The 72,089-nt window shown below is 33.0% G+C and overlaps 1 protein-coding gene across 1 annotated transcript; it reads right to left on the reverse strand.

Moving 5' to 3' along the window:
• Window positions 1-4,628: 4,628 nt before the first annotated feature.
• Window positions 4,629-56,951, reverse strand: LOC139527601 (uncharacterized). Its single transcript, XM_071323132.1, has 16 exons — window positions 56,859-56,951; window positions 49,470-49,739; window positions 48,589-48,751; window positions 43,131-43,291; window positions 38,486-38,648; window positions 36,320-36,489; window positions 31,051-31,213; window positions 29,543-29,706; window positions 27,918-28,086; window positions 25,291-25,463; window positions 19,968-20,139; window positions 19,135-19,301; window positions 18,397-18,635; window positions 12,729-13,167; window positions 9,658-9,702; window positions 4,629-8,656 (listed from the first exon to the last, which is right to left on the reverse strand). Exons 2-16 carry the CDS (start codon window positions 49,681-49,683, stop codon window positions 4,746-4,748), a joined length of 6,513 nt encoding a protein of 2,170 aa, XP_071179233.1. The 5' UTR covers window positions 49,684-49,739; window positions 56,859-56,951; the 3' UTR covers window positions 4,629-4,745.
• Between the last annotated feature and the right edge of the window lie 15,138 nt (window positions 56,952-72,089).

A 72,089-nucleotide genomic window follows, 5' to 3' on the forward strand; every position in this document is an offset into this window, starting at 1 on the left:
TCTTGTGTTATATGTACTGACTGTGTCCTCTTGTTTCTATGTGTAATGGCTGTTTTTCCTATTGCACATGTAAAGGCCGTTTCCTTTTGTTTTATGTGTAATGACCATTTTTTCTTGTTTTAAGTGTAATGGCCGTTTTCTTCTGTTGTATGTCTAATGGTCGTTCTCTCCTGTTGTATGTCTGATGGTCGTTCTCTACTGTTGTATGTATAATGGTCGTTCTCTCCTGTTGTATGTCTAATGGTCGTTCTCTACTGTTGTATGTCTGATGGTCGTTCTCTACTGTTGTATGTCTAATGGTCGTTCTCTACTGTTGTATGTCTAATGGTCGTTCTCTCCTGTTGTATGTCTGATGGTCGTTCTCTACTGTTGTATGTCTAATGGTCGTTCTCTCCTGTTGTATGTCTAATGGTCGTTCTCTACTGTTGTATGTCTGATGGTCGTTCTCTACTGTTGTATGTCTAATGGTCGTTCTCTACTGTTGTATGTCTAATGGTCGTTCTCTCCTGTTGTATGTCTAATGGTCGTTCTCTACTGTTGTATGTCTAATGGTCGTTTTCTCGTGTTGTATGTCTAATGGTCGTTCTCTCGTGTTGTATGTCTAATGGTCGTTCTCTACTGTTGTATGTCTAATGGTCGTTCTCTCCTGTTGTATGTCTAATGGTCGTTCTCTCCTGTTGTATGTCTAATGGTCGTTCTCTCCTGTTGTATGTCTGATGGTCGTTCTCTCCTGTTGTATGTCTAATGGTCGTTCACTACTGTTGTATGTCTAATGGTCGTTCTCTACTGTTGTATGTCTAATGGTCGTTCTCTCCTGTTGTATGTCTAATGGTCGTTCTCTCCTGTTGTATGTCTAATGGTCGTTCTCTCCTGTTGTATGTCTGATGGTCGTTCTCTACTGTTGTATGTCTGATGGTCGTTCTCTACTGTTGTATGTCTGATGGTCGTTCTCTCCTGTTGTATGTCTAATGGTCGTTCTCTCCTGTTGTATGTCTAATGGTCGTTCTCTCCTGTTGTATGTCTAATGGTCGTTCTCTCCTGTTGTATGTCTAATGGTCGTTCTCTCCTGTTGTATGTCTGATGGTCGTTCTCTCCTGTTGTATGTCTAATGGTCGTTCTCTCCTGTTGTATGTCTGATGGTCGTTCTCTCCTGTTGTATGTCTAATGGTCGTTCTCTTCTGTTGTATGTCTAATGGTCGTTCTCTCCTGTTGTATGTCTAATGGTCGTTCTCTCCTGTTGTAAGTCTGATGGTCGTTCTCTCCTGTTGTATGTCTGATGGTCGTTCTCTACTGTTGTATGTCTAATGGTCGTTCTCTCCTGTTGTATGTCTAATGGTCGTTCTCTCGTGTTGTATGTCTAATGGTCGTTCTCTACTGTTGTATGTCTAATGGTCGTTCTCTCCTGTTGTATGTCTAATGGTCGTTCTCTCCTGTTGTATGTCTGATGGTCGTTCTCTACTGTTGTATGTCTAATGGTCGTTCTCTACTGTTGTATGTCTGATGGTCGTTCTCTCGTGTTGTATGTCTAATGGTCGTTCTCTCCTGTTGTATGTCTAATGGTCGTTCTCTCGTGTTGTATGTCTAATGGTCGTTCTCTACTGTTGTATGTCTGATGGTCGTTCTCTACTGTTGTATGTCTAATGGTCGTTCTCTCCTGTTGTATGTCTAATGGTCGTTCTCTACTGTTGTATGTCTGATGGTCTACTGTTGTATGTCTAATGGTCGTTCTCTACTGTTGTATGTCTAATGGTCGTTCTCTACTGTTGTATGTCTGATGGTCGTTCTCTCCTGTTGTATGTCTGATGGTCGTTCTCTCCTGTTGTATGTCTGATGGTCGTTCTCTCCTGTTGTATGTCTGATGGTCGTTCTCTACTGTTGTATGTATAATGGTCGTTCTCTCCTGTTGTATGTCTAATGGTCGTTCTCTACTGTTGTATGTCTGATGGTCGTTCTCTACTGTTGTATGTCTAATGGTCGTTCTCTCCTGTTGTATGTCTGATGGTCGTTCTCTCCTGTTGTATGTCTAATGGTCGTTCTCTACTGTTGTATGTCTGATGGTCTACTGTTGTATGTCTAATGGTCGTTCTCTACTGTTGTATGTCTAATGGTCGTTCTCTACTGTTGTATGTCTGATGGTCGTTCTCTCCTGTTGTATGTCTAATGGTCGTTCTCTCCTGTTGTATGTCTGATGGTCGTTCTCTCCTGTTGTATGTCTAATGGTCGTTCTCTCCTGTTGTATATCTGATGGTCGTTTTCTCCTGTTGCAGTACTTATAGTCATGGAGATATGATTTGATTGGTGTTTAACGCCACTTTCAGCACTATTGATCCTAGTACTTATAGTCATGGAGATATGATTTGATTGGTGTTTGACGCCACTTTCAGCACTATTGATCCTAGTACTTATAGTCATGGAGATATGATTTGATTGGTGTTTAACGCCACTTTCAGCACTATTGATCCTAGTACTTATAGTCATGGAGATATGATTTGATTGGTGTTTAACGCCACTTTCAGCACTATTGATCCTAGTACTTATAATCATGGAGATATGTTTGATTTGATTGGTGTTTAACGCCACTTTCAGCACTATTGATCCTAGTACTTATAGTCATGGAGATATGATTTGATTGGTGTTTAACGCCACTTTCAGCACTATTGATCCTAGTACTTATAATCATGGAGATATGTTTGATTTGATTGGTGTTTAACGCCACTTTCAGCACTATTGATCCTAGTACTTATAGTCATGGAGATATGATTTGATTGGTGTTTAACGCCACTTTCAGCACTATTGATCCTAGTACTTATAGTCATGGAGATATGATTTGATTGGTGTTTGACGCCACTTTCAGCACTATTGATCCTAGTACTTATAGTCATGGAGATATGATTTGATTGGTGTTTAACGCCACTTTCAGCACTATTGATCCTAGTACTTATAATCATGGAGATATGTTTGATTTGATTGGTGTTTAACGCCACTTTCAGCACTATTGATCCTAGTACTTATAGTCATGGAGATATGATTTGATTGGTGTTTAACGCCACTTTCAGCACTATTGATCCTAGTACTTATAGTCATGGAGATATGATTTGATTGGTGTTTAACGCCACTTTCAGCACTATTGATCCTAGTACTTATAGTCATGGAGATATGATTTGATTGGTGTTTAACGCCACTTTCAGCACTATTGATCCTAGTACTTATAATCATGGAGATATGTTTGATTTGATTGGTGTTTAACGCCACTTTCAGCACTATTGATCCTAGTACTTATAGTCATGGAGATATGATTTGATTGGTGTTTAACGCCACTTTCAGCACTATTGATCCTAGTACTTATAGTCATGGAGATATGATTTGATTGGTGTTTAACGCCACTTTCAGCACTATTGATCCTAGTACTTATAGTCATGGAGATATGATTTGATTGGTGTTTAACGCCATTTTCAGCACTATTGATCCTAGTACTTATAATCATGGAGATATGTTTGATTTGATTGGTGTTTAACGCCACTTTCAGCACTATTGATCCTAGTACTTATAATCATGGAGATATGATTTGATTTGATTGGTGTTTAACGCCACTTTCAGCACTATTGATCCTAGTACTTATAATCATGGAGATATGATTTGATTTGATTGGTGTTTAACGCCATTTTCAGCACTATTGATCCTAGTACTTATAATCATGGAGATATAAACTCAGATGTAAACAAGACATTGTAAACCATCTACTATTTATGTACAAGATATTAAGATAAGATAAGATATCTTTATTCCAATTAAATAGCTAATGAAGATTAGAGTAGTTTAATACAATGATTTTTCATAATTGACAAACATGTTGTTGACAATCATATACAAATATGAATAGAGTCAACTAAATGTTATGATCTTAAGTCACGGCCAATCCAGAGCCATAAGCATGTGTGAAAACATGCAGTAATAAAACAGATAATATCATGAATATATAATACTAACAGGCAAATATTCTTAATGGGTTACATATAAACATATCTGTACTAAATTGAGAGTTTTCTGATTTCAAGACATTCAAGACATTCATTAATATATACATCATGTACATTCCAATAATGTTTAATACCTCTAGGTTTTCTTGAATAAAAAGACAATTTGAAATTGGCATTTGAGTTTAACATTTTGACAATTTTACAAATGATATTATAGAACTATTTTTTCAAGAGATTATAACGAGGACATTCACATATATACAATATTTGTCATCTTCAACTTTATCCAACACAACCTTTGTGATTTATCTATATAATTGTTTTTTGCATACCCATCCATCTCTGTTTTAAGAGGGTGTACAACTATCTTGCATACTGCTGGTCTATCTTTAAATGCTTTCACTTCCCAATAATTTGCTGTATTTTTTTAATCATGTTAATTGAAAAACAAGCCAAGATTTAGTTACCTTATCTGATGTAACAGTATTTTCAGTAAAATCTTACCAATTGTTCAGAAAAAACAAGATAAGCATATAATATATATATAATATATAAGAGATTTATTAATATAGACAGCAACCTAACAATACAATTAAGATTTTAAAAAATAGCTAAAGGTTAATGGAAGTATTGACTAATGTCGATACTTCAAACTATAAACTAATTTCAACTATGTGAGGTTTTGAATAAATGAATTATAATAACTATTTATACAAACAATACATGCAATAAGAAAAATATCCTTCACTAGCATTGATCAGTTTGACATCAATGTTGATTTGCTCCTTTTTCTTTTAACAATGATTCTATTTCTATATGTCCTTGCTCCTGTGCTACATTTAGAGGATTTTTACTTTTAATATTACATTTATTGACATCAGCTGAATGTTGTAACAGTTCTTTAACAACATGAATATGTCCTTCCTGACTTGCTATATACAGAGGTGATACATCATTATTGTCACACTTATTGACATCAGCTGAATGTTGTAACAATTCTTTAACAACATGAACATGTCCATTAAAACTTGCTATATACAGAGGTGATACATCATTATTGTCACACTTATTGACATCAGCTGAATGTTGTAACAATTCTTTAACAACATGAACATGTCCATTAAAACTTGCTATATACAGAGGTGATGCACCATCATTGTCACACTTATTGACATCAGCTGAATGTTGTAACAATTCTTTAACAACATGAACATGTCCATTAAAACTTGCTATATACAGAGGTGATACATCATTATTGTCACACTTATTGACATCAGCTGAATGTTGTAACAGTTCTTTAACCACATTAACATGTCCTTTCTGACTTGCTGTAGACAGAGGTGATACACCATCATTTCTACATTTATTGACATCAGCTGAATGTTGTATTAGTTCTTTAACAACATCAACATGTCCTTCCTGACTTGCTATATACAGAGGTGATACATCATTATTGTCACACTTATTGACATCAGCTGAATGTTGTAACAATTCTTTAACAACATCAACATGTCCATTCTGACTTGCTATAGACAGAGGTGATACACCATTATTGTAACACTTATTGACATCAGCTGAATGTTGTAACAATTCTTTAACAACATGAACATGTCCATTCTGACTTGCTAAAGACAGAGGTGATGCACCATCGTTGTCACACTTATTGACATCAGCTGAATGTTGTAACAATTCTTTAACAACATCAACATGTCCTACCTGACTTGCTATATACAGAGGTGATGCACCATCATTGTCACACTTATTGACATCAGCTGAATGTTGTAACAATTCTTTAACAACATGAACATGTCCATTAAAACTTGCTATATACAGAGGTGATGAATCATTCTTGTTACACTTATTGACATCAGCTGAATATTGTAACAGTTCTTTAACAACATCAACATGTCCATTAAAACTTGCTATAGACAGAGGTGATGCACCATCATTGTCACATTTATTGACATCAGCTGAATGTTGTAACAGTTCTTTAACAACATCAACATGTCCTTCCTGACTTGCTATATACAGAGGTGATACATCATTATTGTTACACTTATCGACATCAGCTGAATGTTGTAACAATTCTTTAACAACATGAACATGTCCATTCTGACTTGCTAAAGACAGAGGTGATGCACCATCATTGTCACACTTATTGACATCAGCTGAATGTTGTAACAATTCTTTAACAACATGAACATGTCCATTAAAACTTGCTATATACAGAGGTGATGAATCATTCTTTTTACACTTATTGACATCAGCTGAATGTTGTAACAGTTCTTTAACAACATCAACATGTCCATTCTGACTTGCTATATACAGAGGTGATACACCATTATTGTAACACTTATTAACATCAGCTGAATACTCTATCAGTTTTTTAACAACATCAACATGTCCATACTGACTTGCTATATACAGAGGTGATACATCATTATTGTCACACTTATTGACATCAGCTGAATGTTGTAACAGTTCTTTAACAACATTAACATGTCCATTCTGACTTGCTATATACAGAGGTGATACACCATTGTTGTCACATTTATTGACATCAGCTGAATGTTGTAACAGTTCTTTAACAACATCAACATGTCCTTCCTGACTTGCCATATACAGAGGTGATACATCATCATTTTTACACTTATTGACATCAGCTGAATGTTGTAACAATTCTTTAACAACATGAACATGTCCATTAAAACTTGCTATAGACAGAGGTGATGCACCACCATTGTCACACTTATTGACATCAGCTGAATGTTGTAACAATTCTTTAACAACATGAACATGTCCATTAAAACTTGCTATATACAGAGGTGATGAATCATTCTTGTTACACTTATTGACATCAGCTGAATATTGTAACAGTTCTTTAACAACATGAATATGTCCATTCTGACTTGCTATATACAGAGGTGATGTATCATCATTGTAACACTTATTGACATCAGCTGAATGTTGTAACAGTTCTTTAACAACATCAACATGTCCATTCTGACTTGCTATATACAGAGGTGATACATCATTATTGTCACACTTATTGACATCAGCTGAATGTTGTAACAATTCTTTAACAACATGAACATGTCCATTAAAACTTGCTATATACAGAGGTGATGAATCATTCTTGTTACACTTATTGACATCAGCTGAATATTGTAACAGTTCTTTAACAACATGAATATGTCCATTCTGACTTGCTATATACAGAGGTGATGTATCATCATTGTTACACTTATTGACATCAGCTGAATATTGTAACAGTTCTTTAACAACATGAATATGTCCTTCCTGACTTGCCCATAATAAAGGAAACCCACCATCCTCTCTACAATAATTAATGTCACTATTCCTACTTATCAACCATTTGACAAGTGTAATAGTACCCATATAACAACTTCCTGCAAGTGCTATATCTTCATTGTAAATGTCTTTAGTAGAAACAAGTTCTTGTTGCTTTGATAAATCAAGTTGGTTTAAATGAATTACCAAGTTTTCAGTAAATGTTGTAGAATGCATGTTTCTGTTGACACATACACTGATTACATAACCATTCTCCCAGTCTGTCAGTAACCTATCTATATATCTATTTATATAATTATCAGGTATTCTTATTACAAACTCTATTTCTGTGCCCATGTTATCTGTTATCGTCCAAAGAAATCTCTCCTGAATGAAACCAGTATGAGCATGATCAATGAAAATCTGTAACATCTTCTCCCCAAAGTACTTGGCAAGGAAATCAAACAACTTATCATGGATTATTTTGTATGTACATGTACTATCCTCCTTGACTACATAGGTACCTTCAAGTGTTTCAAGGGATTTCTTTAAACGTTTGATGGATGTTCCTTTACTCAGTTCACATTCTTCTAGTAAATCATCTATCATTGATCCTATCTTCCTATCTTTTGGTGACAAGTTTTCTTCTGTTAATGTGTTGTTAAACATCACACAAAGGACTAAGCTACAATACTGCATCTTACCAGCATCACTTTCTCCATACATTTGTTCAAGTTGATCTTTAAAAACTTCAAAAGGATTGCTAAAAAAAGAGGTAATGCTTACATTTTTCTTGAGGTTCTGTTTATGATATAAGCTACATAACAGTGGGAAACAGTCATATTTTTCTGACAATTCCATTACTTCATCAGTATTTTCTTTGAAGAACACTTCAGCAAAAGCAAATTTTTCATCAGCACTAAGTTTGAATTCTTGTGAACTTAAATCGATGTTACACATTTTGAAAATAGAGAGATTGCTAAATAGTTCATCTTTGTAAACCTCCAATCTACATGTAGATATGATTTTACAACATTTGTCTTCGAGAAGAGATTTTATGTGATCAAGTCTTTGTTTCCAGTCAGTGTAAATTTGTTGATTAAGAGTATATCTGCCACAGACGTCATCAAAGACAAACAATGTTTTCCTCCCATGTTTAAACCATCTTCCAATATCTTTAGGTTTACTACATGGAATTACAGTATAACCATTTTTCTTCATTATGAGGGCAATGTGTTTAGAAAGAAAACTTTTTCCAGTGCCAGAATTTCCAACCAGGGAAACTGAACTTTGTGTCAAAACTTTTTGCATTACATGTTTCTCGGCTTCAGTGCTTACAAACTGTTGATCATCCTTTTTCCACTGTTCCAAGCGTTTTTCGAACTGCTCTGTAAAAAATGATATTCAATAAATTAACTATCGATTTTAAGTTCAAATTTCAAGATGTAACACCACAAAAATAAAGTATGTGACATCCAATTTCATCATGTTCATGTATCTCGGGTGTTTTTAAGCACCATATTATTTTTTATTGAGTTTTCTAATAAAATATTTTTTTTATTCTACATTTGAAAATGCCTATACCAAGTCAGGAATATGACAGTTTTTGTCCATTCGTTTTTGATGCGTTTTGTTATTTGATTTTGCCATGTGATTATGGACTTTCCCAATTGATCTTCCTCTAAGTTCAGTATTTTTGTGATTTTACTTTTTAAAACTTAAGATGATGTTTTTTTTCTTTTATGCAAGGAAATGTGGTTTGAAATTTTCACTGATGAACTAATTTAAGGTTAAATGGTAAAATTGCTTTACTTAAATAAAAGGCACATACTGTTAAATGCCAGTTAAACAAAGACTAATAAGAGAATATCAATGGTGGTATAACCCCTTAAGAAAAATACTCTATCCTGACAAGTATGTTATTAATTATCATTGTTGCGACATTTTTCGTGTTTAGTAGTTATTTTTATCAGAAATTCTATGTGTTCATGCTACATGTACTATGTTTGTTTATAGTTTTCTTCATAAAATTAATAAGTGTCTAGTTTATTATTCCAAAGCACTTATTTTCTGCATGTTTTTAAGTCGGTGTCACAGATTTCTGAAATGACCATAAATGAACTGTAACATGCAAATAATTTAGATTCTACCTTTTAGTCAAAATACAAGCAGTATAAAAGGAGTCGATAAATACAAACTAGAAAACTTACACCGCCTGCACATTTTTATAGATGGACAGACAAAGTGAAAGTATAACATGTATAAAGCGCATATATCCTTGATACGAGCCCTTATCAATCTAAACATATGTATTTTCCAGTTCTATGTACTTAAGATGCCTTGTTATAGGATTAAGTGACATTCCAATGTTCTACATCAATAAACTTACCAAGTATATGTTTAGGAATAACTTCATTGTGATCCATCAGAATATCTAAAAATATAAAAACAACAAACTATGAACATGGTACTCTCAGATTTGAACTTGTTGTCTGTTGTGTTTTGTATTTATCTGGTGAGTTAATAGAAATACGAAGATAAGCCCTTTTAACTGATATTTATTTTTTGTTCTTTTGCTGTACTGTAACATCACTGTCACAAGTTAAGGGAGTGTTTGACACTGGTACACATGTTTAACCATGCCACATTATGTATGTTCATGCCCAAAGTCAGGAGCCTGTAATTCAGTGATTGTAATTGATTGCTGTGTACTAATTTCATACATTAATCAGGCTGTTAGTTGTCTTGTTAGAATTGTTTCATATTTGTCATTCCAGTGAAGCTATTTTAGCTTACTTTGTTGAAGGCTGTATGGTGCACTACTTCAGAATGAATATAGGTCCATGAATAGGAGAATCTAGTGATATAGGAAGAGATATAACTTAATGATCGACAAATGATAGTGAAAATGAGTCAGAGAGCTCAGTCTTGCAAATAATCCTTCAGTCTGAAATAGTAAAATGAATTTTGATGTGGTATTCAAATAAAATATAACAAAATGCTCCCTTTATTGATCTTTATTAGGTACAATCAAAGTGCAAGTGTTATCATTGCATATAACATGTATAATCAATATGGAGGACTGATTTTCAATTATAAATTCGGACATGTGAGTAAAGAGTTCGGACAAGTTGATTTTCTTGCAACTTGTCCGGGACAAGTTAGAAAAAATGATAATGTAGAGGCCTGAAACTTAGTTTAATTTTGGACCCTTTGGACCTTAATGTAGACCAATTTGAAAACTGGACCAAAAATAAAGAATCTACATACACAGTTAGATTTGGAATATCAAAGAACCCCGTTTATTCAATTTTTGATGAAATCAAACAAAGTTCAATTTTGGACCCCGATTTGGACCAACTTGAAAACTGGGCCAATAATTAAAAATCTAAGTACATTTTTAGATTCAGCATATTAAAGAACCCCAAAGATTCAATTTTTGTTGAAATCAAACAAAGTTTAAGTTTGGACCCTTTGGACCTTAATGTAAACCAATTTGAAAACGGGACAAAAAATTAAGAATCTACGTACACAATTAGATTTGGCATATCAAAGAACCCCAATTATTCATTTTTTGATGAAATCAAACAAAGTTTAATTTTGGACCCTTTGGGCCCCAAATTCCTAAACTGTTGGGACCAAAACTCCCAAAACCAATACCAACCTTCCTTTTATGGTCATAAACCTTGTGTTTAAATTTCATAGATTTCTATTTACTTATACTAAACTTATAATGTACTGATTTCAATTCAAATTTCTAATGAAGTTTGCAACAATAACTGCTGATTTAAAAACATCATACAATATTAAAATGTAATAAAAAGTGCTTGTTATCACTGAATGGTAAAGATTGTTTTTATTTATTAGTTGGTAGTAAAAATGAAAATACATTGTATATGGTATAAAACTATGATTAAAGTTGATTCAACTACTATTCTATACAAAGAAAGATAACTCCAATTGAAAAAATTAATTGCTATTTCACAATATTTTGCAATTAAATATTTCTTGCTATTGTGCAATACTGTGCAATTGAAATTTTTTTGCTATTGCACAATACTTAATATGATAATTTTGAATCCTGATTTGGACCAACTTGAAAACTGGGCCCATAATCAAAAATCAAAGTACATGTTTAGATAAAGCATATCAAAGAAGCCAAATAATTTAATTTTTGTTAAAATCAAACTTAGTTTAATTTTGGACCCTTTGGACCTTAATGTAGACCAATTTGAAAACTGGACCAAAAATTAAGAATCTACATACACAGTTAGATTTGGAATATCAAAGAACCCCATTTATTCAATTTTTGATGAAATCAAACAAAGTTTAATTTTGGACCCCAATTTGGACCAACTTTAAAACTGGGCCAATAATTAAAAATCTAAGTACATTTTTAGATTCAGCATATCAACGAACCCCAAGGATTCAATTTTTGTCAAAATCAAACAAAGTTTAAGTTTGAACCCTTTGGACCTTAATGTAAACCAATGTGAAACGGAACCAAAAATTAAGAATCTACATACACAGTTAGATTCCGCATATCAAAGAACGCCAATTATTCAATTTTTGATGAAATCAAACAAAGTTTAATTTTGGACCCTTTGGGCCCCAAATTCCTAAACTGTTGGGACCAAAACTCCCAAAAATCAATACCAACCTTCTTTTTATGGTCATAATCTTGTGTTTAAATTTCATAGATTTCTATTCACTTATACTAAAGTTATAATGTGAAGACCAAGAAAAATGTTTATTTGGGCCCCTTTTTGGCCCCAATATCCTAAACTGTTGGGATCTCAACTCCCCAAATCAATATCAACCTTCCTTTTGTGGTCATAAACCTTGTGTTTAAATTTCATAGATTTCTATTGACTTAAACTAAAGTTACTGTGCAAAAACCAAGAGTAATGCTTATTTTGGCCCTTTTTTGGCCCCTAATTCCTAAACTGTTAGAACCAAAACTCCCAAAATCAATCCCAACCTTCCTTTTGTGGTCATAAACCTTGTGTCAAAATTTCATAGATTTCTATTTACTTAAACTAAAGTTACTGTGCGAAAAACCAAGAAAATGCTTATTTGGGCCCTTTTTGGCCCCTAATTCCTAAAATGTTGGGATCAAAACTCCCAAAAATCAATCCCAACCTTCCTTTTGTGGTAATAAACCTTGTGTTAAAATTTCATTGATTTCTATTCACTTTTACTAAAGTTAGAGTGCGAAAACTAAAAGTATTCGGACGACGACGACGACGACGACGACAGACTGACGGACACCTGACATTTGTATACCATAATACGTCCCGTCAACGACGACGACAGACTGACGGACACCTGACATTTGTATACCATAATACGTCCCGTCAAAATTTTGAAAATAAAGTGAATGCAGTACACCAACAATTTTGTGAGTTTATAATATTTAATGCAATTGTTCATTATTTTGCTTGTGTGAAATTTACTTACTTCGTGGATCTAGCCTCTGAATATCTCTTCTATTCTCTTGTATTCCACTCTCCATATTTCTATTCATTTCATCTTGTTGAACATTTCTCTCATCCTGGACTCTAAACTTTTCGTCAAATTTTTTCTCAATTCTATGTAGCTCAGTATGAAGGGTTTGCATATCTGTCTTGATCTGAAGTATCTGTTCTTCTTTTTTCCCAATTTTCTCTTTAATCTCACTTATTTCCACTTGTGTACTGGCAGATTGATCTTCTGTTTGTTTGGTAAGCTTTTCAATTATCTGGTAAAGCTCTGTAACATCTTTCTCAAGTTGTAAAAGCTGTTTGTCATGCTGTACCATTCTGATTAAAACTTCTTCAGTGGAACTGTCAAGATTCATTGTTGAAGCATCATCCACTGCTTTCATAAATTTAACACCTTTTCCAAGGATCCTGACAGCCTGTCAATTAGAAAATTCGAAACTGGATAATTTACATTTTTAAGCACCACCTGACCAAGAATGGCAAAATATATTAGTAAAACAATTTTAAGTTAACTCTATTTTCAAATGTTTAATCTAAAATCAATTCACTGATTTTTACCCCCAAAAATTCCTTTTAAACTCTAAGAACTTTAAAAATCAATATCATAAATGAATTCAAAGAAAAGGTTACAAAGAGCCTAAATTGGATTAGATATATATATGGACATTGAGTAAGTATTTAATATATATGTAACATGAGTTCATTTGTTTAATGTTATTTCCAAGCAGATCTTTAAAAAAATTTATTTTGATGGTAAGTAATTATTAGGCTTAAAAAATCAAAACATTTTATTGCCAAATATTTAAACTTTATCAGCATTAATTTTCATTTATATTTAATTCCTTATTTAATTTCTTCACATTTGTTTATAAAAATAAAAAAATAGAGTAATTGATGACTAAAGAATTAAAATATAACACATATAAAACCTCTGTAAAAATGTACAATTGATTCAAAAGACATATGATTATAATGAAAATAAACTGTTATCACAGAGATATGTCTCGCCTTTTTGTAATTTTGATTATGCAAATGTTGAAATCAAAATAGCAATACTTTAACATCTTACACAAGTTATGCAAATATTCAAAGTCAATGAACCATGACTGAGTTACATGGCTAAACAATCTCCATGTAAATGAGATGTGCCAATGCTAATAAAACTGCATACCAAATACCATTGACTTATAATATGTCGTTCCCAAACCTAATTACAAACATTAACTTGTAAACTATGTAAAAGTTTCAAAGTCAATGAAGCATGAAGAGGGGTTGGGGCTATATAATCTCCATGGAAACAATACTTGCAAATGCCAATAAATTTGCATACCAAATATCATTGACTTAACATTAGCAGTTCATCTTAAACTGATCTAATCACAAACTAATACATGTAAACTAAGATAATATTTAAGTCACTAAACTGTGACTGAGGGGCGAGGCCAAATATTCTCCATGGAAATGAGATGTGCCAATGCTTATACAACTGCATACCAATTAACATTGGTCTACCACTAATGGTTCACCTTGAACTGACCTAATAACAAACTAATACATGATAACTTATAAAAAATTTCAAAGTCAATAGACCATGACTAAGAGGGTGGAATCAAATTATCTCCATGGAAATGAGATATGCCAATGCTTATACAACTGCATACCAAATATCATTGACCTACCACTTGTGGTTCCCTATAAACTGACCTAATCACAAACTAATACATGTAAAATAAGCAAAAGTTTCGAAGTCAATAGACCATGACTGAGGGGGCAGGGCCAAATAATCTCCATGGAAATGAGATGTGCCAATGCTTATACAACCGCATACCAAATATGATTGACCTACCACTTGTGGTTCACCATAAACTAGACCTAATCACAAATTAATACATTGTTGACGCTGTCCCCACCTTGAAACAGCATAGCTATGTCTCGCTTTTTGACTCAGTTAAGGCGAGACAAAAATGGATCTACGCTATCATGGGTACAATTCTTGCCAGATTTTTATAAAACTTTACTATAGGGTCATATCAGAAATAACGCGAACAAGTTCCATATTGGTGGACGATCGTCTTTTTTAAACAGAGCTTGGAAATTCAAAATGTGTGCAACATTGGGGATATTGTGACTCTGTTCTTTTTTCTTTTTTTTTATAAACATCCAGAGAAAACTTGATTAAAAAAAAAAAGAAACCCTTAAGAATCACGATTAAGTAAATAAGGAGAAAAAACTCTTAAATTCACTAAATCTAATGTGGTACAAACTCAAATAACAGATGTCTCTAAAACTTATTATGTAATGATGATTAAATGTTTGCTATCAGAATCAGAAATATATTGGCACCAACTAATTGTCCTTGTCCTATGTGCCAAGAAGCATAGAAAAGACTAAGTAAATAAGTAGTAACATATATAATTTCAAAACTTGCAACAATGTCTGTACAAATATTGAATATCAAACCTTGCTTTGAAAAATATCTCAAGGTTCACATTTTTATCTCATTTGGAAAAATTCCAACCACAACAGTCATTGAAATGTAATTAAATAATTATTACATTTCAATATTAGTGCAATATTGTAATTTTAATTTTACTGAAAAAAGTTGAAATACAAATAATTATTTTGGAATGTAATTGACCCCAGGTCAGTTTGCTATTGTAATGTTTACAATGAATGACCAATGGTCAAGATTGCTACAAACGGATAAAGATATCAAAGCATGAACAAGCATGAACAAGTATGCACAACATTGCGAGATAAACTTTCTAGCCAAACCACTTAATATTTTCCATTATTTTTGATAGACTAAATCAACAAAACCATTTGACTCATCTGTGGTTCAAGTCATCTGAGGTCACAAGCTAGATCTTGTTTTCTAATTTGAATTTTGTACCATGCTCTCAGTCTCTTCATGTATACAGTCCGCCAAAAGTTAAGCACCACTCATTTTTATTGCATCGATTTTTTTTCAAATTTAAAAATCCATTATTCCTCGAAAAAAAAGAAAACAATCATATAGCAATTTTGCTAATGTATACCATAAACAAACCACAAATAGAATATTGGGCACTTATGAAGGTTTTATGCATGTAGGTTTTTTGTTCATAGAAATAGTGTAAATAACACAATTTAGAAAATGAATTTAAGTTTCACTGTGATTTTATTTTTTTACAACAATTGATCACCCAATATCATTAAAATTTTCTACACATAATCTTTGGTATAATCGGCAAATTTAATGTCAATGTTTGATTTAATAGCATGTGTAACAACCTCTCTTCCGGTACAGTTTCATATCATGACGTATCATTCTTGGTGCAAGCCTTCAAAACTTTAGTTGAGGAAATCTGTTGCATTAAAGAACAACTGCCACTTTTAAATCGACAAAATATTGGGAAGGTGGATCTCTGCGATCGAAATTTCCGATAATGGCATCTCAGACATGTTTGACAGAGTTTATGTATGGAGAAATGGAAGGCCAAAAAATAGTGTAAATGGCTTGTTGCTCTTTGGACTCGGTTAATATCCTTGCCCTGCGTGGTCTAGCGTTGTCGTCCATGCACAAGGGTCTTGGCAATGTTAACGCAAGTGGGGGATTAGTAAAATGAAGGACTGCAATGTTTTAAGGCACCAAATCTCTGTATTTCTGTCCGTTTATGTTACCCAGCAGAATATGAAAACCCAGCTTATCACGTTATAAGAAGCAACCCCATACTGGAACACCACCAGCACTCAATGCAGTCCTTTTGCAAACATTGTTATAGTCATAGGCCGTTTTGTTTCCCGCGAAATTCGTATTATGGCGTCTACTGGTAGTAAAAGAAACTGACTCGCATCTGATCAATGAGTGTTTGGTCATCTTTTTATGTTCAAGCATAGATAGTCATTATGGCATTGAAACCTGACGGTAGAGTGCCTGCCTGTAAGTATATACACCTATACTCTATACACCACGACATACTCTTCGATTGCCTGGAGAAACAGGGTATTTGTAAACGCCCAAATGACATTTGATAAGAGGTTGCTTGACTGCTTTATCAGGGTTCAATCTTTTTGGTCGTAATGCATTTTCGTAGTGTATGTTAAAGGTAATTCATAACATCAAACATAAATATTAATTTCACTATTGTTTAAAAAATATTGCCAGTTATATTTCGGTGGTGCTTAACTTTTGGCAGACTGTAGGTAACCCATTGCAAGATAAACTTTCAAGCCAACCATCCCAGGCAAACCACTTTGTAGTGCCTACCTAATATTTGTTCTGATCCTAAATATGCATGAAACATTTGCCACTGGGCAATTAGCAAATAATCATCCAAAACTTTAAAAGTACCCACTAATAACTTTTAGACAAGCATTCTGTGAGTATTGCATGGCATACATAGTCCCCTACTGTTTAAAAATCATTGTCATGGAATAAAATTAACACTTGATCTATAACTTGACATGGTGTTAACTACATAATATAACAAACAAATTAAACCGTTCACTAAATTCTTTAAACAATTTACTAAAGAAAATGGAAAAAAACCAAAATGTCATTTATCTTAAAGTCATAAGAAACGAGTGAGTGGCGAAAAATAAGCTTTATCCAATTCTTGAACCAATGCATGTATATATCATAAACTGAGTACTCTGTGCATGATTTTATCATCTTTTACACAAATATATCGTTTAATCGTCATTTTTTTTCTCTCTGTCTGTGATGATTTAACAAATACGGCTGCTCATTAAATGCCATGTTTTTTAGCCGAAGTTTACAGATTGTCACCTTATAGTAAACAAATAATAAAACGCATGGGTATTGAGCACGTGTTTAACATGTATAATCAGATAATTGTTTATTTTGTTGACAGATCCATGCGTATAGCGATCACAGAATTTTTACGAGGAGGGTCACTTTACATACGGAAAATATGTCAGCGACTAGCTTCCTGAAAGCAAGCATTTAAAAATAAGTAAACTTCTTCTAAATGTGGCCAAATTAAAGAATTTTCCTCAGAAAAAAGTATTTTACATAAGTTGTATAATGAAAACTATCCATTTAGTTATAAAAAACATATGCAATTTTTTTTTAAATTGAGGTTTCATATGACTTTAATACAATGTCTTTTCCAAAATTCTTTTAAAAAATGAGTTATTTCCCTTTGAATAGAAATCTAGTATTCAATAAGTATTTCATTAAAAATCTAATTTGAGGGAAAGTTAGAAAATGAGTTATTTCTGTTTGAACAGAAATCTAGTAATTAATAAGTATTTCATAAAAAATTTGATCCTAGGGAAAGAGCTTTAACCGAACAGAGGCTAAAATCGTGAAATATCAAACTTGACCTGTAACTTGTCAAGATAAAACAGTACACCAAATATCCAATCAATATTTTCAAGCATGCAGAAAAAAAGTCTGGAAAACTGATTTGCTGGACTGACGGATGGACAGACAAACGGAAAGACAAATGGAAAGAGTGCAAACCTAAAGTCCCCTTCTACATCGTCGGTAGAGACTATATAAAGGTAACTAGTATTATAAAAAAGTTCATGGAAGATTAGTTAAGTCAACATTATCTCATACCTGCACAATAGAAGGAAAAGGTATCTCTAAGCTAAATAGAAAACTGGCAGTTTAAAAAATATTACTTTGTTCTTACATTTTCTAAGTTGCTCCATAGACGATTAAACTTATGCTCATCTATTTTTGCCTCACTGGCATGTGCTAAATCATTTCTGTAATGCTTGATAGTTGCTATCTGGGCACCATCAGTTTTGTCATCCTTTGATGGTAGATCATCATATCCACCTGTCTTTGGAGGTTCTACGTTTGAATCCTTTCGTAAAAGTGTTATAAGTAAAGATAGGTCAAAGTTAATAGATGAAACTGGCTTTGAACCTGTGATGAAATAAACAACAAGGCCTTTTATTTTAAAATTAGAATATAATGTTGTATCTATTTTTTAACAATGCATCTACTTTCAATTTCTATTACTTGTGTATTATATCTCTGACAATTCATTAATAATTTTTACTTTAACATTTACTTTAACGTTGTCAAACCAATTATTGTGATGTTACGTCTGGTTAACCTTTTTGTAACCTTATTTGAACCGCATTTCATTTACTTCAACACTTGTTTTCGATTATAAAATTGTCCTAAAGATGCCACCATAAGTGGCGAAATATGTAGACTAGAATAAAGCAAATCGTTAAAGTAATCCAGGATGTTATTGTCTTTTTATAGCCTTATATTTTCAGAGGTTTTAAGACAGCCGCCTCAATGTTTTAAATCATAACAGTTGAATGGGAAACTAAGAAATCCTTGATAGAAATAGCAACTTGTCATCAGGTTCAATGCATTCTTGCTCTTTCGAATTCTATTATTCTTATCTTACCTCTCACAATTTTAAAGGTAAAGTCTGTAGCACTTGTTTTCAATGTCAACTCCAGTTTTCCAACTGCTATGAGATTTTTAATAGACTGACGTACCACTTCCTTATTTGTACAACCATGAGAAATGATCTCTAATATTACATTTGTGGAGGTCACTGTTGGCCCTTGTCTAAAAATATGAATATGTGGAACTGGTAATATTAATAATTTCAACTTTTCTAAAAACTGTTTTTGAATTATATAGACATTCAAAACTCAATACTATTTTTAAGTGCGCAGTTGCATGATCATTCAAATTGAAATTTTAGAATCAATATCTGCTGCGTCTCCACCAATCATACCATATGAAGAAGTACGAAGAGAGACTCGATAATTGGAAATCTTCTTGGATGACTTGTTTTGCTGTAAACCTTACTTTCCGTGTTTGAAGTATTAAAATAAAAAAATGTAGCTTAGCCCATAGTCATGAATACTAATGTAGTATTTGATATAAAAAAAATTGTAGATATCAATCCAATAATCAAGCAAATAATTTAAATTTATTATTCCTTTAACTTTAAAAGTAAAATAGGCATAATCAACCGTGTGTTTTTTAGCTGCTGATAAACCCTTCAGCATGCATAACACAGAATGTAAGTATGATATCAGCTGTGTTTTTTTTCAGATTGCTGATAAACCCTACAGCATGCATTACACAGAATTTAACAACGATATTCTTTAAGATCAAATTCAGATCAAACTTAACTTTAAAGTCAAGTAAACTCTAGTGAATGACCATGATCAAGTTTGTCCAACATTTTGGTTTTAGTACAGAACAAACGTTTTATTTACTCACCGACACTCAACCACATGAACTTCTTGCATTCCAGGAACCTTTTCATCATGTTCAAAATGTGTATTCAGGACTGTTTGGACAAACTTTGAAAAGGCCATGAACTCTGCACTGTGCTTTGTCTTTAATTTTTCTGGAAATTGTACTTCCACATTCAAAGAGACTTGGTAGATAACTAAAATTAGGAAACCATACACGTGTCAAAGATCAAGGCAGTTGTTACTTGAATAAGAACAGAAAAATCAAGATTGAGCGACGTCAATAGTTGAAAGCAACCATGCCATATTTGTATTTCTTTAATTGTTTTATGCATTAACCAGGCATGCACGGATTATTTCATTTGAAGTGTTTAACAAAGCTATTTAATTGTTTTGTATTTTGCTCAGTGTTGATGACAGTAGCTTTTAAAATTTAGATTTGTTTTCATTATGTGGTCTCTGATTAAAGGTGATAATTGGCTATTGTACTACATGTACTACATTTCCTCATCTTTGCTTAGTTGTCTCCTAAAAGTAAAACTACAATTTTCCTCAATGCAAAAGCTGCCTTCCTATAGGAAAAATTGAATGTTACCAAAACTGTTCACTCGAGCTTTCATAACCAAAAATATTATGCCAACAAAAGATTGTCCCATTTATAATAAAGTATTGCCACAAAGATATGTCTCGTCTTTTAGCTAAAAAGTCAGGAGAAGACAATCTGATGGACAGAAAAATTGCTATATTCAAAATCGATTGACCTGGAATTAGATGAAAGCGCGTCGAAGTTGTCAACAAACTGAGATGTACAGTCAGTTATGTAACTTTATTGAATATATCGTTGTCTATTGTAAGTTAAGTTCCTATCAAACTAGCTTAAGCAGAAACTTAACATTGAATTGATAATTGAAAGTAACTGGTTCATGACCTACAGGGACTGAATTGCTGTAACTATAAAGTAATCATTGAATGACAAACAAACATAATCTGGTCAATTTGAACATCTCAAGGTCATATCAAAATCGACAAAAAGTAAGAAAATTACTATTCATACATTTGGGGTGGGTTTAAACCAACAAGGAAACAAACTCCTTACCAAACCCCTCCTATGCTATTCGCTCCATAATCTCGACACAACTAATTTGCATACATTTTGGATATGTATGCAACTTTTTGAAAATTCTTAATTTTCTCAAATCTCTAAGAGTCAGCTAAATTCCATTTCTTTCTCCTGTTTAAACCTCTAAAACAAATTGGTCAGTTGTACACCGATTTTGCAGACGGATTGGGTTCAAACCCACCAGAAAATGTTCAACAATTGAATACTTGCATTTTCGTACATTATTATCATACTACAGATTTTAAGTGTAATAACAGTTATAATGGGTAGGTTCAAAATCCTTGTTTTCCCCCTAAATATCATTTATAGTTATACCAAAGTCACAAATTGTTTTTGCTTCAAACATTTCAGGAAAATGTGCAGATTTTGAAAGAGGTTAAAAGTAAAATAACAATACCACCAAGCCATTTCCTCATGTAGAAAATGATTGAAGAATTACTTACATAGCAAAATCATATACTTGTATCTCTATAAAAGCAATATAACACCATATCAAATAAATTTTCAAGCAACATATATAAAAGCAACAGTAGTATACCGCTATTCGAAAGACATAAATCGATTGAGAGAAAACAAATCCCGGTTACAAACTAAACCCGAGGGAAACACATCAACTGTAAGAGGAAAACAACTAAATACCTTAGCTTACAGTCATACATATCTCAGATCTCATGTCAGTGTTCAGGTCTTGGAGTTCTCATGAATTAGCATAGTTTTCATCTTTGTATACAACTGTATTTATAAGTCCATAGAGGAAGTTGATATAAGAATATAATTTTTAAAAAAGTGTTTAAAGACAGTAGATATAATGAAACAATTGTCTAAATATCAACTGTTTAAAAAATAATGGAACAAAAAGTAATATTATGTTATGTATTTGCTTTTAATTTGCATTTGATAGAAAACAAATTTTTAAAACAAGCCAAATGAAAAGAAGGATTATGATGTGAAAGGTGGCAAAAAAGGGGGGGTAATTCCAAATATTTGTCAAACAAACTTTTTAATACACATATTTATAACTTCAAACTTAAATAAATAGTGATACCATGCAGTACTTGCATGAAAATACGGATTTTTTTGTGTTATTAAAATTTGCTGTTACAAAATTTTAGAAATTATTACAAATTAAGGAATGTATCTCCCTCATGCAAAGCTCTGATTCCTTTCACGGATTTGGCTATACTGTTTGGATCTTTTCTATTATAGCTCTTCATCTTTTACATAACCTTTGGATTTCAAATAATTCGGCCATGAGCATCACTGAAGAGACATGTATTGTTGAAATGCGCATCTGGTGCAGGAAATTTGGTACCGTTAATGTCATTAATTAAGTAACTTAATTTGGCAATTAACGCAGTATGTTAAACTTCCTGCAATGGAAGAATTATGAAATTGCAAGTATTTTTTTTAAATCACTGATGCTGCACTATAAAAACTGAAGAATTCAGATTGAATGGGTCATTTTCCAAATTTCCATGTTATTAAACGACCTGGTAGGTATTAAATACACCCTGAGTGAACGGTGACATTTACAGGTGTCACCCGCATGATATGACTCTATTCCAACTTAAAATAAAACTGAAATTACCTTAGCATCCATGACAGCAAAAAAAAATATATGCTTTAAAAATAGTTACCTTTTTATTGTTGAAAAGCATTTACAAAGTAATTTCCAAGCTAAATTAATAATAATAAAAACCAGCTTTATACGACCGCAGAGGTTGAACCCTGAACGGTTGGGGCAAGTATGGACACAACATTCAAGCTGAATCCAGCTCTAAATTTGGATTGTGATTAAATAGTTGACACAGCATAGGTTTCTGACACAGAATGAATGTGGTCTAATGAACTTAAAATTTTTGTTTTCTCTTTGGCACAGCAAATGGCCTCGCAAATGTCTTATAACCCTAACCCTAACCCTAACCCTAACCCTAACCCTAACCCTAACCCTAACCCTAAACCCTAACCCTAACCCTAACCCTAACCCTAACCCTAACCCTAACCCTAAACCCTAACCCTAACCCTAACCCTATTTATTGAGCAATTCACTATGCTGTTGAATATTAATCCTCTCAAAAAAATGTTTGAAGAAATTTTCTTTTTATTTATGAAATTTCAAATGAGAAAAATTGAACCCCCTCCACCCCCCACCCAATTTTTTTTTCACATCCCCCTTTCCCTTATTCCAAAACTGATCTCAATTCAAATTTCTAATGGAGTTTGCAACAATAACTACTCATTTAAATACATCATAAATATTAAGATGTAAAAAAAGTGCTTGTTATCACTGAATGGTAAAAAAAATTTTAATTTATCAGTTGGTAGTAAAAAGTGAATATACATTGTATATTGTATATAACAAAGATTTAAATTGATTCTGGACAAAGAAAGATAACTCCAATTAAAAAATTTCTTCCTATTGCACAATATTGTGCAATTAGATATTTCTTGCTTACTATTCTGGACAAAGAAAGACAACTCTAATCAAAAAAAAATTTGCTATTGCACAATATTGTGCAAATAGATATTTCTTGCTATTGCGCAATACTGTGCAATTGAAACGACTTGCTATTGCACAATACTATGCAATGGAAAATTTCTTGCTATTGCGCAATACTTAATATAATAATTTTAGATCCTGATTTGGACCAACTTGCAAACTGGGCCCATAATCAAAAATCTAAGTACATGTTTGGATTCAGCATATCAAAGAACCCCAAGAATTCATTTTTTGTTAAAATCAAACTAAGTCTAATTTTGGACCCTTTGGACTTTAATGTAGACCAATTAGATAACAGGACCAAAAATTAAAAATCTACATACACAGTTAGATTTGGCATATATCAAAGAACCCCATTTATTCATTTTTTGATGAAATCCGGTTGTTGTCTCTTTGACACATTCCTCATTTCCATTCTCAATTTTAAAGTTTGATTTTGGACCCCGATTTGGACCAACTTGAAAACTGGGCCAATAATAAAAAATCTAAGTACATTTTTAGATTCAGCATAACAAAGAACCCCAAGGATTCAATTTTTGTCAAAATCAAACTAAGTTTAATTTTGGACCCTTTGGACCTTAATGTAGACCAATTTGAAAACGGGACCAAAAATTATCAATCTACATACACAGTTAGATTCGGCATATCAAAGAACCCCAATTATTCATTTTTTGATGAAATCAAAAAAAGTTTAATTTTGGACCCTTTTTGGCCCCTTATTCCTAAACTGTGAGGACCAAAACTCCCAAAATCAATACCAACCTTCCTTTTATGGTCATAAACCTTGTGTTTAAATTTCATAGATTTCTATTTACTTATACTAAAGTTATGGTGCGAAAACCAAGAAAAATGCTTATTTCGACCCCTTTTTGGCCCCTCATTCCTAAATTGTTAGGACCAAAACTCCCAAAATCAATACCAACCTTCCTTTAGAAATCATAAACCTTGTATTTAAATTTCATAGATTTCTATTTACTTATACTAAAGTTATGGTGCGAAAACCAAGAAAAATGCTTATTTGGACCCCTTTTTGGCCCCTAATTCCTAAACTGTTAGAACCAAAACTCCCAAAATCAATCCCAACCTTTCTTTTGTAATCATAAACCTTGTGTCAAAATTTCATAGATTTCTATTTACTTTTACTAAAGTTACTGTGCGAAAAACAAGAAAAAGTTTATTTGGGCCCTTTTTGGCCCGTAATTCCTAAAATATTGGGATCAAAACTCCTAAAATCAATCCCAACCTTCCTTTTGTGGTCATGAACCTTGTGTTAAAATTTTAATAGATTTCTATTCACTTTTACTTAAGTTAGAGTGCGAAAACTAAAAGTATTCAGACGCCGACGCCGACGACGACACCAACGTGATAGCAGATACAACGAAAATTTTTCAAATTTTGCGGTCGTATAAAAACAATTGAAAAAGCTAATGTCTATGACGTCTAATTTTATGTCATTTCCGAGGGTAAAAAATAAAGTCTCTTGTTTTCAATGCTCTTCAACTTCGTACTTGTTTGGCTTTATAAATATTTTGATATGAGCGTCACTGATGAGTCTTATGTAGGCGTACTAAATTATAATCTTGGTACCTTTGATAACTAATTTCAATGTCAACTCCATTTTTCCAATTCCCTATTGGAAAGTGATGAAATTACTAAGAAACGTCAAAATACCTCACAAAAACCTAGGAAACTTCATCCCATGGAATCGTCTTATAATTCTTCAATTACCTTTTTCTGCAAGTTTTTGAAAAACCATATCACTTGTAGAAACTTTTAGAATAGAACCCAACAGTCCAGTCTGAATTTGGGTTTCAATAGGTTCTTTTAATTTACTTTCATCAGAACAATCTCTAGATGTTAACTTGAAGATAATGAAATGGTCTGCTCCAGAAGACTCAATCCTGAATTGAAAAAATAAAGAAAATCTTCTTTTCAATGTGAATAATCATTTGTTGGAAGTTTTATTTTGAACTATAAATTTAGGAAATTTCAGAAAAGACTGACCAGCAAATCTGAAAACAAAGATGATGACAAGTTTAAAACAGAAAAAACAAAAACAAAATTCATAAACATCAGTTCTTTTAAAGACAAATAACACCTTGAAATATGCAGAACTTTAATTAATAAACTGTTATAACAGAGACATGTCTCGCTTTTTTGTAATTTCGATAATGCAAGTTTTGCAAATATTCAAAGTCAATGATGACTGAAGTACCATAGCTATACAATCTCCATGGCAATGAGATTTACCAATGCTAATACAACTGCATACTAAATACTGTAAACAGGGAAATTTTGGCGGTAGTTTTATTTTCGCTATTTTCGCGGTGAGAAGAGAAACGCGAAAATAAAACGACCGCGAAAATATCAAGGAAAAACTCTTTTAATTACATTTACTTTTACAAATTGTGACTTGGATCGAGAGTTACCTCATTGGCACTCATACCACATCTTCTTATATATATGTGTATGAATAGAATATCTATAGGACTACTGTAAAACACTGATTTCAAAGACGACAAATATATAATATAAATTGTAAATGTATCTCTTAATGAAAATCAATGTTAAAAGTCATGTCTGTAACTCAAATCAGTTATTTCACTGAAGCGAACATTACGGATATTGTTGTGTAAACAACACTCATTAAAGTTATGTTAATGACACCTGTCAATCAGTAATAAAGGTATCACCTTGTTGTATCTACAACAAAGATTGGTCAGATCAAAAGATCGAATAATTAGCATTAATCCTGACAGCTTTTTATTTTAATTTATTCCTAATTAGGTTTACTTTTCTATTATTGTGTATGTGTTTTTACGAGAATTGAAACATGCCAAACTTTTAATCCATTTAAACATTAATAAACCGAAAACAAAAGACTTCTGATTTATTTGATCATTTGATTTTAGATATATGTATAGCTGTTTACTTTCCAAATCCTTTATGAAAATATTTATCTAGGCCACTGGGAAATCGCGAATTCAAAACAGCGTGAATTAGGATCGTGTAAGTAAATCGCGAAATAAAGACGGCGTGAAAATTTCCCGGTTTACAGTACCATACAATTATCATAAGTATTTCACTGTAAACAAACATAAACACAAACTAATCCATTTAAACTATCAAAATTTCATAGTCAATAAATCCTTAACTGAGGGTGCAAACTCAAATAACCTCCAGAATAATGAGATGTGCAAATGCTTATACAACTGCATACAAAATATCATTGACCTACCACTATTGGTTGACCCCATAAACCGACCTAATCACAAACTCATACATGATAACTAAGCAAAAGTTCAAAGCCATGACTGAGTGGCCAGGCCAAAAGATCTCCATGCAAATGAGATATGCCAATGCTTATATAACTGCATACCAATTATCACGAATTTACCACTAGATAAACTGACCTTATCACAAACTAATACATGAAAAATAAGCAAAAATTGCAGGGTCAACAGTTACTGCTCACTGATGATACCCCCGCCGCAAGTGGATAATATCAATAGTGTAAAAATATGCAAGTGTTCGGTAAACAGGAAGTTGTTGAGTGATGAATCTAAAAACGCATCACACGGTATAGATGACTTATATAAATCCTGAAACCAAATTTCAGAAATCCTTGTATTGTAGTTCCTGAGAAAAATGTGACGAAAATTTTCAACTTGGCTATCATGTGTAAAATCATACAAGTGTTCGGTAAACAGGAAGTTGTCAAGTGATCAATCTGAAAACGCATCACACGGTATAGCTGACTTAGATAAACCCTGAAACCAAATTTCAGAAATCCTTGTATTGTAGTTCCTGAGAAAAATGCGACGAAAAATATTCATGGGACGGATGGACTGACTGACGGACTGATGGAAGGACAGACAGAGGTAAAACAGTATACCCCCCTATTTTAAAGCGGGGGTATAATTAACCTTAACTGAGGGGGAAGAGCCAAATAATCTCCATGGTAATGAGATGTGCTAATAATTATGCAACTGCATACCAAATATCTTTTACTTACCACGAGTGGTTCACCACAAACTAAACCTAATCACAAACTAATACATTGTTGACGCTGCCGTCGTCAAATTCGCCGGAAACAGCATACCTATGTCTCGCTTTTTGATTCCATCAAGTAAGTTAAGAAACAAGGGTTCATTCTTTAATATGCCAGGATTATACTGACAAGCACACTGGATATGTTAAGTCAAATGGTTTTTTATAGACTAATTAGTAATGGGTTGCTGTCTCATTGACCTTTACCGCTATTTTTCTTCTTAATTTATTAGATACAAGGATTTGAAATAAAACACAGTATTATTAAAAACCTTGTAAACTTGTAGATTGAAAAGTTCACTTACTTATATTTGTCAATGTCAATTTCCTGAACACCATCAATTTGATCATATAATCTAAGGATTTCTGGTTCAATCTTCTCTTTGAAAGATTTAAAAGCTTTACTGGTGGGATTAGCTAAAAGTTTAAAATCTTTGTTTGTTTCTGCTAGTTTCACTTTAACATTGAAAATACCTAAAATAAAAGAATAAACATTTAACTGTTAGGAACGTTTCAGATATACATGATATAACTGGTTCTAGAACAGGATTATTGCCAACTTATTTTCATTGTCTTATAGTCCCTAGTATGGGCAGTGTATTTCTTCCTACATGTTATGAAATATAATGCTTAAGGTTTTTATCTATAAAAGACAAGTTGGAAGATGAAATACACAAACTAAAGGCTCGAAAGAGTCTGTGTCGCTCACAAAGGTATATGCATCTTTAACAATGGACACATTGAAGACTAAAATAGGATTCATGACAAAAATTCTCTATTTTGTTGATCTTGTGTTACTGATTATTTTTTCTACATACAGTTTGAAAAAAACCATCATTTAATGCCAATCCCTTTCGAGATAAAAGTGTTATAAAGGTGTAATTCAGTTTCAATGTGTATTTCAGTTTCATATGTTTATGGGCAAAGTCAAATAATAAACAAATGATTTAATTTCAACATTGTTTGAGTGTATTTACTTCCAAAAGGACATGTACTGATTGATAATTTATTCTTAGATGCATCATTTTTTATAAAAGTTGTTTTTGATGCAAACAAACAGAAAATGTCCAGTCGAGAAGATGAAGTACAGATGAAGATACAATATCTAAAGAAATAAGAGAGAGAAGTCAAAGACTAAGGCAAATTCTTCCTGACCATCCAAAACCTTGGATTAAAAGAATTGAGCACATCATATCCACGTACAGCTTCAAAAAAGGCAGCTGTCAGAGTTAATGAGTACTGATGGCATTATGCAAGAAATTGATGAGTCCTGATGTGTACAAAAAGTTGTGAAACCCTGAAAGATCTGGAAACTGTTGTAAAGAAACTGTTATTTTATGATTTTTTATTTTAGGTTATTTATATGTTTTGGAGTTTAGTATGACGTCCATTAATATTATCAATGAATTATTACACATGTTTGTTTAGGGACCAGCTGAAGTCCGCCTCTGGGTGTGGCATTCTCTCCCTGTTTTGGAGACCAATTTGTTGCCTTCAGCTTCTTATCACATAATGATGTTTTTTCCTGTATAATCCATACAAAATGTGTCATTTTGTCACAACCTGTAACTTGTGAAAATGCATGGTGACCTATCATTTTTATTATATTTTTGACTATATCACAATATATACTACGTTTAGGCAAAGTATGAAAAAATTCTATCATTTTAAATTTATACTCCCATACCACCTGAATGAAACCAAAGGTGAAACTTCAAGGGTTTTTATCAAATGTTTTACTTCCATAGTAGAAATGCAGTATATTATTCCAGGAAAATGTAGAAATAAATAGATGTTTCTTGTGTTGAACAACAACACATTTATGAATTATATTCAACAACTGACAATAAGAGTGACAAAAATATCAAGGCAGTTTAAATATCTGCATATTTTCAGAAACTGGTTTTGCATTGTTTTTAAATCTACTTACATTTGTTTGATTCAAATTTAAATCCATCGGCTGTGATTTTATGACTCATAGATAGTGATCTAGTTCTTATCGCCCTTTCTGTAACCTTTCTTAATACTTCTTCATCATTATTTTCATGAGAAATCAAATGAAACACAACAAACATTGTATCCGGTTTTTCATATCTAAAATAAAATAATTCAGTACAAATAAAATCATTCTGTCGCTCTCACTTTTGTGTGTATCACTTATTACAAACCCCTCTTTGAAGTCTGAACTTAAATAACTAAAAGGTTCTAATTATATATACAAATGAATAGCATGTATAAATGTATGCTATATAAAATATATCATTAAATTTTGCGGGGTAATGAAGTTGACAAATATTCTTATTTACTTTATATATTGGTCCCAGCTATCAAATTGTGTAGTTCCTAAGTAAAACAAGAGGCTCTCAAGAGCCTGAATCACTCACCTGAATTTTTTTGGTTTAATCTCTCATCAATGATTATTTTGGCTTTTCAATTTATTTAAATGTTCTTTGAATCGTCCTATTTTCTTCAAAAGCAAAAAAAAATCATTTTCTCCTATGTTCTATTTTAGCCATAGGAGCTATGTTTCTTGACATACAAGGAAATGAAATATAAAATTTATACTAGATACTCTGAAACTCTGAAACTCATTTAGCCTAAGTTTGGCTGAAATTGATACAGCAGTTTCATAAGAGAAGATTTTTTTAAAGTAAGTCAACATGATGAACAAATTGTGAAAAAAGTCTTTAAAGGGCAATAACTCCTAAAGAGGTCAATTGACAATTTTGGTCAAATTGACTTATTTGTAGATCTTACTTTGCTGATCATATTTGCTGTTTACAGTTTATCTTTATCTATAATAATATTCAAGATAATGACCAAAAACTGCAAAATTTCCTTAAAATTACCAATTAAGTGGCAGCAACCCAACAATTGGATGTTTGATTCATCTGAAAATTTCAGGGCTGATAGATATTGACCTAATGAACATTTTTACTCCATGTCAGATTTGCTCTTAATGCTTTTGTTTTTGAGATATAAGCCAAAAACTGCATTTGACCCCTATGTTCTATTTTAAGTAAAGGCGGCCATGTTTTTTGACGGATCAAAAATCGAAGCGCACATTTTGTGCAGGATATACTAAGGAACAATCATATTAAGTTTCATTCAAATCCATTCAGTAGTTTCAGAGGAGAAGATGTTTGAAAAATTGTTAACGACGACAGACGACGACGACGACGACGACGACGACGACGGACGCCAAGTGATGAGAAAAGCTCACATGGCCTTTTAGGCCAGGTGAGCTAAAAACTGGCATCATCCTTAAAAGTGTCCCCTAAACCTTAATCTAACCACTAGTGTAAAATTGACAACTTTGTAGATGCCGATTATTTTAGAAATTTTGAAAAACAATGGACTTAAAATCCTTGGACCTGGTGAACTAACATTATTTCAGCAAACTTAACATATATTTCAAGTTTCACAACATCCCCTTACCCACATCTGACAATTTCCACATCCTGTTCACCAACTGAACTGGCATACAGTCCTTTAATAAGGGGCTGCACTCTGTCTTCAAAGGCTTTAAAATCAGGATGATCGCTGTTTGCTAGATTTTTTGAGAATTGTTCATCCACTTTAATTTCTGATTCAAAAACAACTGAAATATAATCATTCTAAAATTAAATACACATATGAGGCTATTTTCAAAACCATGTGATGCTCCTGGATCTGAATAATGACACCTTTGCTCAACATGAACCAGTACCATTTTAATAACTAGTAAATGAATATGATCCTTAACTTGGAATATGTCGGTGAGTTCGAATTCACTTACATTGCTGATATAAACCTATGATTTAAGTTTTATAAAATTCTGGCAAAAACTGTACATATAAGGGCGCTAACAATGCAATTATCCACATACATATAATAATTCCAAGGGGCATTACATTTAAAAAAATATTGATCGCACTGATTTATGAACTCATTAAACATTGTTAAAGACAAACCTTTGGTATGTGTTTCATAACAATCTGGCAAGAATTGTACACACGATAGCACTACCAAGACAAGGTGGTCGGAATCATGGACGGAGTTAAGGACGGATAGTTGGACACCCTGTATTTCTATGTGGAGGACAATGAACTGAAAATTTCAATGCCAATGCCAATAGCATATATGTTTTAAAAAATTTGCAGGAAAGGATTTCTAAAAGAAAATCAGTTTCTGTTTCAGTTTTTGAATCAGTAAATTTTTTTTCTCCGAAAATATATATTTTTTGCAACACATGAGAAAGCATAAATATAATGAATTCAAATGTTCCTGGGTTCTGTATGCTAGATAGTTGTATGAAAAATTTCAGAAAATTTGACAAGTTCGCTCATTTAAGTACCTGTATCCTTAAATATAATGGATAATGTTAACTTTGGAATGACAAAATTTCAACCAAAAGGGAGCTTTCTTCCACTCATTCCAATATACCATACCAGTTTCGTGATATATGATAAAATCATTCTGTTTTTGTTCAAGTGAACATATACACAGATGGACAGATGGATGAAAAATGGAGACACTCAAGGGTATACACCATACTATAATACAGACTGTGGATAATTGACACAAAAAAAACCCAGTACATATCTAACAGTACTGGCAGTTACTGAAAGCTGATTCAAAGCAAATTTTGCCTAATAAGTAAACAATGTTTCATATAATAAACCATAAAATATCAATCTATACACATCCAACAGATTTAGTCTAAATAAATCATAAATAGTTTGAAAAAAAATTATCTTGAGCAATGCTAAAAGTAAGAACAAACTGAATGTAGCACCAGAAGTAATCATAACTTTATAACAACACATAATGGTTTAACTCTTTAAAAACAAAATCAATGTACGTACTGATATCTTACTACAGTTATGATGGTGTTAAATTGATAACCTTCAATGATATTTCTTCAAAAAATAAATGAGGAATGTGTCCATAGGGACACAAATGATGCCCACGCTAGCATATAACATTATAAAGGGACATAACTCAAGAACTGTATAGGGGTAAATTCAGTAAATAAATATACGTCATCAGGGACTGCCCATTTGGGGGAGAGCTTTCTGTCTAAAAGTGAAGTCATGTGCTCTTCTGATTGGTAGATAATGTTTGTAATAAATATTTTATGGTAGATTGATCAAAACTAGAGTTTAAAAAAAATAAAAAATAAATGCTGAATGTACTATTTTTTTTCCCTACAGGGTTGAAAAGTAATGGGGGTCAGTATAGGAATTCAGTGCGAATCTACATTGTTTGTAAACAAGGCCATGTGAATGCCCAAAAATGCTGCATGACCCTATGTTTTTATTGTTGCAAAAGATAGGGCTACATTTGTACTTTCATAAATGATATATGAAAGTTTTTAATTTCTAAAGGTAAATCAGGTATAAATTTATTTCAACACATAGATTAGCATTAAAGTCAATGGGAGATTTTTTACTGAATTTACCCCTAAAAGTGAAGCTGCCAAAATTTGAACTTAAACTGAGTTTAGTGATAATAAGCGTTATACAAAATGTATATACATTTCATTGGATTTAGTTGAGACAAACTTAAGTAAGAGAACAAAAAACGAAAAATTCAGCAATTTTTCCAATTGTAAAGGGGCATAACCCTAGAAAAGTAATCAAAGCGATTGTAAGCACTGATGGGTAAAGATTGCTTTAATTTATCAGTGGGAAGTAAAATTGAATATTGCATTATATAAAGCATTGGTTTTAGTTGATTCAACTAACTTTCTGGACAAAGAAAGATAACTCTAATTTTCAAAGAAGTTTTTAAAATTACATCATTTAAATTTTTAGAACAGCAATTTTTCCTCTTGTAAAAGGGCATAACTCTTGAACTGTAAAAGTGACACCACCAAAATTCAAACTTTACCTGTGTTATGTGATAAGAAGCATTGTGTATAAGTTTCATAACATTTGGTTGAGGCAGACTAAAGTCAGAGAACGGAAACAATTTTTGGACGTACAGACGGAAAAGTGTAAAACGTAATGCCCCCTCCACTACGGCAAGGGCATAAAAATATAAGTCAGAATTAAGATTTTTAAAACGTTCTTATTAACCTTAAGAATTTCTTTTTCAAAGGATAAATAAGTGTTCAGAGATTCAATTTAAATTGAAAGGTTCTTTAAACAACATCACTATTGTTTGCTAGACCGTAATATAATTAATTAAGTAAAATATAAACACAACTAGATTCATTCATGTAAATTTGGGATGGCAAAATATCAAATTTTGAACAACATTTTCGGCTTCAAAGTTATTGTGAAACTGCATATTTTAGAGGTGGCATGACTCAGATGTGAATGCTTAAAAAAATCCAAAAATCTTTTAGAGAACATATAATCTAAGACTCTTTCATCTTGCAATATTATTAAAGCATTCAACTTTTCTATACTTTAAACAAGTATTCTGCATTCCAAACTAAAAAACACATTGAGAGAGTTCGTATTGCTTTGTTTCAATAAAAAGTATGGCCAATGTAGATACAAGTATCTTGTCTTAGGGAGGGATACACCACTCTGATTTAAACAAAAAATTCTCTGAAACTGGAATTATCAATATGCTTGATCTCTTGATTGACAACATATTTGTTACATTTATTATGTTTTTCAACAAACTATCGGCATTCCCATGAGAACCTATGGGCCCCTCTTCTTGTCAACTTATTCCTTTATTATTATGAGGCTGACTTCATATATGAACTACTTAAGAAGAAAAAAAAGAAATTAGCAGTATCCTTAAAATTAAATTCTGCTATATAGAAGATTTTTTCTCTCTAAATAGTTCAAATTTGGTGACTATGTTAAATGCATCTATCCCATCGAACTAGAGAAAGGATACAATAGAAACAGTTAAGTCTGCACTTATATCTTGATTTACATCTAGAAATTGACAATGAGAGTCGGTTGAAAACAAAACTTTACAATAAAAGAGATGATTTCAGCTTCCCAATTGTGAAATTTTCATTTCTATGTAGCAACATTCCAGTTCGTTGACTGTTTAATATGGAATATCTGTTTTACAGATGATAGAAGATATGTTCCTTATGTCGTTACTACAATTCTGTTCCCTTTTCACGAATGTGACCTAATGAATTTGACTTGTTACAGGGTTTGTACTAACACGAGCAACACAACGGCTGCCTCATGTGGAGCAGGATCTGCTGACCCTTCCCAGTTTTTGGTTGGATTCGTGTTGCTTAGTCTTTATTTTTCTATGTTGTGTTTTGTGAACTATTATTTGTCTGTTTGTCTTTTTCTTTTTGGCCATGGCGTTGTCAATTTGTTTTCGACTTATGAGTTTGAAAGTCCCTTTGGGAGCTTTCGCATCTCATTCAAAGTTCAAGACCTTTAAAAATGAAAATGCTTTTAATGAGATTTTACATGCTTTATAATCACTACCTATTTGTCCTATTTTGATTGATTTCTATTAAATGTTTGTATATTTCAAAGTATAACAGCTAAGTAAATATCTTCTTTTAATTTCAGTAAGAGTTCAATTATGATCAAGCTGTTTACAGCAATCTTGCAAAAATCTACTACATAAAACATGTATTGTTCTTGGACTCTTCGAGCAATAACTCTTGTAAGACATACCTGTCAACCTGTGACGATGAAAATGCAGGTCATGACCTGCATTGAAGAATCAAATCTCAGGTCATAACGCGTACAAACTTTTTCGAGCTGAATTTCAGTATTTATGGTACATTTTCTTATAATGTATATCAAAGATACCAAAACATCAATGCATGTTCACTTGGTTAAGTCATTTTAAATCTTATTTATTATTATTTCATTACACTTTTAAAGATTTTTATAAACTTGTGTATCACGGTCTTATGTCCTTTTCTTTTTGTCATCATCTAAAATTTATTTTTCACATGTAATTTTAAAATGAGACTCCTATAGCCTTTTTTTTTTATCATTATAGCCTTTAAACATACCATTTAGAGGTATTATATGAATTAATAAGGAAATTAGACTATGATAAAATATAGTAATACAGTTAAAGGAAGTATAAATGTAAAAAATAATTTTCAACTTTTTTTTAAAAATTGTATAAAGGTATAAAAATAATGGAAAGTTATTTTTCAATATGTATTTGAATTTTATATTATAATGATTTAATCTTTTTCACCCATAAACCATAAATATAAGGAATATATTTATGATGGTGACAAATAAGGGGAAGTAACTCTTAGTTGAAATATCTTGGTAAAACAACAGGGCAATTTATTTACGACCTAAAGCTAAGGTAATTGGTGTTAATCAACAGTGTGTTTGACACCAAAGCTGTCAAGTGAAGCCATGCACTTAATGGGTCACTTAATTTGACAGTTTACATAGCTAGATGACCTGCATGTTCATGGAAGAATTACGAATTTGCCGGTATTTCAAAGGAATATTACTTATGAAAATCAATCTCAAGGCTAAGAAATACGGGTGAAATCGGGTCATTTTCGGAATTTCCAGGTTATTTCAATGACCTGGCGGGTGATCCGGGTGATCCCTCAGAATTGTGAAAATCTCGGGTCACACCCGCAGAATCCGGGTCAGTTGACAGGTATGTGTAAGATTTCATTTTTTTGTAGATTGTGCATTGCTGATAATTTTTGCTGTAACTATTTCTGTCTGTTATAAAGCAATTTCAAGGATCCAACCTTCCAATGTATCTTCATTCAATTATCAATCAATTAATTACTTACTGACGTCTTTGAAAGAAAATCCATTTTGAGAACAAGTTGTTGTCAAGGTCTTTCCTAGTCTTCCTTCTGAAATTTGCCTTTTAATAGGGTCTTTCAACTTCTTTTCGTTTTTAAGATCCACTGATGTTAAGTTGCATATTGCAGAGATACAGTTTGTAGATGGTAAAGATCTGTTAATAAATACAATAGTTTTACAATTGAGCAAATCAGTATAAAGCGAATACGGTTAACTGTGAAATAAAATTTTAGAATGTTCAGAAATGATCTGCATCCAATTTTTGTAGTGTGAGACACAAACACTAATAAGCAAAACTAAAGAAAACAAAAGCAATTCAAGAACAAGGGAGGATATTTCATTCATTTAGGCAGCCATTTCAAAATTGAAAGCAGACAGAATTTTTTTGACACAAGGTATAAATGTCAAATAGAGACTCATACCTGTTAAGTAATTCTTATTGCAATCCCAGCATAGAAAGAAGTTTCTCAATACATTCTTTTTTTAAATAGAAGTAGAATTTGCCTGATGAAACAAATGCTCCCGCTCAAGCCTTGCGATTTTCTAAGTTAACAAGGGCATTAATCAGAACCGTAAATGACTCGTCAAATTCAAACTCTATCTATATGTTGTGGTTCTTAGCATTGTGTACGAATTTCATAGAGTTTGGGTGAAAAGAACTAAAGTTAGAGTGCAGAAAAGAAAATAAATAATGTCATTTTCCAAGTGAACAAATGGGCATAGTTCTAGACCTGTAAATGACTCGCAGCCATCATTCGAACTCTGTCTTTATGTTGTGCTTCTTAGACTTGTGTTAGAACAGTAAATGAGTCAGTTCCCAAATTCAAAATCTGTCTGGTGGTTTTGGTTCTTTGAGTTTCTTAAAATTTGCATGAGGCAAACTTAAGTTAGAGTGTGGAAACGAAAATGGGACAGATCATAGGTTTGAAGGACGTCAAGGGTGAAACGAAATGCGCCCGTTGTTCACGTTGGGGACATAGAATAAGTTTTTACCATTATTTTTTTCTAATTTCACAAAAATTAATTTTTGTCATCAGGATTTAAAAAAGAATAGGCACTATACCTTTTAATGTCCTTACTCAAAAAGTGATTTTTGAAACTTTTTCATTCTTTAACAAAATCTCAGATTTTAATTCTTTCCCTTCTTTTTATAAACATTCATGGGTAACACCAGAAGTCAATTTCATATACCATAGTATACTTATAAATCACTTTGCATTGAAATCCTAGTACAAATAGTTATCAAAGGTACCAGGATTATAATTTAATATGCCAGATGCGCAATTGGTCTACATCAGACTCATCAGTGACGCTCAGATCAAAATATTTATAAAGCCAAACAAGTACAAAGTTGAAGAGCATTAAGAACCCAAAATTCCAAAAAGGTGGTGCCAAATACTGCTGAGGTGATTTATGCCTGGGATAAGAAAATCCTTAGTCAACAGGAAATTTATAAAAATGACCATATAATTGATATTCATATCAACACCGAAGTGCTGACTACTGGGCTGGTGATACCCTCGCGTATGAAACGTCCACCAGCAGTGGCATCGTCCCAGTGGTGTAAATAGTTATCAAAGGTACCAGGATTATAATTTAATCCCCCAGATGCAAGTTTCATCTATATAAGACTCATCAGTGACACTCATAAAATTCTTGCAAATTTGACCCATGAATCAATTTGAAATAGCATATTAACATTAACAAGCATTCTGTGATTATTACTTGGCAAAACATAGTCCCCTACCGGTTAAAAGAACAAAATGATATGTGTAAACAAATATCAAATCAATATCTTCAAGCATGACAAAAAAGAGAGCAGAAAACTTATTAATCAACTGAAATGGTGTATCTCGATCAAAAAGACAAAAAGACAACAAAAAAAACAAATAATCTTACACTGAATGAGTTTGTTTGATCTATGCCACAATAATTTCATAGGCATCCTACCATACTTTACAAGTTTTTTTTTGCGTTGACAAACAGATTCAATGTGGGAAAAATGAAAATTATAACGTTCCAACCATCGTCGATACAACCCTAATTCGGCCCAAAAATGTGACTGTTTGGCAGCTCAGCCTGTTTGAATAATTTTGAATTTTTCTTTTGCTGAATAGTATTTTCCACTGAACATCTCAAATAATACTTACCTAAACTCTTCCACTTGAAATAACTGTGTACCTCCAACAGAATCATACAAAAAATGCAAGATTCTTTCTATTCCTTTTGCCATCATTTTAAATTCTTGGCTGTCTTTCTGACCTAAAGCGGCATCATATTTTTTGGTAAGGATTATATCCATTGTATATTTATCTGAAATTGATTTAATTACATGTTATTAGTAGATAAAACAAGAGGCTTTTAACCCTATTGAATCACAACCTGGTAAAGATGTGCCACTTTTGAGATTATTCGACTTTTATTGAAAATTTCGGCCATGTCAACTCATTCATAGAGCTTATTGCACTGAATAATGTTGCTTTTACCTATTCTCTCTTTCAATTATTGATTCTGCATAATATGCAAATAGGATACACACAATCTTTCAATGGAAATAACTCCAATAAGAGTTCAAATGATTATTTCTACCATAATGACTTTTTTATCAACCTTATTTGCTGAACATTTCTGATATTGACAGTTTTTCTCTATCTATTATACAATAAAATGCTCCGCTGGGCGCAGCTTGATACGACCCCAGAAGTCAAACCCTGAACAGTTGGGGCAAGGATCCGGAAATTTTTTCACCTAATTTCAGTCGTTTTCATATAACTTAAAAGTTGGTGCCCCTTTTCAAAAACAAATTGTCAAAATCTCATTACTGCATGAGTATGCTCCTACTCGTAGCATCAACGAACTTGTTTAACTGTTGCATGGCGTTTACTTCATGATTTATCCTACCATTTTCCTAAAATCGATCAAGAGCAATTAAGGGAAGGCAACAGTTTAAGAATAAAATGATTTTAATGACTCAAAATCGTAATTTTCTCAGTCATCGCTTACGTTTCTTTCGATTCTGAAGTCGAAATTCAAACCGGATGTAATGCGACAATACTAAAACGAACAATTCCGGACTTATTCCCGGGATTAGTTTTGTTTATCAAATTCACAGGAACACATCGTTTTTTTAATATTTTACCTTTAATAGTGTAAGAATATTAATGTAAATAGTTGCACTTGCTTAATTTAGCAAGAAATCATTTTAAATTTACGATTTAGTGTCAAATCTGCGGAAGAGAATTTTAGGCATGCATATCATAGTAAACAGAGCATGTGTGTTAGTAGTGAAAAAAATCTTTTTTCTACGTAAATTAAATCAAGTTTTAATTTAATTTTAAATCATAATTGACAATTTTCTTAGCTGAAAAGTAATTAAACAAGAGTGCACATGCTGAAATGTCTCGCCTTCTATACTAATCATTGATATTATGTTGATAGTCCTAAGTATAAAGCTAAGCTTTATTACAACTGTCACATAAACTTAACATTAACCAAGATAGCTAAACAAAGACCAATGAACCTTGAAAATGAGGTCAAGGTCAGATGAACCATGCCAGGCAGACAAGTACAGCTAACAATGCTTCTATACAACATATATAGTTGACCCATTACTGATAGTTTAAGAAAAATAGACCAAAACACAAAAACTTAACACTGTGCAATGAACCGTGAAAATGAGGTCATGGTCAAATAAAACCTGCGCGACTGACATAAAGATCATAAAATATTTCCATACACCTGACCGAATATAGTTGACCTATGGCATATGATATAGTATTAGATAAAAAGACCAAATCTCAAAAACTTAACTTTGACTACTGAACCATGAAAATGAGGTCAAGGTCACATGACATCTGCCCGCTAGACATGTATAGCTTACAATCATTCCATACAACAAATATAGTAGACCTATTGCATATAGTATGAGAAAAACAGACCAAAACACAAAAATTTAACTATAACCACTGAACCATGAAAATGAGGTCAAGGTCAGATGACACCTGCCAGTTGGACATGTACACCTTACAGTCCTTCCATAGACTGAATATGCTAGCCCTATTGCTTAAAGTATCTGAGATATGGACTTGACCACCAAAACTTAACCTTGTTCACTGATCCATGAAATGAGGTCGAGGTCAAGTGAAAACTGTCTGACAGACATGAGGACCTTGCAAAGTACGCACATATCAAATATAGTTATCCTATTACTTATAATAAGAGAGAATTCAACATTACAAAAAATTTGAACTTTTTTTTCAAGTAGTCACTGAACCATGAAAATAAGGTCAAGGTTATTGGACATGTGACTGACGGAAACTTTGTAACATGAAGAATCTATATACAAAGTATGAAGCATCCAGGTCTTCCACCTTCTAAAATATAAAGCTTTTAAGAAGTGAGCTAACACCGCCGCCGCCGCCGGATCACTATCCCTATGTCGAGCTTTCTGCAACAAAAGTTGCAGGCTCGACAATAATGAAGACAGTTGGTATTGAATTTTAATTTCTTTATAATATTAGTTCGGAGCTTGTGATTTAAAATAGCCAGGTATGAATTAAAAACACAGGTAAAGAGATTGGCGATCATTAGCCAATAGCTCCCCGAGGCATTAATATAGCTATTAGGAGGGCCCTCAGGATTATAACACTTTACTGGAGTGGCAGTTTAATTACATAAAATCGATAACAAAACAACATGTTTAAAATGGCGATTTGAAACTCAATCTCAACGAAATGACCAAAATTATTTCTGTTGAAAAATAAAATTTGACCTAAATCCCAATAAATGATTTAGGACTTTTGAGTTTCCAAATCGGTCATGTCTGTCATATATGACTGTTTCCGGACCCTTGAGTTGGGGCAAGTATGGACACAACATTCAAGCTTGATACAGCTCTGAATTTGGATTGTAATTAAATATTTGACACAGCATAGGTTTCTGACACAGAATGAATGTGGTCTAAGAACTTAACCATTTTAAATTTACCTATTATATGGTCCAATATCCAATATTGAAATACATGGTTAGATTCAGCATAGCAAAGAATCCCAAGAATTCAATTTTTGATGAAATCATACAAAGTTTAATTTCGGACCCTTTTGACCTCAATGTAGACCAATTTGATAACGGGGCCCAAAAATCAAAAATCAAAATACATGGTTAGATTCAGCATATCAAAGAACCCCATATATTCAATTTTTGTTGAAATCAAACAAAGTTTTATTTTGGACCCCGGTTTGGACCAACTTGAAAACTGGGCCCATAATCATAAATCTAAATACATGTTTAAATTCAGCATATCAAAGAACCCCAAGAATTCAATTTTTGTTAAAATCAAACTAAGTTTAATTTTGGACCCTTTGGACCTTAATGTAGACCAATTTGAAAACTGGACCCAAAATTTAAAATCTAAATGCACGGTTAGATTCGCCATATCAAAGAACCCCAATATTTAAATTTTTGATGAATTCAAACAAAGTTTAATTTTGGACCCTTTGGACCTCAATGTGGACCAATTTAAAAAGCCAGGCCCCAAAATCCAAAACCTTAATGTATGGTTAGATTCAGTATATTAAAGAACCCCAAGAATTCAAGAATGAAACCCCATTGAAATTGGTCAAGAAATAAGCATTTTATACAAAATATTAGAAAAGTATTGTTTTTGGTCCCTTTTTGGCCCCTAATTCCTAAACAGCTTGGGCCATAACCCCCAAAATCAATCCCAACCTTCCTTTTTTGGTATGGAATCTTGTGGTACAATTTCAGAAGATCTTTTTGGCCCCTAATTCCTAAAATTTTCAGGGAATCACCAATAAAATCAATCCCAGCCTTCCCTTTGTGGTACGACACCTTGCAATACAGAGAGATCCATACACTTGAACACAAGTTATTGTCTGGAAACTAAAAAAATGCTTATTTTTGGCCCCTAATTACTAAACGTTTCAGGCAATTACCCTCAAACTCAATTCCAGCTTTCCCTTTGCGATATGGAACCTTGTAGTACAATTTCAGAAAGATCCATACACTTACACACAAGTTATTGTCATGAAACTAGAAAAATGCTCATTTTTTGCCCCTTTTTTGGCCCCTAATTCCTAAAATTTTGAGGTAATTACCCCCAAAATCAATCCCAGCATTCCCTTTGTCATATGGAACCTTGTGGAACAATATCAGAGAGATCCATACACTAACACACAAGTTATTGTCTGGAAGTTACAAAAATGCTTATTTTTGGCCCCTAATTCCTTAACTGTTGGTACATTGTACCATAACCCCCAAAATCAATCCCAACCTTACTTTTGTGGTATTGAACCGTATGGTAAAATTTCATAGAATCCATTCACTTAAACTAAAGTTATTGTGCGAAAAACCAATGTGTCTTCGGATGACGATGATGACAACGCCAACGTTATACCAATATACGACCGCAATTTTTTTTTATATAAAAATGGGTATAAAACATCTTTCAAGGACCATTACTCCTCTAAGAAGTGGGTTGGCAATTTTAGCTTTGTCGATTTATTTTATGATCTAATTTTGCTAATAATTTTTAGAAACAAATTATCTCTACGCTTTATTGTTTCTAAAATATCGCCTGATAATTTGTTTTCTTCATTTCCATAACTTCTTTCGATCGTCAATTTAAGATTTTGTCGATGTTGACTTATTTGCAGAATATTGCCATGTTTTGTTAATACATTTTCCCACATACTTAAACTAAAACAATCACGTCATGCAACCTCGCATAAATGTGCATGCAAACAATCTAACTCCTGAATGAAAAATACTTATAACCTCCTTGCTTATCCCATGAAAATCCATTAGGGCTGCAGCTGATTTCCAGACTTGCATCCAATTTTCCACCATTTACTAGTTGTTCTAGTGCTTCCTTGATTTTACTTCCATCAGGATTATAATGTGAAGAGATTTCGATTGTAGTCAGTACTTCACCAGGCCTGTAAGTAATATAATATTCATAAAATCTATCAAAAAACTACATTAGAATTATCTTTAAAACTCCTTTTTCTAAACCCAGTAGACAGGTTATTTTAAGGTTGGAAAATTATGTTGTTTTAATGATGTAAATTAAATATATGATCAATGACTACTTTTTTGGGGTGCACTTTAGTGGTGTTTCTTCTAATCTATGTGAAAAATGAAAGAACCTTAGTGAGTATGCTCACATACCTCACGTAACCACCTTGATAAATTGGGCAAACAACATTTCACCAGAGACTCATTACTCCTACAAAAGCAACTGATAAAATTTTTCTTGTGAATATGCACATCTACATATTGTGTCCTCATCAACTACAGAGTTTCGTGAAATTCTGTTGTGTGGTTTCAGAGGAGTTGCACTGACACCTGTTGTAGGAGTGTGTATGTATGCCAAGTTCAAAAAAATTGAAATTCTAAATTGTGATTTGTGATTTGAAAGAAGGTATACCATGTACCGGGGCATTACCCCTAGAAAAAAATTGAACATAATTTCCAGTCGATATGCACATCTACATATTATGTACTAGATAGAAATTCTGTTGTGGCAGTCAGGGGTACTACTTGTACAAGTAACTTTTATTTACTTGAAGAAGTAATTATTTTTTTTACTTATATAAGTAAATTATGTTTTAATAATCTCCCCTTAATTTTCTCAAAAATATACTTATACAACATGTACAAGTAAATCTTTTTTTACAATCCCACCAAAATTCTCAAGTTTTGAGATGAAAAGTCATGCCTTTAATGATTTTTCTCAGGTAAGCTCATTATTTTTTATAAGAGTTCAATGTTTCATCTCATTAATTCAACAAAGAAACTGATTGTGCAAAGATCTTAAGTATTTGCGCAAAGCCTTCAAAAATTGCTTCTTTGGGGCTTGTAAATGACCAGTGTTCTGATGATAACAGACACATGGGATTTTCATTGTCCATGAAATTACACTTAAAAGATTAGTAAAGACATCTGCAATGGGCAGACAAATCAAAATTCTATTAGAGCCAAGAATTCCAAAGAATTTAAGAAATGAAGAGTAAGGTGACTTTTTCACTTGTATAACATGTATAAGTAAAAACATCTAAATGTCTAAGGGACATATATAACTAAATTATTTTTTTTTACCTATACAAGTAAATAAAGTTCACTTGTATATGTATCCTACAAATTTACTTATATAAGTATTTTTTTTTTTTACTTCTTCAAGTAAATAAAAATTACTTGTACAAGTATTCCCCTGACTGTGATAACATACGAGTTATGATGACAAGGACAGGACTGACAGGCAGACAGGTTAAACAATTATATCCTACACAACTTTGTTGCGTGGGATATATAATAAAGCTTAAGTGGAGGAGTTTAGTTTTAGACAATGCTTGATTAAACAAAAAATGATAGGGGAAATATTTGGTTGTATTAAACTTTGAGATTAGCAGAAAACAAGAACTACATGCTATCAAATTGACAGCAAACTGTGTATTTATATACTTTGAATATAACCATTATTTCAATTAAGAGGGAATATTCAATTATATGACTGAAATTTCGGACAAATTATATTAAAATTATAGAAAACTTCATCAGCTCTAACTCAAAATATGGACAATTTCATGTTAAGGGGTTCTTGAAATCTTTTGACAGTTTCCAAAGTACAAATTTTTAACCTTTTTCAGCTGAACCAAATCACTACTTTACTATAAAATTCATAACCGAAATATTTTTACAGTATTATTTCATCCCCTACTTGCTATGTGAGGCATATAACATGAAGAATTAAAGAACCAAAGTGAGCACGCTCACATACCCCATGTCCCCACATTGTCACTGGAGAAATAAAATAAGTGTAAGAAAAAATATTGTACAAGAAAAAAAAAATTGAATATAATTTCCTGCCAATATGCACATCTACATAGTAGGTCCCTATTATCTAACCAGATGCTCCGCAGGGCGCAGCTTTAAACGACCGCAGAGGTTGAACCCTGAATGGTTGGGGCAAGTATGGACACAACATTCAAGCTGGATTCAGCTCTAAATTTGAATTGTGATTAAATAGTTGACACAGCATAGGTTTCTGACACAGAATGAATGTGGTCTAATGAACTTAAAATATTTTTTTGCCTTTGAGCAATTCACTATGCTGTTGAATATTAATCCACTCAAAACAAGAGGCTCTCAAGAGCCTGAATCGCTCACCTGAATTTTTTTGGTTTAATCTCTCATCAATGATTATTTTGGCTTTTCAATTTATTTAAATGTTCTTTGAATCGTCCTATTTTCTTCAAAAGCAAAATTTCCTTAAAATTACCAATTAAGTGGCAGCAACCCAACAATGGTTTGTTTGATTCATCTGAAAATTTCAGGGCTGATAGATCTTGACCTAATGAACATTTTTACCCCATGTCAGATTTGCTCTAAATGCTTTCGTTTTTGAGATATAAGCCAAAAATTGCATTTGACCCCTATGTTCTATTTTCAGTAACGGCGGCCATGTTTTTTGATGGATCAAAAATCGAAGCACACACTTTGTGCAGGATAATCTAAGGAACAATCATGCTAAGTTTCATCCAAATCCATTCAGCAGTTTCAGAGGAGAAGATTTTTTAAAGTTAGCAAATATGATGAACAAATTGTGAAAAATTGTCATTAAAGGACAATAACCCCTAAAGGGGTCAATTGACAATTTTGGTCATATTAACTTATTTGTAGATCTTACTCAGCTGATCATTTTTGCTGTTTACAGTTTATCTTTATCTATAATAATATTCAAGATAATGACCAAAAACTGCAAAATTTCCTTAAAATTACCAATTAAGTGGCAGCAACCCAACAATAGTTTGTTTGATTCATCTGAAAATTTCAGGGCTGATAGATCTTGACCTAATGAACATTTTTACCCCATGTCAGATTTGCTCTAAATGCTTTCGTTTTTGAGATATAAGCCAAAAACTGCATTTGACCCCTATGTTCTATTTTAAGTAACGGCGGCCATGTTTTTTGACGGATCAAAAATCGAAGCACACACTTTGTGCAGGATACTCTAAGGAACAATCATGCTAAGTTTCATTCAAATCCATTCAGTAGTTTCAGAGGAGAAGATGTTTGAAAAATTGTTAACGACGACAGCTAAAAATGTTTGAAGAAATTTTCTTTTTATTTATGAAATCTGAAATGAGAAAAATTTACCCCCCCCCCCCCCCCCACCCCCCATTTTTTTTCCACATCCCCCTTTACCTTTTTCCAAAACTGATCTCAATTCAAATTTCTAATGGAGTTTGCAACAATAACTACTCATTTAAATACACCATGAAATATTAAAATGTAAAATAAAGTGCTTGTTATCACTGAATGGTAAAGATTGTTTTAATTTATCAGTTGGTAGTAAAAATGAATATACATTGTATATTGTATAAAACAATGATTTAAGTTGATTCAACTACTATTCTGGACAAAAAAGAAAACTCCAATTTTCTTGCTATTGCACAATATTGTGCAATTAGATATTTCTTGCTATTGCGCAATACTGTGCAATCGAAAAATATTTGTTATTGCACAATACTGTGCAATTGAAGATTTCTTGCTATTGTGCAATACTGTGCAATTGAAAATTTCTTGCTATTGCACAATACTGTGCAATTGAAGATTTCATGCTATTGCTGAATACTGTGCAATTAAAAATTTCTTGCTATTGCACAATACTTAGTATAATAATTTTGGATCCCGATTGGACCCTTTGGGCCCCTAATTCCTAAACTGTTGGAACCAAAACTCCCAAAATCAATCCAAACCTTCCTTTTGTGGTCATAAACCTTGTGTCAAAATTTCATAGATTTCTATTTACTTAAACTAAAGTTATAGTGAGAAAACCAAGAAAATGCTTATTTGGGCCCTTTTTGGCCCCTAATTCTGAAAATGTTGGGACCAATACTCCCAAAATCAATCCCAACCTTCCTTTTGCGGTCATAAACCTTGCGTTAAAATTTTATAGATTTCTATTTAATTTTACTAAAGTTAGAGTGCGAAAACTAAAAGAATTCGGACGACGACGAAGACGACGACACCAACGTGATACCAATATACGACCAAAAAATTTTCAATTTTTGCGGTCGTATAAAAAGGTTTCATGAAATTCTGTTGTGTGGTTTCAGAGGAGTTGCGATGACAAACTGTTGCAGAAGTACATTGAAGCAAATAAGTTCAAAGGGGCGTAAATCCTAGAAAAAAAGTTGAAATGCAATTTCCTGTTGATATGCACATCTACATGGTAGGTCCTTATTATCTAAAAAGGTTTCATAAAATTCTGTTGTGTGGTTTCAAAGAGGAGTTGCGATGACAAACTGCTGCAGTAGTTCATTAAAGTAAATCATTTCAAAGGGGCGCAACTCCTAGAAAAAAAATTGAATCACAATTTTCCGTCAATATGCACAACTACATAGTATGTCCTTATTATCTGAAAAGGTTTCGTGAAATTCTGTTGTGTGGTTTGAGAGGAGTTGCAATGACAAACTGTTGCAGTTGTACATTAAACTATTCGAAATACTAAGGATTTTCTTATCGCAGGCATAGAATACCTTAGCCGTGTTTGGCACAACTTTTTGGAATTTTTGGTCCTCAATGCTCTTCAACTTTATACTTGTTTGGTTTTCTATTTTGATCTGAGTGTCAATGAGGAGTCTTATGTGGACGAAGCGCGGGTCTGGCGTATCAAATTGTACCTCAATTTGAGTAGACTTTCTGGTTTATACATTGTTGACACATGATCTGTATTAATTTCAATTATATTGACCAAAATAAATCTAGGATATAAAAAAAGAAGATGTGGTATGATTGCCAATGAGACAACTCTCCACAAGAGACCAAATGACAAAGAAATAAACAACTATAGATCATCATATGGCCTTCTACAATGAGCAAAGCCCATACCGCATAGTCCGCTATATAAGGCCCAAAAATGACAAATGTAGGACAATTCAAACGAGAAAACAAAAGGCCTTATTAAAGTACAAAAAAAACAAATACCGGTATGTAACACTTCAACAAACGACAACCACTGAATTACAGGCTCCTGACTTGGGACAGGCACATACATACAGAATGTGTCGGGCTTAAACATGTTAGCGGGATCCTAACCCTTCCCCTAACCTGGGACAGTTGTGTTACCCAGAAGCTTAGAATAAATTCATGAAAATAGTTGTCCCTAACATACTACACTGGTGATTTTAAGAGTTGTGTCCATTAGCTTAAATCTATCTTCTTTACTAACCCAGATCTTGAAGTTTTTACTAGTTTCACTTCCTGCTCACCATCAACAGTATCAAAAATATATGTAAAAATTGTTTTCATACGATGAGCAAATTCTTTATAATCTTTTTTATTGCATGGGTCTATGTACTTTTCTGTGATATTAACATCTGCCCGAAACAAAGCTGAAAACATAAGAGTTCAATGAAAAATCAAAGTTATTAAAATATGAATCATAATGTCTGATTATTTGATATAATGCTATATCTATGTTTATATATATATGTGTGTGTGTTGGTGTGTGTGTGTGTTTATACTGCAACATAAAATCAAAATGCATTGAATATATAAACAAAGTTTTTGTTATACAGTCACTTACTTCTTAAAGCCTTGATTGTGACAATGATTCAATTAATTAAAAAAGTAAAATCACAAAAGTACTGAACTCCGAGGCAAATTTAAAAAAAGGAAAGTCCCTTATCAAATGGCAAAATCAAAAGCTCAAACATATCAAACGAATGGATAATAACTGTCATATTCCTGACTTGGTATAGGCATTTTCCTATGTGACGAAAACACTTGTTTGATGAACGGAAAGATGAAGGTGTTTTTTCTTTTTTTCTTAAGTACCTTAACTATCCATGACGGTTGTGCACGATCGGCAAAATGATATTAGTACATATCACCATTTTAAGACAGACTGAGCTGTTTTGTGTAGCTCAAACATTTGCCAATTTGAAAAGGTTTGAATTAACCTGTGTGAAACCTCCTGTACTAAAGGGCCAAAAGCTTCAACCAGAAGTGGAACCAATTCTAAAGCTATTTCCAATTTTAATGGAGGACATACTTCATTGATACTTTTTGTTTTGTTATCTATACCTATTTACCAAACTCTGAGCATACCTTCAGGATAAAGTTGAATCCACTGGTAATTCGGTATTTTCCTCTCTTCTTTCTCAAACTCTAGTCTCTTGTCAAGAAGGTCCTGAACTAAACGATCTGGGGGATTTTTATCATCAAAGTAATGTCTAAGAACCTCAGTGCACACCTGGTACATAAGATATAGAGACCGAAAATATCGTTCCTCAGGTGACATTTTACTGCCGATCCCATCCATCTTTTGTTAACGAATTCTGTTAGTTCATTCTCAAAACTATGAAGAACAAACTGTACCTAAAATTAACATACTGCAGATTAATTTATTATCATGAGAACCAATTTTCATGAATTGAGGAGAAATTGTTTCATGGATACTTGATGAGCTTGAACTTGTGGATTTGATAAATATTGCTTTATTATATATGATTAGACTATCTTAATAAATTAAATAAAATGCAGTGTTAGGAAAATGTCATGGAACGGTAGAGCCTGGTAAAGAAGTTACATTTATGGTACTACAAACTGTTGATACCTTTATTTTGGCATTACACAAGGTCATGTTTTTCTCTGACTTTTAATGACATCTTTATCATGTTTATACTTAATCCATTGGATGTTGGATGTATACTTAAGGAATAACAGTACTGTAGTTGAAGAGTTGCCACCGTCAATTGTAGATTTGACGGTGGCAACTCTTCAACTACAGTACTGTTATTCCGATTCTAATGCATTACAAAAAGAAAAAATGTGATAAAACTTGAAAAAATGTCTAAATTTGTCAAATAAAAAAAAATCTGCGAAACTTCATGAATGATTTTGGCACAAAGACGTCATGGCTAAACGTGACGTCATACAAATGAAAACTTACAAACTGGAGGTTATTATTTTACCTGTACGCTTCAAATTCGGATAAAATTACATTAAAACGGCGAATTCGAGGTAGCTGTTGTTTTATTTTCGATTATATAGTAGTAATCGAACATTTGTTGATTTATCAATTCAAAATGGCGAGTCCCTCCTTAGTTACGCCTGGTCAACTGTGGATTTGACGGCAACTTTTAGCCAATGAAAAAAATTGTTACATCCAAATTGCATTAGAATGATTGATATTTCAGTCTTGGCTACAGGATTTTTCTATTAGTTGTCTTGGATTTTGAACTAGTTTTCAGTAACTGCAAGTACTCTCAGAAATATATACATGTATGTACTTAGCGTCTATTGTGGTTATTTTTTATTTTTTGCTGCTTTGTAACAGTGTAATGCACTGATGAAATGAAGCCTTTCACAACAGGTTTTGTGTTTTTGGCTTCTGCAAACATGTTTAACAGGCTACATTCTGTAAGTTGTTAATTTATGTGTCATTTGGTCTCTTGTGGAGAGTTGTCTTATTGGCAATCATACCACATCTTCTTTTTTATATATACATTCTGTATGTGCCTGTCTGAAGTCAGGAGCCTGTGACATGTGTGATTTGGGGTTGCCCCGATATTCGGACACCCCATTAGAATTTAGTCCGACATCCCTTTGGTCTGACACACCAGTAGTTCAACACCCAAATAGTCCAACAAAGGTTAATAGCTGCCGTAAAAAAAATCTACTTCACGAGGGTATGGGTGGGGGTTTACAGAACAGAGATTAATGATCAAAAGTATACAGAATAGAAAAAATGGCCTTAAAATTAAAGAATACAGAAATGAACACAAAAAAGACTTTATTATAAGCATTGTTAAGTTTGAAACTTCAATAAAAATGGATGAAATATGTGCTGTCAGAATGAACTTGAACTGAATAATTCAGTTCAAGTTCATTCTGACAGCACATATTTAATATATAGTCATGAAACATGTGCCACTGTACATTAGACAAACAAATAACTACCAATACTGTAAAATATCCATGTCCATGTACTGTTACATAAGTACTAATATTTGTAATTGGATATTCATAAAACAACAAACTTTTTTTTCTGTATATATATATAGTTATTTTCATTTTTGTTCTTTGTTGAAACTTTAAAAACACAACTTATTGGTTGTCTTTTGTACAACACAGGCAAACATGCAACATGAAAATAACTCTAGCAACCAACACCACTTTTCTTGACACTGACACTATCACAGGAATGTACCTGGTTTAATTCATTTTATATAGAAGAACATTTTTGGCTGTTGTTAACTGGTATACTCAAACATATTCCTTACAGAGAACACGCTAAACTTTACAAAGTTCTATTTGGTTTACCACTGTCTTAAGAGTTCAATGGTACTTTAATAATTCACTTTTCAATTTATTGCATACATTGTTGAATAAAAATAAACTAAACTAATGTTCTTCTCAAAATAATTCTGTACACTGAACCAAGTTGTGATGTCCTGTGCTGTCGTTAATGGAGGATGTTCTGCGGTTTACATATATATTTTAACAAATATTATAAAATTTTATTATTTATCTTTGCGTTTTTCTGTGTTGAGTGTTCTTGCGTTTGTTTGTGCTGTATTTCTGTCACTTAGTGTTGTCATTTTATCGATATTTTTCAGGAATTAATAATTATTTAAAATGCAAGTGGGAATAGAAATATGGTCACTTTGGTCTTCTTCAAACTGGCAGTAAACCCTTGCCAAAGTTGGACATCCATTTGATTGTGGGTGGTGAATAATTGTCAACAAATCTCAGAGCTATGTTATACCACACTCTTTGCAGGTTAAGAACCATTGCAACTACTCTTTGAGGGGCAGTTGGTGGCTGAGCCTATTGCAAGGCAAATTTCTGTCCCTATTCAATATACTTTCATTGTCAAGTGGCAGTTCAAGTTTCATTTGCCTTTTTTCATCCCTGATGGCATCTATTACGGTACCTACCTGTTGTATTTATTCTGAAATTGTTCTTGTCCTGAACATGCATGTAATATTTGCCACTGGACATTAAGCAAAATTATAATACTGTAAGTACATTTTGTACTAAATATGAGTATGTTTTTATCTTGAGGACTCTCAGAAGGATAATTTTTATCTAACGGAATTATCTTCTCGAAATAAAGATAATTCATTTAAGATATTGTTCAATTATTCGGTATCAGACTATTGGGGTGTCGGACCAATTGGGTGTCGGACTAATGGGGCCTCAGACTATTGGGGTGGTTGACCAATTGGGCGTCAGAATACCCTTCCCTAGATCTTCCATCAATTTCTTCATTTTCCATCAACACTTGATGGACAATTGATGGAAATTTGATGGTACTTGATGGAATTCCATCCTAAACCAAAAATATCCATCAAAGGATGATGGAAATTAGAAATATTTTTTCCATCATCATTCTTTTGATGGAAAATTTGATGGAATCTTTAACCCCTGATGGAAAATTGGATGGCATTTTTACCCTTTGATGGAAAATTGGATGGCATTTTTACCCCTGATGGAAAATATGATGGCACTTATTCCATCTGATGGAAATGAAAGAATTTTGATGGAAATTGGACTTAAACATTTTCTTTGATGGAAAGAGGGATGGTATTTGGTCATTTTTCTTGATGGAAAAAAACTTAGAAAATTTTTCCATCACAGGTGTCAGGTGCCAATCTGTTTTCCTTTAACCTTTGTGTACAGGATGTGACATCATAAATGAACACAGAGTTTGAGGCCCAATTAGGAGAGCACATGTTTTTATGCATTTTTCTGCAATATCTCTAACTTATAACATAAAGAATACACTACAAACTATAAATACATATTTTTTATATAATTTATTTGGCCACGAGCATCACTGAAAAGACATGTCTTGTCGAAATGCGCATCTGGTGCAAGAAAATTGGTACCGTTAATTTTATTACTACCACTGGGTCGATGCCTCTGCTGGTGGACTATTAGTCCCCGAGGGTATCACCAGCCCAGTAGTCAGTACTTCGGTACTGGCATGAATTTACGGATTTCTTGTGTTATTAAAATTTGCTGTTACAAAATGATAGAAATTATTATAAATTAAGGAATGTATCTCCCTCATGCAAAGCTCTGATTCCTTGCACGGATTTGGCTATACTTTTTGGACCTTTTGGATTATAGCTCTTCATCTTTTATATAAGCTTTGGATTTCAAATATTTTGGCCACGAGCATCACTGAAGAGACATGTATTGTCGAAATGCGCATCTGGTGCAAGAAAATTGGTACCGTTAATTTTATTACTACCACTAGGTCGATGCCACTGCTGGTGGACTATTAGTCCCCGAGGGTATCACCAGCCCAGTAGTCAGTACTTCAGTACTGGCATGAATTTACGGATTTTTTGTGTTATTAAAATTTGCTGTTACAAAATGATAGAAATTATTATAAATTAAGGAATGTATCTCCCTCATGCAAAGCTCTGATTCCTTGCACGGATTTGGCTATACTTTTTGGACCTTTTGGATTATAGCTCTTCATCTTTTATATAAGCTTTGGATTTCAAATATTATGACCACAAGCATCACTGAAGAGACATGTATTGTCGAAATGCGCATCTGGTGCAAGAAAATTGGTACCGTTAATTTTATTATAGCAATTATTCAAGATTTAGATAATTAACAGTATTTATTAGGGGCACATTTCAAAGAAATCAAATTGTCACAAGACCCTACACAACCTCAACAAATTAACAAATTTAAATTTGAACATTCATGAACATGCAGACAAGAAGCAAAGATGTCTTCTGTCATTAACAAATTATGAATTTTACAATGGATTTAGATCAAAAGGTTCTTATTAATTCTATTGACTGGGATTGAATAGTGCAGATGTATTCTTTTGATGACATAATTGTCTCTTGGATTTAGGAAGATTAGTGTGTACACATGTTCTGGATTAAATCTTTTGGTATAAAGTACAATGTATTAGAATTTCCACCATTTTGAATATATGTGCATGCTCTTTTAGTTCAAAGTTAAGTGACATTTAAAATGTTTTATTAGCTTTTTCAGAGTCAAGAGAAAAAAACTAGACCATAGATTTATAGAAATTATTAATCAAGAAGATGTGGTATACATGGTATAATTGCCAGTGAGACAACTATCAACAAAAGACCAAATGACACAAAAAATGTTAATATACATATCATACAATTGTGTACGACAGGAATCATATTTTGTATCATTTTAAAACATTATTTGTTTTATAAAATTATTTAGTACTTAATTCCAATAAAATAATTTTGCTATAAAATTAGAGATCTGTGGTTGTTGACCGACAATTATACATTTATATATCCACAAATGACAAGTAACTAATAACCTTACTTTATGTCTTTACAATGTTAACTTATTCTAATTTATCATGTTTATAATATGCTAGATTCTTTTATTTTTATGTTGCAGAATTTGCCATCAACTAATTCAACTTTTAGGACAGAGATTCCAATGGGACACTGAACTTAAAGATACACACATGTAACTGGACTACCTATAGACGACAGAGAACAAATATTGTTTTATAACATCACAGAAAATGCCATATATATATGGAATCATTTTCAAATTCCATCAGATGGAAAAACAGACTTTGATTATCCATCAGATGGAAAATATGCCCTTAATTATCCATCAGATGGAAAATATGCCATCAATTATCCATCAGATGGAAAATATGCCATCAATTTTCCATCAATATGAAAAATTCCAGCAAACATTTTCCATCAATTTTTTTCCATCACTGATGGAAAGTTGATGGAAAGTTGTTCCAATACTCCATCAACTTGATGGCATTTTTTCCATCTCGAAATTCCATCACGTTTTGATGGAAAATCTAGGGAAGGGGAATGTGGCTGGCCCTGTGATTTAGTGTTTGTTGATTCACAAAGATAAAATATCTTTTGGATTTGGCAGTTGCTATTTGTCCGGCTAGCCGGACAAATAGTACCAGGACTATTTGTCCGGCCAATACATTGCGCATGTCACTATTTGTGTGTGCGTGTAATATTATCACCAGCAGCACCAGGGGGCAGCAAATGTCTGTAATCTTTATAATTAGGGTCTAATCTTGTTACTGGTAATTGGAATTGTTGTTTTCTGTATACTAATACAATTTCAATGTGGATAGCGAATAATTAGGGGGAAAATCATATTTATTCCATGTGTATTAATTACTTCATTTATGGTTACATTGTAAGAAGAAAAAAGAAATTACTTGTAAAACAAATTCGGTTCGTGTTTTACTCGTGCATTTTAAGTTAACGTAAAGGATTTTGTCTAGCTGAAAAAGGTTCAAAATTACTATATATATGTCTGTCGCTGACGAAGAGAATTATAGACCCCTTCACATAAAGATGTCCATATTTTGGGGAAGAGGTGGGAGATTTTTCTATAATGCCCCCCCCCCCCCCTAAAAAATAGAGTAAACAACACTGTCAAAATCTTATGAAGAAATTCCAGGTGGGATTTTTTATTATTTACGTGAGGGGATAAGGGTGATACGGTGTGCTCCTTTTTCCTCTTTTCTTTTTTTTCCAGATCCCACCTTTGTTGTGCCCTATATTTCATTACCCCACTTTTTATAATCCTTTATCCAATATCCCCACTTTTTGTAACCTCAACCCACTTTTATATCCCATTTCGAGGCCTACTTGCAAGATTCATTTTCGGAATATTATTAAATTTTATTAAGTTAGACATGACATTGTAAATGCCTATCTCAACTACTCTTGCTTTGAAAGTCTTTTCCACCATTTATACATCTGTAGCGAGTTGAATAATTTTGTAAAACTATAGGTCTCCGATCAATTATCTTTTATTTACCATTTTCTTGTGACTTCAATTATTTTTTAGTCCCTTTCATAAGATTATATCATTCTTTGAAGTTCATGCTATCCGTATTCCATTGTTAAAATTCCGAAAACTGCAAAATTTATCATAAATTTTGATATCGTTGTTTACAGCCATGATCTTAAAGATTGAATATCAGTGATCGAATTACACGCGATCCCTGGTGCTACTGAAGATAATATTACACGTACTTCCGAACGCTCATAATGTGACATGCGTATCACAATGGCCGGACAAATAGCCCTGGCACTATTCGTCCGGCTAGCCGGACAAATAGCCACTCCGTTTGGATTTTGATGGGCATTTTTTCTTGTTCCTGCACATGCTGCAGAGGGTGTAGAAATAAACTACTTTGAGATACCCCTCTCAGGTAACAACTGTATTGTATTGTATGATCAACTGTCCTTGATTGACATGGACAATCTGTAATCGAATTTCTGTCAATCAAGGCACACCTCCATTCACATAGAGAAAAACGTCAGTACACAATAATATACAATACAATAGACATCACATTATGTATATATCATGTATATTAAAATATAAAAAAATTATTATACTTCCAACATGTCCAAATATACAAATAAAACAATAAAATATTTTGATAGAAATAAATTAAAATGTTCTTACAATGCAAAATCAAATGATTCTGAGACCATGTGTGCCCGTCATGTCATTGCAGGGCCAAGCTACCTATATGATACTTATTAGCATTAGCTTGTTCTTCTTCTTCTTCTTATGGTATCCAGTTATCCATCAGATTTTTGATGATTACTAACTGCTGCGCATGCGTAGGATAATAATAAATAAATATTTACAAAAGAAAAGTGCCAAAAATAAACAAATACTAACATGACATGTGGTTAAAACTATTTACATAACTACTAGGTTTACTGTTTTATATTGTAGAGAACAGTAGGTGTCAACTGTTCTCTAAAAATATTTAAGGTCGGAGAAAGTACTACCTTTGGAGGTAGTACATTCCATTGTGTAATAGTAAACGGAAAAAAGGAATATTTGTAACAGTCTTTAAATGTAAGTATGTGTCTGTAAGTTTGTGGATGGAATTGTCTGGTTCTATTGTCTGTTGGTATGAGTAAATTTGATGGTATGGCGACAATATGGTGAACAATTTTATAGAACATTATAAGTCTAGTTTTAAGTCTGCGTTGTTGTAAGGTAGGCCAATTTAAGGTATTGAGCATGTCTGTAACGCTACTGGTGTTGTGGTAACGATTGCAGGCATACCTAGCTGCCCGACGTTGGACCATCTCAAGTTTATTGCATTGTTCAGCAGTATGAGGGTTCCAAACCGAACAAGCATATTCTAGTTTTGGTCGGACAAGTGCTAGGTATGCCTGGGACTTAATGTTTGTGATTGATGTTTTTAGATTTCTTTTTAGAAATCCTAGACTTTTATTTGCATTGCCAATGATGTTGTTTGTGTGCTGGTTCCATTTTAGGTCAGATTGCAGTGTTATACCAAGATATTTAGCTGCAGAGACAGATTCTAGTGTATGACTGTGGAGAATGTAGTCTTTTTTAATTGTATTTTTCTTATTTGAGGCTGTGAGAACTGTACATTTGTCTGGATGGAAAGCCATCAGCCAGTCTTCTTCCCACTTTGCAGCAGCATCAAGATCTTCCTGAAGACTATCACAATCTTCTTTAGATTTGATGCTTTTGTAAATGATGCTGTCGTCGGCGAACAGTCTGAGTTTACTGGTTTTCAAATATTCTGGTAGGTCGTTTATGTAAACCAGGAATAGAACTGGACCCAGAACTGTTCCCTGTGGGACACCAGAAGTAACTGGAGCAACGTCTGATGACTCTCCATCCAGGACAACTGTTTGTGTGCGGTTTGATAAAAAGGCAGAGATCCAGTTAAGTGTTTCATTTTGTATTCCATAGAAGTGTAGTTTGTATAAGAGTCTTTGATGTGGGACTTTGTCAAAGGCTTTGGCAAAGTCCATAATTACAAGGTCTGTTTGGGTGTTATTGTCTGAATTTGAAGCCAGTTCTTGTATAAAAGATAGAAGTTGTGTTTCACATGATCTAGAGTGTCTGAAGCCGTGCTGGAGGTCGTATAATAAATTGTTTTTTTCTAAGTGATTAATTAAATGTTTTGTTATGACATGTTCCATTAGTTTGCAACTGATACAAGTGAGAGAGATTGGTCTGTAGTTAACTGCGTTGTATTTTTCACCTTTTTTGTATGCTGGTGCGACATTTGCATGTTTCCAGTCAGATGGTATACAGCCAGATGTAAGCGATTTCTGGAAAATAATGGTGAGGATAGGTGCCGTTATGTTTTGAAGTTGTTTTAGAACTCTGCCGCTGATGTTATCTGGGCCAGTGGCTTTGTGCGGATTGATGTTGTTTAAGAGTTTTTGTATGCCAGGTGTTGTAATTGTGAGTGATGGAATGACTGGATGAGGACTTGGTCCTTTATCAGGCATATTACTTGCTGTTTCGGTGGTAAAGACTGATTGGAATTGCTCATTTAGAATGTTGGCTTTTTGTTTTGTATCAGTTGTTAATTGTCCCTCTTTTTTCAGGGGAGCAACTCCACTATTGTCAGTTCTGATGGATTTAATGTAAGAAAAGAGTTTTTTCGGTTTTGATTGGTTGCTGTAACTTTGGTCAGGGTCATTTGTTGGAAGGTCAAGGATCATTTTTTCTATGTATGTACAATAGGCACGTCTCTGTTCTTGTTGGACTTGTTGTTTAAGTTTTTTATATTTAAGTATATGCTTTTTGTCCTTTTTCATTTTAGAGTACAATTTATTCTTTTTATTTATCATTTTTCTGAGTTTGTTGTGCACCCAGGGAAGTCGGTGTTTATATGTTAACATTTTATGTGGGATGTTTGTATCTATTGATTTTGTGATGTTGTTTTTAAATAAATCCCACATTTCGTTTATAGTACTGTTGTTGTTGTTATTCATAACAGTAAGCTCTTCAAGTGTTTTTTGAAGGTCTGCTTCTGTGTTTTCCCAGTTCGCTTTGTCGTATTTGAGTATTTTTCTAGGTTGTTGTCTGATTTTACGAAGCCAAGTGTCAATTTCTATGTAGACGATGTCATGGTCACTTAGTCCTAGTGGTGGAAGTGTGTTTACTTTGTTAACAGTTGTTGGATTGTTAACTAGGATTAAGTCTAATATTCTTTCTTTTCTAGTTGGTGTATTAACTATTTGTTGAAGGTTAAAATTTTCTAGTAATTCTAAAAGTTTATTATGATGTTCAGCGTCCGGTTTACCCGGTATGACCTGAGGTATAGACCAGTCAATATGACCTAGGTTAAAGTCACCACCAATCATGATATTAGTATTTGATGATTGGTTGATTCTACTAAGTGATAGTTCTAGTTGTTGTAAAGATGTTCCTTTATCTGATGGTGGTCTGTAATATGCACCTATTAACAAGTTCTTACTACCAGTCATGTTTATTTGAGACCAAACTATTTCACAGTCAGTTTTAAGTTCGCTTACTTCTGTGCTTATAAGTTCTTTATTAATAGCAATAAGTACACCTCCATGACTTTGGTTATTTTTATTTGGTGGTCTGTCTGATCTATAGACATTAAATAGTTCTGATGGAAAGAATTCATATGATGATATATTTTTGTCTAGCCATGTTTCAGTGCCTATGATTATATCAGGTTTAGATGAATCAATTAACTGATTGAGATCTTCTTTTTTATTTCGTATCGATTGAAAGTTTATGTTAAGTATCCTGATAGGTTTTTGATTTTTAGTAGTGGCTTTTTGTGATGTTTTGACTTTCGGTTTTGATTTAGTCTTAGCCATAGGCGATGAAGATGCCTGAGGAGCACCTAGGCTGTTATTGAGTGATGTATCACTCATACTCCAGTTACTACTAGAATTTAATGATATGCTTGATTGGTTATTGAATAAGCTAGTGGAGAAATTTGGCATTCCACAATTTGTGCATTCCCAGCTAATATTACTAGCATTCATACACTCGTAGATGTGAGATGGAATACTCTGACAGTTAATGTGAAACCAAGTATCGCAGCTGTCGCAGCATAGTGCCTTTTGATTCCAGGTTACTGCTTTTAGGCATGTACCACATGGCCATCGTGGTTTTTTGTTTTGACACTTTTGTTTGGTAACAGGTTTACTTTTTGGTTTAATATTTTTCTTTGATGGCAACGAATGAGTATTTGATACCTGTGTGTTAGTGTCAATACTTGGGCATGTATTAGGTGTAGCTAAGTTGTCAAATGGATTTGGTGTAACAATTGACTTGTTATTGAAAATAGAAGTGGATATGTTGGGCATTCCACATTGAATACATTCCCAGCTGATGTTGCTTGAGTTCAGGCATTCATACATTTGTGAATGAATATTTTGGCAGTCAATATGATACCAAATATTACAACTATCGCAGCACACAGCTTTGTGTTTAGATGTAACTGCTTTTTTGCATGTACCACATGGCCATTTTGGAGATCTTGGGCCAGGATTGGTCTCAGTATCTGACGAGTTTGTGATGAGGAGAAGGCATAGATATAGTTTAACTTTATTTTCAGGTTTACCCTTTAGCGTTCGAGTTATTTTTAATCTATTATACTGGTGGCAGTTGATAAGCATATTTTGTGATGCCTTAGAGAGAGTAACAAAGCTGTCATTGTTAATTATGCAGTTAGATTGTGCATCAAGAATACTAAATAACGAGCCTGTAATTGACAAGATAATGAATATATATATAAACATACCTGAATTATTTATGATTTCTTCGGTCTGTGCTCGAAAATTGAATCGTGAAAAGGTTGGTATTTAAATATAGTTAGCAGAGAAGGCAAGTTAGATCTTCGTCTCCTGGGCAACTCAGGAGTGCAGGATTATTGAAAAGCCTGGTTAGTATTAAATACAGTAGTTCAGCAAGTTGAAAGTAGTATGTGTTTTGTTTACTTCCGGTGTACAAAGTCATGTGATTTACCTAAGCGGTAAATCTTGTTCATTCATAAAAAATTTCGGATGTTGTGCAAATTATATAGCAACTGTCTACACAGGGGTACTAAAATATTACTGCTTTCCTCAAAAGCAGTTCTGTTTACATCAATGTCTATATAACAGAACGGGTTGATAATGATCAATAATTAGTTGGTCAGGAGAAGATAAACTGGAAAGGAAGTTGTATCTTTAGGAATCCATGACAAATCGCCCCACTGGCAAATCGCCCCACTCCTAATCGCACCACTTTTTCACAAACTCGCCCCACTTTATTAAAAATCGCCCCACTTATGAAAAAGTGTAAAATCCCATTGCATAAAGGTTGAACAACATACCCCACTTATGAAAAGGGTTGAAATCCCGCTGAAATAAGGTTTGCCAACTAGCCCCACTCAGGACAAATAGATAAACCCCAATGAATTTATTAGTGTCAACTCGCCCCACTTATGAAAAAAGGATGCAAGCCCGTTGTATATCTGTCCCTGTCCCACTTCAATACCTATGAAAACATTGGTGAAGTGCTATTATATATAACTTCAAATTGCTGTTAATTGAAATCCTTCAATTGTATGATTATGATACACTGATTAACAGATTGCTTTTCAATTGTTATACAACTAAGCTTACAAGTATAAAGTTATTCTCCAATGAATGATACGAAAATGTATTTGCAATTATATTTTAAGAATGTTAAACATTATTCAACCTAAAAATAATGGTTTAATAAATTTCATGGTTTTTTTTTTGGTATTCTGTGTAAATTAGTTTTCATTTAAGTGGGGCAGAGACATATATACCAGGGGCGGATCCAGGATTTCAGATAAGGCTGGCGCAATGTTAAAATTTCGGCGAGCGGAGCGAGGCGAAATTTTTTTTGAGGTATAATTATCGAAGTTATTGGAATATTCTTCTAAAGAGGGTGTAATGTAGATATCTTGCATGGCAAGCAAAACGTGGCGAATATTTTGTGTTAAAATAAGCGAGAAATTAAAGTTTCAAGCTGAAACCGCATAAATCCACCCTTGTCAATCTACAATCACCATAATTAACAAGAATAGCAGGCGCGGATCCAGAAGGAACCCCCCCCCCTTTTTTTTGGAAGATCAATGCATTTGAATGGGGATATGTAATTGGAACCCCCCCCCCCTTTTGTCCTGGGTTAGGACCCCCCCCTACCTTTTTAAAATGGCTGGATCCGCCCCTGAAATGTGCAAGTTTCAATTCATAGACTCAACAAAAGCTCAACTGACCAATATTAGATTTAAAAAAAAACGGTCCACTTTTGCCAGCGATTTTTCATTGTCTTTTCACAATTTTTTATTATTATTATTTTTTGTTGTTTTTGGAGGTCGTGCCAAACTTTTTATGTACAATTTTTTACAGCAAACCACTAAATTCAAAATGAGATCTTTATTTTCATGGGATCCTATATGTAATACTGAAATACGAGTTGGAGCCTTGATCGTTTATGCATGCTTCGGCAAACTTTACAGGTTGCAATTAAGTGAGAAACACTTATTGATACAGATATATTAAATATTGATACAAATTAATAAAAACTAACCTTTCGCTTGAACCAGTATTTCTATCTTTCATTAAGAAAGAATTTAACCAGTTACCTTGACTGTTTTCTTCGCTGTGCACTGGTGAAATACCCAACCCAACCGCGGGTAGGGCACTTTCACCTACTTCGTTGGAAAGTGAGTTTGTGATGTTTTGGAGTTTCGATTATCAAAGAAATTGTTTATAATTTATAAATTGTTTTACTTTAACTGCCAATTAAAGCCTATGATATGTGTCATCAAACGCAGTACCGCGTTTGACACCTTTCTTTGAAGTACAAGCTTTCAAAATACTAAAAGGAATCGAAGATATATCTTATGAAAGATTTTTTACTGTCATCAGTACAAATACTCGTGGGCATAATTGGAAATTAGCAAAACCTAGATGTAACACTTCTTTTCGATTAATAGATATAGGAAGATGTGGTGTGAGTGCCAATGAGACAACTCTCCATACAAATAACAATTTAAAAAGTAAACATTAAGACATTTCTCACAACGAATTATTAATGATTGGAATAACCTACCAGTTGAAGTTATTTCATCAAAAACTGTGGAAGCCTTTAAAATTAGTATAGACCGTCATTGGGAATCAGTCATGTATCAGTTAAGAAATTGATGAGGACACAAATAGTTTTCTATATAACTTTTTAATTGTGTGAAATATTGCACCAAATCATGCAGGATAGATGATTGTATCAGTTTTGAAAGTGTACCAAAATATGGTGGGCTAAAAAGGATAGGATCCTTCCATATGAGCCCCACAACGATCTTACAGGTATCTTACAGGTATACAATATTTATGATAGAACTTATAGATAAACCGTAGGTCAGTATATTAGTAATCACATTGGTTCTGTTAAACTTACTGTTTTATATACTTCTTTGAATGATAATATTAAAACAGATTGCAATGCGACGACATTATGTTTCGTCGTCTGTTCAGATACTTTATTGAGCTGGGGACAACCCATGCTTTGCAAATTTTAGGGGGGGCGCACGCCCGCCACGCCCCCGCCTAAATCCGCCCCTGTATACACATATATGTCTGTGAGTGGGGCTAGTTGGAAGACCTGAAAATTATATATTGAAGTAGATTTTACCTTTTTTCAATAAGTGGGGCGAGTTGACCGTGGAAAAATTAACGGGATATAACCCTAAATTCACAAGTGAGGCTATTTTTTTAAAAAGTGGGGCGAGTTGGTTAACCCGTTTGGGGCGATTTTTTTAATAGTGGGGCGAGTTGGTGAAAAAGTGGGGCGATTTGGTGTGGGGCATTTTGCCAGTGTCCTGCTTCCATCTTTAGCTAGAATCAAGCTCCAATTGTTTAAAATTTTTTGACAAAAGTGATTTTCTTGTGTCTTTTAATTAACTTTTCACATAACAGGATAAAGTGTTCCACTGTTTCATCCGCTTAACTATATACAGACATCCTTGATACAGACAATGACAGAGTTTACAAATTGAACTGATATGTTTCTTTGAAAATGAAGCTTTGTGGGATGGTGGGTTTGTAGGATATAGTTCCCAGTTGCAATTTTAAGACGTACAGGAATTTTTCTTTAAGATTTGCACTGACCGAAATTGCTAAAGTCAAGGATGTACTGTCCAATGTTATGTTTATGGTCCATGAATTTAAGTGTTTAATATCCTTTTGACAGACAATAGGTATACATAACTATAGGTGAGTTAAGGGGTGTAATTGAGTGGACAGTATCAAATAGAATTCAGATGTTTATTTATTTTTTACACCAGTCGGCATGTACACCTTCTGCAGATACGAATAAAAGCCCATCAAAATCCGGCCAAAACAGATTTAATATCTTTCTGAAACACAAAATGCATTTCAATTTTATATATATCTATAGTGTATGCCAGGTCTTAAAACTTCCAAACTGCACATTAAGTCTGTATCAATACACTGAGGAGTTTTTAAGGTGTAAATACAGCCATTTTTGTCCATTATCCAAGGATCTGTAGAGATTTCTTCTTTACACCTCCTGGTTTTAAATCATCAGGTCAGGAATAACCACCAATTGACCAGGTGGATTATACCTCAATTGACGAATAATCCACCAATTGACATATAATCATGATAATGGTTTAGACCAATTGACGCATAATTCTTTGTTTATCAACATCATCACATTCATCATCAGTCACGTTTCAGTCATTACAGCTGAAAGGATGTGCTGGGCCAGCTCTCCTTTACCCGCTATCTTTGATGAGGGTTTACAGCTAGATGATCAACGACTTACTACTTAAGATGACAGAAACCAATCCAAGCCGTACAGTAGACGTAGTAGTTGGCGTACCCGCGTTAACATGGTTAACATGCACTCCAAAGCCATTGTATCATGGGGAGTGTTATGCCGATTAATGTCCGAGGGCTGTATCCTAGGTGTTGGGTGATTGACCTTCATTTCACTGCCTCATGGCTTTGGTCCTGATAACGCTTCCTGTCATCTTTAGAACTAAGTCCACGACTCATCTACCAGTACTCCATCATTGAGGTTAGCTGGCTTCCAAGCTGACCAAACTGGCCCTGAAAGCAGCCGTTGTGAAGTAAACCAACATCAAAATAGTCAACAAAAGAAAAACAACTTACCAGATCATTTCTGAGGGCCTGGCACAGCGGAGGGTTTTTCCTTTCCCATTAATGTTGGATATGTCCCAATGCGTCTCTTCTTCTATGTCCTATGTTATAAACTTACTTTCAACCTTTTTTAAGCTCCAACTGTAGCCTTTTTTTTTAAATATTGCACAAAATTTCATCATCTGAGTGCGGGACGCAGTGTGTCAGGTGTCATACCACCAATTAAAAGTTCAACCAAATTTTGCAATTTTCACAGCTTTCTAAATATTTTACCTTAAGTTTAACTTCATACAAACCAGGTTTATCCTGAATCGTACATGTATCAGCTTTCTACATGCCACTTTTAGGGTAGTGTAGAAGGGATATCGCCCTACGTCACGATTCATGAATTATGCAAAAAATCACTCCACTGGAAAATCGCCCCACTTTTTCACAAACTCGCCCACTTTCTAAAAAAAAACGCCCCACTCTTGTTTACCAACTCGCCCCACTTATGAAAAGGGTAAACTCCCATTGCAAATAGGTAAGATAACATGCCCCCTTATGAAAAGGGTTAAAATCCCGCTGAAATACGGTCTGTCAACTGGCCCACTCAGGACAAATATATAGAAAAACCACTTATAAAAAAGATGCAATCCCGTTGTATATCTTTGTCCCTATCCACGTGAATACCTACCTATGAAAACCTAAGTGAAGTGCTATAAAATCAAATTGCTGTTAAAAACTCTGTTTTTGCAATAATATTATATATAAATCATAAATGTTAATCACGCATCTATGGTATGATTATGATACAATTTACAGGGTTTTTTTTCAATTGTTATACGGGTCATTTTCAAAAAATGTGGATATTTCAGTTGTGAAATAACAATACAAAAAAATATTCAATTTTCAACTTTAATGAAATTGAATAGTTTAACAACAATACAACCTGAAATAAAAATATGCAATCTTAAATGCTACTACAAAAATATTTTAAAAAATAACATAAAAACAAGTATGGGACATATGTCAACTACATAACGGATTTAGTTTCGGTCCCTAATTTTTTTTTAATAATATTTACATTTTGCTTGATATATATTTCCATAAAAACCATCACACTTTTTTCAAAACAGGTTAAAATAACACTTTTTAGAAACATATTTTAAAGTGAATTTAATTCAGCATTGTCAACTACATAACGCTTTTTGTCGTTTTGTACCGCTGCTGGATAACTCGGACTAAAACAAAATCGGCCTATAACAAAATCGGACTATAACAAAGTCGTACTATAACAAACTCGGCCTACCATTATTTATATGCAGAAATATATTGAACAATCTCGGACTACGAATAGCAGCTAGATTGCTTTTTTTTACTTTAATAAAAAAAAACCCCAACTTTATATATTAAAATTATATACGAATTTATGAGATTATAATAAATATTTTTGGAAAAATAACCAATGTATAGAAATGTATTTAATATTTGTTGTATGAGTTGTATTTGATATGTTTAAATGAGGATAATTAACTTCTACTTGAAATAGTATTGTGATTTATTATGTTTATTGACATATAGCAGGAACAATTCTGCTGGAGATCTACAATTAATTAAATAATTTATTTTGAACATTTTTGAAGGGGATAAAAAAAATACATTAACAAGATATACTGTATATAAAAACTGCATGAGATTACCAGTGGCGGATCCAGAGGGGGGGTTCCGGGGGTCCGCACCCCCCCTTTATTTTGGCCGATCAATGCATTTGAATCGGGACATATGTTTGCACCCCCCCTGCACCCCCCCTTTGCCCTGGGCTAGCACCCCCCCTTTCGAAAATTCCTGCATCCGCCACTGATTACTATAACAATATAGTAATCTCAGATAAAAATAAAAGTACAAAAAACTTCTCTTTAATATTAAAAATTTAAGATATTCATTTAATAAAAATTTATTCTGAGAGGGACATTATTACAATAATAATACTGAAAAGACAAATCAGAGGTGAATTTTTAATATTAAAGAGAAGTTTTTTGTACTTTTATTTTTATCTGAGATTACTATATCGTTATAGTAATCTCATGCAGTTTTTATATACAGTATATATTGTTAATGTATTTTTTTTATCCCCTTCAAAAATGTTCAAAATAAATTATTTAATTAATTGTAGATAAAAATTAATTTCAAATTAAGAGTTGAAAATTAATTTCCAATTAAAAACAACAACCAACATTCTACTTATATTCTTCTAGTAGTCCGAGTTTGGTATAGTCCGATTTTGGGAGGCCGATTATGTTTTAGTCCGAGTTTGTTATAGTCCGATTTTGTTATAGGCCGAGATATCATGTAAACAACTACATAACGATTCACTGCGTTATGTAGTTGACCGTTATGTAGTTGACCTTTTTGTGGTTTTTGGATGTTTTTCTTGACCCTAATACTACCAGATAAATGGTTTTTATTGAATTAGAGTCAGTATTATAGACTTTGAATGATTTATGTAAAAAAAATTATTTATGCCAAAATTTATCAATGTTTTTGCCGTTACAAAGTTGACATAGAATAAAATTACGGAGTAATTTGTACTCACCAAAACTAATCTATAATGAAATCAATCCATGATGTCATCCTGTAACTTTAAGCCGAGTCATCAGAGGATGAAGAGTTAGTATAGAGCACTTCCTTAGTTACAAGGGATATAGTCAGTTGTTTATTCATGTTATTGGCAACATTATTTCATTTGTGTTATGTAGTTGACATTTTTTTAAGTAAGAAATGAAAAGTAAAAAAAAAATGGTAATAAAATCTAATAATACCCTGTATTTGTGTATACATACCTGTAGTGATACCTATATATTTATAATAACAAAAGAAAAATAATAATTTCCGCTGGGTATTAAAACCAGCATTTCCAACTAGGAAAGATAATATCCTTGACCTTTTCTGCACAAACCAACCTGCATTGATAACAAAAATAAAATCTATACCTGACCATGATATTGTATTAGTGGATGCAATCTGCAAGCCCCAAAGATCTAAACAGTCACCACATAAAATTTATTTATGGAAAAAGGTTGATATTAAAAAGATAAAAGACATAACATCTCATTTTATATCTGAACTTATATCTCAGGCTAATGAAAATTTAAATATTGACCAATTATGGAATAAATTCAAAGAAGGTAGTAATTAAATAATAGATGATAATGTACCAAGCAAAATAACTAAATCTAAGTACACCAACCCTTGGGCAAATAGGGATATAGATCAGTTATGTAAAAAACAACGTAAAGCTTACAACAAACCTAAAAAAAACTGGTAAACAAGAACATAAAGATAAATATAAAAAGTTAAAAGCTACTGCTCAAAGAGAAATAAGAAGAGCCCAGAGCATGTACATGCAAGAAATAATTAGCCCCCAGTTAGAAGAAAAACCTAAATCTTTCTGGCAATTTATTAAAAGCAAAAAAAACAGAAACATCTGGAGTGTCACCATTAAGAGGAAAGGATGGTTTATTATATAGTGAGCCGAATACACAAGCTAACATCCTAAATGAGCAATTTAAGAAGGCTTTTACTACCGAAGATACATCCTCTATGCCAAATAAAGGTACTAATCCCCACCCCACTATGCCAGACATATTTATTAGTAATAATGGCTTATTAAAGTTACTTAAACACTTAAATCCAAACAAAGCCACTGGCCCTGATAATCTGCCAGCATATTGTTACATAATTTTGCAGAAGAATTGTCTCCATTTTTGACATTCTTTTTCCAAAAATCTATTGATACTGGTAAAATCCCAAATGATTGGAAGCAGGCTAATGTTGTACCAATATTTAAAAAAAGGTGACAAGCATAACGCTATTAATTATAGACCAGTTTCATTAACTGCAATATGTTGCAAAATTCTAGAACACATTTTAACAAGCAACATAAGGAAACATCTTACAATTAATTATATATTAAATGCTAGTCAACATGGGTTTAGAAGTAAAAGATCTTGTGAAACCCAACTTATCATCAGCATACAAGATCTTGCAAAATCATTGGGATATGGTAACCAAATAGATGTCATACTTTTAGATTTCTCCAAAGCTTTTGATAAAGTCCCCCATCAAAGATTAGCCCAGAAATTAGAATTTTATGGTATTAGAAATCAAAATTTAAATTGGATAAATGACTTTTTAGCTGACAGGCAACAGCAAGTACTATTAAATGGTGTTAAATCTTCAAAATTAGCTGTTGACTCTGGTGTGCCTCAGGGAACAGTTTTAGGCCCAACATTATTTTTACTCTTTATTAATGACCTACCCGAACATGTAACTTGCAATGCAAGACTTTTTGCAGATGACTGTTTATTGTATAGAAATGTAAATAATAGTTCTGATGCACAATTACTTCAAAAAGATTTATCTAGTTTAGTAAAATGGGAAGAGGACTGGCAAATGAATTTTAATCCAGAGAAGTGTTATGTAATTCATATTTCTAAAAAAAAGTAAACCTTCCTCTTTTGATTATATATTGCACAATCATGTTTTAGAAGCAGTAAAAGACAGTAAATATTTAGGCGTAACTATAAGCCATGATCTTGATTGGGGAACACATATAAACAATATTACTTGTAAGGCAAATAAAACCTTAGGTTTTCTTCGTAGGAAACTGAAAAACACATCACTTGTCCGTCCAGTCGTCGAATACTCTTCCCCTGTCTGGGATCCGTACAAAAAACAACACATCACTCAGGTTGAGCAGGTACAGCGTAAGGCAGCCAGGTTTGTCTTCAATGATTATAAAGACAGATCACCTGGTGCAGTTTCAAACTTAATTAAATCTTTGGAATGGGAAAATTTAGAAATAAGAAGGAAAAAAGCTAGATTAACTATGCTGTATAAAATAAATTGGGGGTTAGTTGAAGTTCCTAAGGACAATTTAACAATATCTGATAGACGTACTAGGGGGAAACATAAATTTAGGCAAATATCTACAAATAAAGATTTCTATAAATTTTCATTCTATCCTCGCACTATTTCGGACTGGAACTCACTACCTGAAGCAATAGGTATGTCTGACACCCTGGAATCCTTCAAAAGTGGCATATCCACTCTAACACTTGAAGGATCCACTACAACTTATTAAACTATAAAGCCACTGTACATAATGTATATATGTTATTGTTAAAGATTTTTCTTTGTCATATTATTTTTGAATTAAGTCCATATGTACATAGCACACAAGTTACAAGTTACAAGCCTCGCGCTTTAAATAATAAAATTTAACTGTCTCGAGTGGAGAAATATCGTAATACACTTGTTGCAGTGTAGGAATCTATATTTCTAGACAAACTTTTATACCGTTTGGTAATAAAACTTATGTTTTTTACGGTATTCAGAATTTCACAAAACTGAAAGTGTAACGCGGGACAAGGAAATCATATTGCCAGATTAAGGTTTTATTGAGTTTTAATTAATGAAAATGATCTGTTACATATACAAAATTGCAATAATCTGAAAGAAGAGTTTACAAGCTTTAAAATGATATACAACACTTTATAATATCAATTTTTATGTTTAAAAATTAATAAGATGAATGTGTCTTGTCCGTGATTTTAAATGCCGGACCTGGACTGGGTAATAATTATGAATTTTCTTAGAATCACCTTTTCTTTTTTTAATCATGAGAAGGAAGATAATTTTTTGAGAACTGTAACACAGTACATTATAATAATAAGATAATCAAATTTTGCTCTTACTCTTGTATAGTCTAGAAGAGAAGACAAGTATGCAAGTTAGGCAGCAACCATTTGATTTTCTGGGGGGGCTATGGGGTTTTTTTCTGGACAAATTTTTTTTTTTCGCTGCGGTGAAAAACAATCTATTTTTTTCGCGACAAGTGGAAAACATTTTTTTTCTTTCAATTTTAGCATTACATATAGTGGCAGCTGAGGGTGAAACAAACAATTTTTTTTTCTCAGAATCAAAAACAAATTATTTTTTTCTCCAAAAACTGGAAACAAACTTTTTTTTCCAAAAAAAACCATAGCCCCCCCAGAAAATCAAATGGTTGCTGCCTTAGCCTTGCAATGATTCTGTATCTTCAATTTACAGTTGTGCAATTACTTTAAAAAAAAATCATACATACAGTATGAATGTTTACAAATGACTTTAAAAAACATGGAAATATTTTTTTATAAATTATAGGGAAAAAGTGGATTTTCTTAGAATTATTTTTTCCTTTTTTTTTTTATTAAAACTATTGAGAAGGAAGTTAATTTTGGCAGAAATAAACAAGATGCATTACATGTATAATAATTATGAAAATTAATCAGACCTGTATAACCGGCCCCATATACTGATATATACCGTGACAGTAGTTTATATGGGCAGCAGTGACGCAATGCATGAACACGAATTACGACGTAATTGTGTACTATATGTGTTTTAAAGTCCGACAGGAAATCACTAGAATACCTGGTCATGTCACCTCACAATAACTCTAGCAATAATTCCGTTAGTCATACTGATAATCAAATTACATAAACAAATGTATTACATAAAAGTGTTATGATCAAAATGATATTTTGAAAACTGTTGAACTATGAAATGATTTAAAAAAATATTGAACGCCGCTTAAGTGTCGTTTATTGATTTTTCCAATGACAATCGAATAACTAAAGAAATAGAGAAATGAATAAAGGAAAAGTAAAAAAAGCAAAAAGGGGAAAAAAATCTTTCAATT

The sequence above is a fragment of the Mytilus edulis genome, chromosome 6 (assembly GCF_963676685.1).
Source record: "Mytilus edulis chromosome 6, xbMytEdul2.2, whole genome shotgun sequence".
In the NCBI taxonomy this organism is placed as follows: domain Eukaryota; kingdom Metazoa; phylum Mollusca; class Bivalvia; order Mytilida; family Mytilidae; genus Mytilus; species Mytilus edulis.

What these genes read in the sequence shown, in the direction of transcription:
- LOC139527601 (XM_071323132.1), bottom strand. Translation starts at nt 49,683, where the DNA reads ATGGATGGGATCGGCAGTAAAATGTCACCTGAGGAACGATATTTTCGG. An exon ending in GTTCATGTGGTTGAGTGTCG is followed by an intron (nt 19,302 to 19,967) that starts GTGAGTAAATAA and finishes TCATATTTTTAG; the next exon opens with ACAAGGGCCAACAGTGACCT. An exon ending in TACCTTTAAAATTGTGAGAG is followed by an intron (nt 18,636 to 19,134) that starts GTAAGATAAGAA and finishes ATTTCATCACAG; the next exon opens with GTTCAAAGCCAGTTTCATCT.